Below are 71,067 nucleotides of genomic sequence, written 5' to 3'. Positions count from 1 at the left end.
CCGCGGCCAGCACGAACTGGTTGATCATGACCTGGTGCCTCAGCTCCTCCATATTCACCGACATGGCGAGAGAAACGAAACCACAACAACGAGGGTATCGGGGCAGAACACGAAAACAAACACAAACACAAACACACACACACACACACACACACACACACACACAGTGCCGCTGCGGCGTGCGTGTGTGGGGGGAGAAATCCACAAAGGCCCTTCTCTCCTTCTCCTTCTCCACCCCACACTCGGCTCCCCCTGGCCCCTCGGCTCGGCCAAGCCACCCCTGCTTCCCCCCCCCCCCGCCTGCTTCAGTCGGCACCGAGCCGGTTATGTTGTGCTCCCCCCTGCCCCAGTCCCTCAGCTCCTCGGCTGCTTGAGCACCACAAACAACAGCAGCAGGGGAGGAGCATGTGGGGAAAGAGGGTGGGGGGAGTCCGGAGGTGTCTCAACGTTCCGTTCCCGGCGTTCCGAGCCCGCTGATTGGCCACCGCCGTGTTCTTCACATGTATGAACGTTCGATTCGAATCTTCCAGCTCCCCAGGCTGTGGCTGTTTCTCTCGCTCCCTTCCCCCCAGCTCATGCTTCATTGGGGGAGAACGAGCCATCGGGCTCTTTCCCCATTGGATGGCTGCTGTGTTTTGGATAGGGAGAGGCCCATCATTGGCCTCTGTCTTTCCAGGGGCGGGGTGAGGCTGTGCTCTAGTGCGAACTGAGCTGGAAAGCCCGGCCGGCTTGTTGATTGGCTGTCACCCCCTTCTGTTTTTCTCTGGTTGAAAAAAAATGTTTGTAAAGCCAAGTTCATTCAGGAGCTTCATTGAACCAACATGCTCAGCTGGAAAAGCAGGACTCGACTGAGCAACAGCAGAAACAGTTCTGACTCATTTCCTTTGAAAGAACTAGTGATCCTGAGAACCAAACTTATCACAATAGAAAGCACATTTGCAACTTCCGATTCTTGCAGTTTATTTAATCCTGGGGGTTGAGGATTGCTATTTCTTGTTATTTATTTATTTTTTATTAGTTTTGAGACATGGCAAACAACTGCAGCCAATTCCCCCCCAGAAAAGCACAGTGGTAAAAAGCTGCAATGTAACAATTCTGCACTTCTGTAGCACCTCAACCCATAGTGTCCTTTGGGGGCATGGGAAGGATTCAGAATCAGCCCCTTGGATGGATGTGTGTGAGAATCTCACTTCTAGTACAAAGTTAAATCTGGGGTGCAGGGCCCTGTTATCCCACCAGCTGCATATGTGGAATTCCCACTGACTTCAGCCCATAACTGCCGAGTCAATCAGGTCTCTGTGGCATCAAAGCTGGGCTGTGTTCCTAGCTCTGCTACAGGCTCACGGCATGTCCTTGAGCAAGTGACATTGCTGCTCTGTGCTTCAGTTTACCTATCTGCAAAATGCAGTTAATGATACTTCCTTACAGACTTCAAGTTTTTGAAGAGCGCATTGTTGAGTGCCATAGAATTGATGACAAACCAAATACAGAGGGTCTTCATGAGGCATAAATGAATGAAACTGCACACCGTCCACGTGGGACAGGTAAGTGGCATAGTTGTTTTACAGATGTGGAACTGAGTGAGGTATAGAGAGGTCAAGTAATGTGAGACCACACACAATGTATTGGGAGCGCTAATATTAGGGCTTAGGAATTCCTGACTTCCAGTCCCTTGCTCAGTCCACTAGCCTCTGTTGCTCTGTTGGCTCTCTTGCTGAATTTGTGTGAGGAGCAATTCATTTTTCTTGAATGAGTTTCCCACCGGGACCATCTTTAGGGGCAGGCGATCAGGGCAGTCACCCTGCACAGCAACATCTGAGAGTGCACTTGGGTGTTCTGCTCTCTCTCTCTCTCTCTCTCTCTCTCTCTCTCTCTCTCACACACATCTTTTTTTTTTTCCCCTCAGCTGCTCAGGAAGCACCAGAAACATTTTCTGCCCTGGGTAGCAAAATGCCTAGGGTTGGTCCTGCTTGTCACAGTCAGGTAAAGGTGACCTGCAGAGGTTTTTTACTTGCCAAAATCTGAATTTAGAGCTCCAATTGGTGTTTTTCCAAGAGCGGACAGTGTCAGGCACTTTAAACAGTGTATGAGAGCCACTCACATGGGCAAACGCTGCTTCCAGTTGCATAGAGCAGCCTGCAGGAGTGGATCCATCCAGACATTTATGCTGGGGCAAGAGTGGGATCCAGGTTGCCAGGAGCCTGTGTGGCTCATTGCAAACTGCCTTAAAGGTGAGATTTGGGGAAAGGGTAAGACAAGGGAGGTCTCAGGGCAGACCTGTAGTTCCACAACTGTGCAGATCCATCATGCTTCCCATATTGGCTACTGCATCTGTGGCCAGCTCCATGATCCCAGGGGTGAAAATTCCTCCTACTCCAGCAGAGATCCTCAGCACATTGCCCAATTACCCAGATTCTGTGGTAGGTGAGAGGCTTTGCTTCCTCCTATGCAGCATTAGGTGTTGGTGAGGTGATTGACTGTTGAAGAAGAAACTGACACATCACCAGCTTCCCTCTTCTCATACTTTTAGGCCCCTGCACTCCACCAATTCAATTTCCCACAAGGGCCCCTCTGTTTCCTTTTCAGGCAAGCACTTCTGTGTTCTGTGTTCTGTGTTCACAAGAATCTGACCTTTACGATGTAGAAGAAATGGCCACATTTCGAACCACAGCAAATGTTAGCAAAGCGGGAAACTCCAGATCGTATAGAAACAATTTTTTGAGTGTCAGTGGAGTTCCTTTGGTTTGGGTTTTCATGCTTCTGGGGTTACCGAATTATAGAAAGCAAAAGTAGGGCAAGGCCAATTCTGGATAATTTGGATCAAAATGTTGCTCCAAAGAATATAATCTCCCACAGCCTGAGCAAGAGCTGATATTCCAATGGAATTTACCCACTAGATGACATCATTGTAAACTCCATACATAGCTGTCTGTGTATTTATATTGTCCTCCTCATGATTATGACAATTCCCACCAGCCATAATATCTCAGTCTCTGCAGGCTCTTTTCATCTTAAATCAACTGTTTTCACCGTGTCTGTTTGCAAAGTCCAGGCAGTTCTTTGGACAACACTTGTTTCTCTGTTTAGTTATATGCTTTAAAGAAGTTTAAAACAATAGCAGCAGGCAGGCTACTCCGTGATGAGCAACCCTACAACAACCAATCAATGCGTGTGAGGTGGAGGCAAGAATGACTGGATCAGGAAAGAGATTTCTGTCTCAAATTTCTCACTGGTTAGTACACTGAGTCAAATGTATTACAACATTGTGGGGGGGGAAAGAAAGCAAAACATATAAGCCCAGCCAGTGTCCTTTAAACTTCCCTGTCCTCTCTGCCTATTTCCCTTGCCTGTCCTTGCTGACAGGGAAGATATTTGTAAATTTCAGCTTTCTGCTCAATGGCTTTGCCATTCCTGAGATGTGATTCCATGATACGGATCTATAATATCACAAATTGGATTGTGACATCTCTGAAAGTGTTGGGCCTGGAAGCAGGCAGATTTGACACTTGTATTAATAACAACGAGCTGGTACGTGGCCCTTTTCACAAACACAAGGGCCCAGATCCTCAAAGGTATTTAAGTGCTCAACAACCATTGAACAGTTAATCTCTGTAGTTATTTCATGAAATCTCACACACACACACACACCCCCAAAATGTTCTGCCTCATGTACCCCAGGGCTCCCTCATGTTACCTAATTTGCTGTTCCTTTTAAGACAGAGTCTCTGAGCTCTGCTGATGGCTTTGAATCCAAAAGCCAAGCCTGTGTTGATGCAAATTACCTAACTGATAAATTTCAGAGTAGCAGCCGTGTTAGTCTGTATCCGCAAAAAAAACCAGGAGTACTTGTGGCACCTTAAAGACTAACAAATTATAAAGGAAGGTGAAAACTGCCAGCACAAAAGAAATTGCCTAAATAAAAGACATGGTATAACAAGATCCCTTTAAGAGATTTGATGCTAAATGTTATTATTAATATTAAACATTGAAATAAATTTAATGTTAGTAATGTGAAAGTAGAATGAATTATATTGTAAAAATAAGAATGGATTAAAGAAATGTTGTATGTACCTTTAAGCAGAAATAAGAAATGTTGAAATACAGGTGCCAGGAAAAGAAACATTAGGCATAAACAATGGTGCTAATGGCAAAACATTAACAGAAGATAGGTAATAGTTAGTAAGAAAATAGATATGCATGCCTAGCCCAGGTAAACTTATCTGATTCTGCTTCCTTTGTTATCTTGTTAAGATAGTTTGTGTCTTGCATGGGCTCACATTATCTGGGTGTCATTAGCAGAGCGCTGTGCTAATAAAACAGAGTGGTCTGACAAACTGAGAGTCCTGAGTCTAACTTTGACAATTTGGAGGTTCCACCGAGATGGCAACTGTCTTCACTGGGGCTGTGTGATTCCTGACTGTTTTTGTAGGACGACCGTGGCAGCCGGCACCTGGGCATTTGGCCCGAGCGGTCCTCCACTATAACGAAAAGGTGCACGACCACAGTGAAGTCTACGCCATTGAACCTGTTGGTTCCCACTCTGTTCTGGTAGGGATCCCGGGATCTGACATCAGGAATCTGGTCAGGTAATTATTTCTGTGTTTTGTCCGGACTGAGGACTGTCCTGTCTCTGTGTCTATCCGTCCTCCTGTGGAGTGTTTGAGTCTGGGTGCCATCTCCGTCCGGGGATCGGCCGACCAAGGGGTTCCTGTCCCCGCAGTCTGAGTGAGTGGAATCTGCTCAATCGCAGCCGCACCGCACTTTGGGTAAAAGCCCTGGTGTGAAAGCAAGGGCGATTGAGGCAGTAGCCTGTGGGCGATTGGTGAGTGAAGTCCTCCTGTATGGGTAACCAGACGTCTAAGTCAGGACAGTTCCCTAAACGAACGCTGGCTCATTTTATATATTTAGGATGGGTCCAGACTCCTGTAAGAAGGGTCCGGACTCCTGTAAATTTCTGGAAAAATGGTCTAGGCTAACTCAGGGGGATCCCAAAACTCAGTGGCCACTGTTAAAATCTTGGAACAAGACCGAGTGGACGTCTTAAAGGACAAACTCGGCCAACCTAAAACTAAATTGGCTAAAGAAGAGGTTAATTGTTTCATTCAGTGGTGGGAAGAGGCAAATCGTAGCTGGACAAAATAAAAAACTCGCCTCTCTCAAATATTCAAATAATAAGTTGAAAGCTTTATTAAAAGCCTCCTCTCCCACCACCAGACCGAGCGCTCCCCTTTACCCCGTTCTCAAAAACCCACCCCCCCGGATCGATCCAACCCCCTTAATGCTCCCATCTCATTGTAAAAAGGACAAAAAGCCCCTTGTTCTGTTCCCCTTTGTTGTCTGCCTCGAAAAAAAAATGATTCTTTAGTGTTCCACTACCAATTCAGCAAAGAAGGTGGGTTCCTCAACTAGCCCCCACCCTTCCTGGTCCCTTTCCTTAAACATTTATTTCAAAATTGTGAAGTGACCACAATGTCACTCACAAACGGTTCATTGGAAAAAAGCAGGATCGGGCCCAGAAAAGCAGGCAAGCAACAGATAAAGAAACTGAAAAACAGGTTGGAAGCCCTAAGGGCATAGTGTAAGGAGTAAGAAAAGTAGTAAGTGCAGGCATGAACCCCTGGAACAATACTTAAAATGGTGAAATCTGAGGTGATTAAGGTGTTATTTTGGGAGATAAACGAGTGATTTAAGGAAAGAGAGTGAAAATTTAACTCTACAAAGGCTTGAGAAAATTAAGCAGTTAAACTTTGTGAAAATTTTAAAAAGGACCATGTTAAAGAGAGAGAATTCTTGGTTTCTTTGCAGCCATTCTGAAGGGAAAATGGGCCCTTTTCCAAAAGAATGCCTGTAAATAATCCAAATATATATAGAGCTATGTAAAAACAAAGCAGTGTAAAGGAATAGAAAATGTGTAGGTATCTATTTGTCTGTGAAAATATGTAAAGTTCTAAGAAGCTAAACCAGCACATCTGGTTTGTAAAACTCCTGTTTTGTAGGTGTAAGATAAATTGGTTTTGGTTTTGTTTTTAATGCCACTAAAAATTCATTTGACTCTTAATTCAAAGTTGCAAAACTGACAGACCTTTTTGCAAAACACAGGTAATTAGTGTTGTTTGGCTTTGGGATTTAGCATTTAACCCTTAAGGGGTAACTTGATTCTTTATAAAATTTAAAATGTTTTTTTAAATAAAAACCAAGTCATGGCTGCAATAGGGCAGTCAAAATCAGGAGAATAGGGAGAGATTCTGGAGTCTTTTTGTTTGGTTGGTTGTTGTTTTTTTTTTTTTTTGGTAACAATAGCAGATAAGAGCTGTAGTGAAAGAATTAAAAAAAATTTTTTTTAACAGTGCCCCTCTGAAGCAACTGCAGAGGTGAGGTGCATAAAACAAAAAGAAGCAATGTTAAAAACATTGAGCCTTATAATGGCTCTGTGTAATCAGACTGTCACTTTTAATAAGGGTACATAAAAACTTCTGCATCTGAAGAAGTGAGCTTTAGCTCACGAAAGCTCATGCTAAAATAAATTTGTTAGTCTTTAAGGTGCCACAAGTACTCCTGTTTTTTTTGTAAGAAAAAAGAAACAGTTACATCGTATGTAAAAATTGATATGGCTAATGTTTAAAAAAAAAAGCTAGGACATGTGCAATGTATATTGTAAAAAGGGGTAAAAGAAATACAAATGAAATATGCTACTGAATTAAAATCCTATTAGGGCTCCAAAAAGAGCCGCAATAGGCTGTTTTCTTTTTCAGATCTCTGTGTGTTTTGTAAGCAGGAGTTGAAAGTGGAAAAAAAAAATCAAAACTCTGGTGAAAGTTGGTTGTGTCCCTTTTAAGACAGAGTCTCTGAGCTCTGCTGATGGCTTTGAATCCAAAAGCCAAGCCTGTGTTGATGCAAATTACCTAACTGATAAAGAAAGGTGAAAACTGCCAGCACAAAAAAAATTACCTAAATAAAAAAAAAAAACATGGTATAACAAGATATCTTTAATAGATTTGACGCTAATGTTATTGTTAATATTAAACATTGAAATAAATGTAATGTTAGTAAGTACCCCTGTAACAACGTATAGTATGTATGATTTTTGGAAAAATCCTTTAAGGTAATATGGTAATGATGCTTCTCAGCTATTACCTGTGAATAAACTTAAAGCTTAACACAGCAGGAAAAACATTACAAACTTGGTCTGCTATATAAGAAGAAAAACTTACGGTACACCACCTCATGAATTTAATAACTAAACAGTAAAATAATTTCCCCATAACCCTTAAAAAGTAAAAGCCATTAAAACCTGACCTGCCTATAAAAAAAAAACAACAAAACACAGGAAAATATGGGGGCAATTCCTCTGTTTTGCCTGCAATCAGCAAGGGTATTTGTAAAAGAAAGGAATCTTTTAAGCAACAATCAATGCCACCCTGAAAGGGGTAGAAAAATGTTTTTTGTCTTTCAGAAAATAAAAAAAAGCTAATACCAGCTACAAAACAACCTATTACAAAAACAAATGAAAGTTAAAAAAAACATACTGCAATAGCTATAAAATGTACTGAAATGCAGATATTTAGAACATAAAATGTTTTGGGTAATATAAAAAAAATTAAGGTTTTGATACATCTGTTAAAAAAAAAAAAGATAATTGTTTAATACCTATCAATATAACTGGATGCAGTATGTCTCCAGTACAGTAAGACAAAATTTGTTAAGTGAAGAAATTGTTGTTAAAATTGCACACCAACAGGCTCTGGAAGCAAAGATATAAAAAGTTAGCCCACTCCACAGATTGCACCTGGAATCCTTCTGGCTACCTCAGACCTCAAGCCAGTGGGCTGGGGAGGAAGGAAAACTATTGGACACTAGAGGCTTATCCATGCCTGTTGCTCCAAAGCCCTGTAGTAAAGACATCTCACTAGGATCCTGTATGTGGAATAAAATTAATAATTAGGCCAAAGTATTGTATAACGGGCAATGTGTGTGTTAATTATTGGAAATAAGTGTTTTAAAAGGATAAAAGTGTTAGCAACCCACCAGTAGACAAATGTACATGTAATGTAAGTACTGTGTTTACCAATAATCACATTTACTATTTGCCACAACCAAAAAGTCTCAGCTTACTGTAAGCACTGATTTAGCTAAGTTCTCTATCAGTCTTAGCATTAAATGGCAAACAGTTACCAATTATCTGTTTAAAAAGGTAAAAAGGTAACATAGTTCCTAAAAACAAACAAACAAAACAATGTGGGAAACAGAACCATTCATATTATCTGAATGGTCTCCCACAACTACTGGCATACTAATGTTACTACCCCTAATTGTTTTTGGTTTTAAATTGTATGTGTTTAATTAAAATGTTTAAAATATGCTGGTGGATAACACAAATGTATGCAAAGCTAGAGCCACAGGCCCAAATCACCTCCCAGTATTTTACTACATAAGAAGTGACACTGGCGATTAATAATCTTAGTGTCAAAAGGGGGATATGTAGGCGCTGGATTTTATAATGTATAATTTGATTTCATCCTACCAGCCACCCCTTTTAAATAGCAGAAAGAAATGACCCTCTGGGACTATAAGATTCTGTTTTCCCCATATGCATTACAAATTGGGCCCTCTCTAACTCTTTGTTTTAAGATTTAGGTAGTAAGAGACAGGATTCTCTATTGTGTCTATGTTAAGTAAATTAGAGAAACATTGAAGGCCTGGGTCTCAATGTAAATTGTCTTGGTTATTAATTGTAAAACTTAGCAAGGTTTAATTTGCAATGCCTTTTTGCTCAATATAAAATACTACTGTTTGTATTCTCAATCCGTTTGTGTGAATGAGGAATGAATGCATCAGGAAAAGATAAGGTGTGAAGGCCATTGTTATAGCCAGAGTCAAGGAAAGAAGCAAAAAGACTTAAAGAGCATCAAAAAATCATCAGGCACTGCTTACTACCCAGACGGCTGTTAAACTGTCTGGCATCCGCAGCATGAATACATGCTTTGCCGTGTAAGAATGCACCACCCCCAGCGAACCAATCATCACCTCAGGACCATGCAGAGTCAATTTTGACTCCAGAAGATGACGTAGAGGAACAGCCTGCAATACCTTACAATCTACGTTCTCGTAAGGGTCGCCAGAAGCAGACGACTACCTAAAGCAAGGCCCAAGAAAAAGCAGTAGTGAGCCTAGCGCCTGCTGCCTGGTGGACATAAAACTGTGACTACAGTTCCCTCAGTTGAGGTTGTCAGAACCAGAAGGGCCCTGCCTCCAACATGTGGTGCCTGTTCCTCGGCTGTTGGTGTCTGAAGGTCTGGGGAGTCCACAATGACAATTCTTTTATCCAGCAGCAAGTGTGGATAGCTCAGACCCTTAATATTTGTAAATGCTGGGTCTGCAGCCACATCCCAGCCCACTCTCAAACTGATGTTCCTGTCCTGGTTATCCTACTCAATTCCCCAGACCTCACTGGAGGACCTTGTCCGTTTAACACAATATGGAACAGTAATAACACCTGGGAAGAGACTATTGGCAGTTCCTTTAACCCACTTGGGGGAGTAATACACCAGGCCAAAAAAAAAGGCTCCTGAGGTTAAAAGAAGTAGTTAAAATAATGGCAAATAAAACTGGAGAAAGTTTAAGAGCCCTGGCCAAAGAAACAGGGGCGATCCGACAGGTGGTCCTCCAAAACCGTCAGGCATTGTACATAGTGCTGGCGGCCAAAGGAGGGACCTGTGCTCTCATTGGAAAACAATGTTGTGTGTATATACCTGACGATACCAATGAGGTAATAGATCACGCTAGCCACTTAGACCAAATCACATATCTTCCCCATGAAGAGCCGAGTTCTTTATGGAAGTGGCTAAGTAACCTGTTCAATTTCTCTGGCATAGGAAACTGGTTGTTTCAGGGAGCCCTGACTATCCTGTTTAAAATCCTAATAATTTTTGTATGTTTTCAGTTAGTCTCCTGTTGTACCCAAAATTGTGTAAGGCATGCCACTCAGGTGACTGCCCCAGAACAGAGTGCTAATATGATAATTTTGAATATTGCTGATGAACAAAGAGATAAAGAACGGTTAATATGTGGAACCCAGTAAAATTTTGGTCATGGCGTAAGCTTGACCAAAAGGAGGGATTGTGAAAGTAGAATGAATTATATTGTAAAAATAAGAATGGATTAAAGAAATGTTGTATGTACCTTTAAGCAGAAATAAGAAATGTTGAAATACAGGTGCCAGGAAAAGAAACATTAGGCATAAACAATGGTGCTAATGGCAAAACATTAACAGAAGATGGGTAATAGTTAGTAAGGAAATAAGATATGCATGCCTAGCCCAGGTAAACTTATCTGATTCTGCTTCCTTTGTTATCTTGTTAAGATAGTTTGTGTCTTGCATGGTGCTCACATTATCTGGGTGTCATTAGCAGAGCGCTGTGCTAATAAAATAGAGTGGTCTGACAAACTGTGAGTCCTGAGTCTAACTTTGACAGTAAGTACCACTGTAACAACGTATAGTGTGTATGATTTTTGGAAAAATCCTTGAAGGTAATCTGGTAATGATGCTTCTCAGCTATTACCTGTGAATAAACTTAAAACACACACACAGGAAAATATGGGGGTAATTCCTCTGTTTTGCCTGCAATCAGCAAGGGTATTTGTAAAAGAAATGAATCTTTTAAGCAACCATCAATGCCACCCTGAAAGGGGTAGAAAAATGTTATTTTTGTCTTTCAGAAAATCAGAAAAAGCTAATACCAGCTACAGAACAACCTATTAAAAAAAAACAAATAAAAGTTAAAAAAAAACATACTGCAATAGCTATGGAATGTACTAAAATGCAGATATTTAGAACATAAGATGTTTTGGGTAATATCAGAGAATATTAAGGTTTTAATACATCTGTTAAAGCAAAGAAAAAAATAGGTATTAAACAATCAATATAACTGGATGCAGTATGTCTCCAGTACGGTAAGACAAAATTTGTTAAGTGAAGAAATTGTTGTTAAAATTGCACACCAACAGGCTCTGGAAGCAAAGATATGGAAAGTTAGCCCACTCCACAGATTGCACCTGGGATCCTTCTGGCTACCTCAGACCTCAAGCCAGTGGGCTGGGAGGAAGGGAAACTATTGGACACTAGAGGTTGTACCAAATGAACTCCTCAAAAGTGGGTATGCTTATCCATGCCTGTTGCTCCAAAGCCCTGTAGTAAAGACATCTCACTAGGTTCCTATATGTGGGATAAAATTAATAATTAGACCAAAGTATTGTATAACGGGCAATGTGTGTGTTAATTCTTGGAAAGAAGTGTTTTAAAAGGATAAAAGTGTTAGCAACCCACCAGTAGACAAATGTACATGTAATGTAAGTACTGTGTTTACCAATAATCACATTTACTATTTGCCACGACCAAAAAGTCTCAGCTTACAGTAAGCACTGATTTAGCTGAGTTCTCTATCAGTCTTGGCATTGAATGGCAAACAGTTAACCATTATCTGTTTAAAAAGGTAACATAGTTCCTAAAAACAAACAAACAAAACAATGTGGGAAACAGAACCATTCATATTATCTGGATGGTCTCCCACAACTACTGGCATACCAATGTTACTACCCCTAATTGTTTTTGGTTTTAAATTGTATGTGTTTAATTGAAATGTTTAAAATATGCTGGTGGATAAAACAAATGTATGCAAAGCTAGAGCCACAGGCCCAAATCACCTCCCAGTATTTTACTACATAAGAAGTGACACTGGCGATTGATAATCTTAGTGTCAAAAGGGGGATATGTAGGAGCTGGACTTTATAATGTATAATTTGATTTCATCCTGCTAGCCACCCTTTTTGAATAGCAGAAAGAAATGACCCTCTGGGACTATAAGATTCTGTTTTCCCATTTGCATTACAAATTGGGCCCTCTCTAACTCTTTGTTTTAAGATTTAGGTAGTAAGAGACAGAATTCTCTATTGTGTCTATGTTAAGTAAATTAGAGAAACATTGAAGGCCTGGGTCTCAACGTAAATTGTCTTGGTTATTAATTGTAAAACTTAGCAAGGTTTAATTTGCAATGCCTTTTTGCTCGATATAAAATACTACTGTTTGTATTCTCAATCTGTTTGTGTGAATGAGGAATGAATGCATCAGGAAAAGATAAGGTGTGAAGGCCATTGTTATAGCCAGAGTCAAGGAAAGAAGTGGCTTGGCAGAGCTGTAATTACAGTCTGTGTATCTGTGCACTCCTACCTGCCTCCACAGGAACTGCTAGGTCACCTAATGTGGAATGGACATGAGCAAGCGCTGGCCGAAGAAAAGACAGTTACCTGTTCTGTAACTGGTGTTCCTGGAGATGTGTTGCTCATGTCCATTCCACAACCCACCCTCCTTCCCCTCTGTCAGTGTTTCCAGCAAGAAGGAACTGAGGGTGGGGGCAGCTTCCAAGTTTACACAGATCCCTGTGTGGGCAGTCAGGCCATGCTCCTGTCTCAGGGATCCACTCCGGCTTGGGATCCTTGCTGCCCTGCTGTTGTCCTCCCCATGAGGTGATCAACTGAGGTCTGTGTGGTGACAGAATCAGTTTGTAACAGGCTTGTCTTTCACATTCTCCTCTCAGGCTTGCTGGCAGACTTGTCTGAGGATCTGACAGAGGCGAAGCACAGGGACTACCCAGAAGAACACAGGCAAATCAGAATCAGTCCTCTCCTGCAGCAATGGGTTGGCTGGAAGCATCAAACTGGCAGCTTCACGTTTCCTTGATCTTGCTACTCTCCATGCACACAAAGGGTAAGGAGAAAAAAGTGTTCCGCAATGTAATTCTGACAGGGTGGTGAGCTGAAAGATAACCGCTAACTGTTCAATTTTATTAGGAAAGGAAAAGTTTAGCATGGAAAATCGCAGCTTAAGAATCTCCAAACCACAGTGCAGTCTGGGAAAGTACAGCATTTTAGCTGTCAGTACGGCGCTCCTGCAGCGCACCCCGAAGGATCCTCTTGCGCACCCCACTTTGGAGACCACTGTATTAAACAGTTCAACGTTCTGTGACTCACCTACAATCCTTCAGTACTGGACATGTGGTTTGTTTTGCAGGATTTTTTTTTTTTTTTTGGTGCTTTAGGGAATCTTACTCTGGCTCCCTAATAAGACATGATACAGTTAAACCAAATGGCCAGAAGAAACAGCAGTAGTACCTTTGTGTAGTCAGTTTGCTCTCAGTGATTTAATGTGTGGTAGGAAGGTAGTAATCAGTAGGAGAAAATTAACTTCATGAGTCTGCTCTGTGCACTGAGCCCCAATAAAACTTTGGATCCCAACACCCTGAACAGCTCAAGGTCCCACCTTCCCTATTGACAACTATCTTGGAATATGGTTCTTAACTTAGTGATTCGGACCCATCTCTCAACTAACATAACATTTCTTTGGTTTTAGGTGCCTTGGCTGGACCAGTTGTTGATTCACATGTAACAGCAGTTTGGGGGAAGAATGTCACCCTGAAATGCATAATTGAAATAACACAAATCTCATGGGAGAAGATGCATGGTAAAAGTAAACAGCCCATTGCTGTTTGGGGGAGGGATAGCTCAGTGGTTTGAGCATTGGCCTGCTAAACCCAGAGTTGAGTTCAATCCTTGAGGAGGCCACTTAGGGATCTGGGGCAAAAATTGGTCCTGCTAGAGAAGGCAGGGGGCTGGAGAAGGGAGTGGGGAGTGAGGTACTGAGACCTCATGCTGCAGCTTGGTGTGAATGGAGAGCTACACTGGGAAGGGCAGGGAGACCCCAATTCCCACCCCCTGACTGCCCCCCCAAACCATCCAACCCCCCTGATCGCCCCTGAAACCCTGCCCCTGACTGCCCCCCTGGGACCCCACCCCTTATCTAAGCCTCCTTTCTCCCTGTCCCTGACTGTCCCCTCCTGAGACCCCCCCACCTTAACTGTCCCCTGACTGCCCTGGCCCCCATCCACACCCCTGCCCCCTAACAGACCACTGGGACTCCCACACCTATCCAACCACTGCCTGTCCCCTGACCCATCCAACCCCCCAGCTACCTGTCCCTTGACTGCCCCCGGGACCCCCGACCCCGTCTCCAACCCCCCGGTCCCCGTACTGTGCCGCTCAGACCAGTGTGTCTGGCTCTGTGCAGAGCCCAACACTCTTCCGCAGACACGCTGCTGCGCTCCCCTGTGGAGCGCACAGCCCCGCCCTCCCCAGAGCGCTGCTGGCGTGGTGTGCTGAGGCTTCAGGAGTGGGGGAGCAGAGGAGGGGCACTGGATGCTGCAGACCCCGATGCAAGCGGCTCAATCTGGCTGAGCCACCATGTCAGCCGTGCTGCGCTCTGCATTGGGAGGAAAATTCCGGACCTTCTGAGAGTTTGATCGCTATTTAAAACCCCCAAAGCCGGACATGTCCATGAAAATACGGACGTATGATAACCCTAGTCGTATGCTCAAGGAGTAGGCTTTGGCCCAGATATCCCCTTCAGAAGACGTCACCAGACTGGATTAGGGATACTGGTGTGACCTCGCCTTGCAGCCCCCAAAGAAGGAATTGGGGGGACTAAATGGACAGTGCCCCTCTCTATCTGAAGCCTGGCAAGGGAGGTACATGGATCCCACTAGAATTTAAAATGAAAAGTAGGGGATGGGAGGCTCTGGACCTGGGCAGCTTTAGATACAGTACCAAGCACTTAGAAAGCAGCTGCTCTACCCCATGTTATGCTCTGCAGAAATAAGCCCATTTGTTTTGTGTCTTTCACTTCTCAGGTGCTCCTTATTGGACCCATTTAAAAAGGATGGAGAAGAAGCTGCTAGCTGTGCCGGCAGCAAGTACTGTTCGCTTCCGTTGCCCTGCAGCAGGCAACCCCACCCCATCCATATACTGGCTGAAAAATGGCAAAGAATTCAAGGGAGAACATCGAATTGGGGGCATCAAAGTAAGGCATTGTGGGTCTAATCTTGGCTATGCTGTGTTCATTCATCTCTGGAGCTATTATTGATGGCTCGATCGGAGCCAGCGTTCACTGAGCAATCCTGATAGGGGCAAGCAAGCATGAGATCCCTGGCTTTACATAGTAAATATTTCCATGACCATTAGGGCTTGTGACATTTTTCTGCTCAAGATGTTTTTTCTATGATATGTACAAATTGCATTTCCCGTAGTACTGCCCATAATCCTGGCAACTTTATCATAAGTGAGAGAGAAGGATATCAGTGTGTATCTTCATAAACCACAGTCACTGTGGTTCAGAATGGGGGTATTTTTGATAACCATACTAATTGTTCAAATAACTCTTAAAATTAGCTGCTGCCCGTTCTGGTGGAATTCCAACTCTGAGCATTTGCTCATGTTGCTAGTCTCTTTTAAAAGTAACCTTGAAAAAAATAGATCAGGTGTATTGCTGTGCTCGCTGCAATAACTAGATGCAACAAGGTACAAAGAGACTGGGTTTACATTTTTGTAACTTGCATAAAAACCTGAGTGATACCACTGAAATCAGTGAAGTGATTCCTGACTTACATCCATGTAACAGAGATCAGCATCTGATCTAAGCTCTTAAGCAGACCTCTCTCTGTCATCATTCAGACGTGTAACACGAGCCCGGCAGAAATACTGAGACTCGGTCCAGTAACATTCTTGTGGTGAAATGCTGGAAGCCCCTTTGCCCTGGGTAATACCAAAGAGGGACCGGTTGGCAGTGTGATTTTGATGTCTACAAACAGAGCCCACAGACACCGAAAACCAGTAAATGAATGCCTAACCAGGCGACTTATCTGACCACAATTTCTGTGCCACCTTGTAATTGTACATCAAAATAAGGCAGTAACTTAGCAGGAAAATCAGTTGCTCTTGATTTTTTTCCCCCTCTTGTACTATACAAATGCCTTCCTGTTTACCATTTTGGGGAACAGAATAGTTGGTGGGATGGTTATAAACACAGCAGAGTCACAAGAAAGAAAGAAAAATCTCTCTCTTTCCAGACTGTTTCCTCCTCCTTCACTCAGGCTCCTCCTGGAAGAGCTGAATATGTTTGTTTCACTTAAACCTTTGAAGCTTCCTAATCAGCACATTGTGGTTTGTTGACAAGGTTGAGGGCACACAGGCAGTTCTAGATCTTTGGAGAAGTTAAGGAGAGGAGAATCAGGGAGGTAACTCCTCTCTGCAACTGATCTGATAATAGATAACATTTCCAAGTCACCCAGTGCAGCACAAACATTTTGTACTAATTACATGTAACTACTACTGTACTCATTACATGCTCTTTCAGGCTTGCATGTGCATTTATACAAAAAATGTGTGACGACAGCTGCACTAAATTATGCTTGCAGAATTAAACCTAAAGGTAAAAGTAATTCCACTTCCCACTTACCTGTGGTGTGAATCTACCCTTGAGTTCAGATAGAAAAGTTTCATCCTCTGCATCACAGTCACATCTCTTGCACCATAGCACTTTATTTTCTCTAGAGGCACCTTCCAGCAATAAGTAAATGTTTAAAAAGCTATCGGAGGCAGTGTGTGGTCTGTTAAACCAATAGGAGTGTAATCCCTCTGTCTGCCTAGAAAAAGATCTCTCTCTCTCTAGATACAGAAACATCGCTTTGTTTCTCTCTTTCTTGCCTCCTACCCTTGTAGAGCTTAGATAGATAGATATGCCCATTTATATCAGGTGAGGATCTGCGCCAGAAAGAAAGTAAAAAATAAATCAGTTCAGTGTATCATTTATTGAAGATTAAACTCTTCAGGTACGATGGAGTTTCTATCCCAGGATTTAGGCCCGGTAAAAGTGAATGGCCAGATCAACAGCTGGTGGAGCTTGGACAGTTTACACCAGCTGAGGATCAAGCCCAGTGGATTAACCTGCAAAGACCAGAATCACAAATTAACATTTCCTCTTTCTCTTTTTCTCCAGAGTTCAGAGTAGTTTAGACTTTGCTCTTTGGAAATCCGTGGCCAGCAGAAGAAAGCTGGAACTTGCAACATGCAAGTTTGGATTATTTTTTTTTAATATCCCATCCTAACCTCTAATTTTTACCTCTGGTAAAAGGCATTTAGATACCCCCTAATGTGCATCAAAACTCAAAACGGGGGAAGAGAAGACTTCCAAACATGGCTGAAATAAATTATATACAGTTCATTCTTAAATGGCAGAGGAGTGAAATTCATATGACTTATCACATGAAATTTCCCAAAGAGAATTAATATTATAGAATCCTTGCTGGAATCTATAATATTGTAAGCCTGTGTGTGTTAAATGACCCTAGAAAGGAATGGGGGGCTGGAAGGGGGAGATTGAGGATTATCCCTTCCCCAGACCATTGCACCGGCTTGCGTATCAGTCTAGCAAACACAGTCTTAGTTTCTAAGTGTGTCTGCAAATGTTTGTCTCTCAAGGAGCCAAGAGTGACAACCAGGGCCACCGAGAGCGGGTTCGGGCCCCAGTCAAAAAAAAAAATTCAGGCCCCCCAGCAAGAGTGGACTGGCTAAATAGGGCCGATGATGCTGGGGGAACCAGGGTCCCATTCTAGACTGCCGGGCCCCGGTAATTTGTACTGGCTTCCCCCTACCCTCTCGTCAGCCCTGGTGACACCACCAAATAAACCAGAGGGATTTCCAGTGTCTCACTGATTTGATTAAAGTCTGCAACGAGTTACTTCATGTTTCTAATGGTTTATCGAGTACACTGACTGCCCAAAATTGGGAACATCCTTCTTGTGATCCCCTGGGTCTGGACTCAGCTTTCGACTAAAACTTTTCCTTAGTTGTTTTTAAAAAACCTTTCCAGACACCTTCTGTGTCACAGGAACAGAGCTCTGACCCACAGTTTGAATCTGTATTCAGAGCCCACTTCCCCAGAGCTCAAGTCCCATACAATGAGGTGATGGACACTTTATATCTAGAATAGGCAAGACACGTGGTTGGATGTTTGGAGTGTTTGGATCTAGGTTTATGACACATGCTTCGTATCTGGAGCCAAGCTTTACCAGAGTTCAGATCCTAGATACTACCATGATGGGTGCTTTACAAATGCCTAGGAGAGAAGGATAAAGAGGGGTGTGAAGATGCAAGGCTATGATATAAGCCACTATAGAGACAGATCAGTAACAGGTTTAGATCGAGACACCCCTCTCCCCACCCCAAGTTCTGGCATCAAATCTGGTCCAGTTTTCACCTGTAAATTACATGACAGAATGCCCAGTGAAATCTCCAGGAAGAGCATCAGAATTGAACCCATCATCGTCAGCAGCCAAAACCTTTCTTCAGTCAAAACCTTTCTGTCTTTCTATTACGTATACATTTAAATGCAGTGACATGCTTTGTTGTCAACACTTAGAAACAAGTTAGGAATGTAGGCCAGTCAACACTGTTACTTGAGCAGATGCCGAGATACAAAAGGTGGGGGGAAAGTATAGTTTTATGGCAAGAGCGTGACACCCTCTCCATTAAAACCAAGCCATATTTGCTTCATAGCCCTTACACCCAATGTCCAGTGCAGTAACGCTGCTTTTGACAGGTTAATTGTGCTCTGATCCCTTTCAAACAAGGCATGGGGATCCAGATAACAACTAGTGAAAGATGGTTACAGTGGCTCCATTTGAATTCACCTGCAGTAGCTAAAAGTGCTGACAGCTGATTAACCACTCATTTTCTGCATCAGCCCTTGGTTTTCTGTAGTGTGCAGAACTGGCATCACTGATGCCAACTGATTCTGTGTATCAAGAATCTGCTCCAAAACGCGTTGTTAAAATACTGTTGACAGCTGTATGGGGGCAGTTGGCTTCTAACTGATGTCCAGAGGCTTGGGAAGGTTAACTAACTCTGCTCACAGGGATTATGCACACCGAGCACGTGTGCGTGCGTGCGCGTGCATGAATCACTTTGAGGCAAGGACGCCAACATTCATTTTCCGCCCTGCAACTGATGGGCCCCCTGTCACCTTGGCCAAGTCACTTAAAGTGGACACCATTGGTCTGAAATCCAATCAGTTAAAGAAAAGTACTATGTACTATACTCGAGCCAGTGTCGGACACCCTGGCAGTTTTGTGCTTTACACTCATGGTTTTCCTATGGTTTTTAATGTTTGTCTCTCACCTGTTACCCACTGGAAGACATACCCATTGAGAAAGGGAAACAGATAACTATATAATGGAACTAGTGAGGCTGACTGTACATAAAGTGCTGCCTAATACCCAGAGTAAACAAACTGTAAAAAATAGAATTTTTTTTCTCACTGGTCTCTTTCAGTTCTAGTGATCAGCAGGTAGGTGTTACTGGTAACACAAGTAGGTTAAAGATTTGCCAAAAAAACCAACCCCAAAGGTGTGGTTCTTTAAGCTGATGGAGTCCATTTAACTTCTCTGGCCCTCAGTTGACTGGAGTATGTGATGCTATCTTATTTAATGTCTTTGAAGCACTTTCAGTTCCTCAGATGAAAGGCACAAGATAGAAGTGCAGCTAGCAATTATTTGTTTTACCTTAGCTCCTGTGAGCTCTAGCTGTAGACCCGGCCCTCATTGTGCTAGGTGCTGTACAAACGTAGAACAAAAAGATGGTCCATGTCCCAACGGGCTTACAGCCCATTATTTATATTATGGGAGCATCTACAGCCCGTGGCAGGATCCGCGCCTGTAATACAGCCCACTGTACAGTTGATTCATTGGGCTTGATTCTCACATAAAGACCACTTTCCACCAGGCAGGCAGCGTAAATTGTCCTTAAAGTGGTCATAACTTACATTTACAGACGTGCTGCAGCCCTAGCACGCTGGCAGAGTGGGGAGCGGGGGAAGAGGCCTGGGAATAAACAAGAATGAGGCCCATTGTGTTTTGCCATTTGTTCATTGATTATAATGGTCCAATGAAATATTAGCTGGTGATGTCTTATGATTGGCTGATCTGTTTTTTCCTCCCTCTAGTTACGGCATCAGCAGTGGAGCCTAGTGATGGAGAGTGTGGTTCCGTCAGACCGAGGGAACTACACGTGCATTGTAGAGAACAAATATGGCAGCATTAGGCACACTTACCAGCTAGATGTAGTAGGTAAGATTTCTCTACTTCCTCTTCACTTCTGATACACAGCCGTCATCAAGATGGCTTATGTGCAATGATGATTTTGGGCTTAATCATATAGTCCGTCCCCTGAAGTGAATGATGTGGGTCCATAACCACAAACCCAGCTGGCCCTCCTTCTCAGCAAGCGTTCAAGGAGTGAATGCACTATCCTGGACATAATGCTTCCTGTTCAGGACTGAGGCACGTTGACTGGGGCAGTGTCTGGGAAGCCTACGCTGCAGCTCCCCAGGCGTACCCTTTCTGTGGGTAAGCAAAGAGCTGTGTTCTCAGGGGTTGCTCATCCAGCACCTTTCATGAGCCCTAGCCCAAGCTCCTGTGCAGACATTGGTAGTGGCGCTGAAAGCCACAGACAGGCATGTTCAGTGGGGAGAGGTGTTAAAAACGGGTTCCCCATTTTCACTTCAGAAAGGTTCCGCCACCGGCCTATTCTCCAGGCTGGACTGCCTGCCAACCAGACTGTGGTGGTAGGGAGTCATGTCGAGTTCCACTGCAAGGTGTACAGTGATGCCCAGCCTCACATCCAGTGGCTGAAACACGTGGAAGTCAACGGCAGTAAATATGGATCCAACGGGACGTATGCCATGGTGCTAAAGGTTGGTAGACTAATTATAAAGTGAGAGGCAAGTCAGCCAGTCTAGCTCCCTGATAATGTAGGAATTTTCCCTAAAGGACGCTTTCTAATGGTGATCCAGAATTACATTATAGCATCAAGAGCTGTATTAATAGATACACTTTTGGTGTTGAAATTGACATTAAAAACAATGTGTCCCTCCGTAAATATTTTTCTGTATTAAGTCACCGTTTATCTGGTCAGCACTTTACCCTTTTCTCCCCACACTCACCCTACTAACCAACAGTCAGTCCTGTTGTGGGGGCAATTTTTCCTTTTGATGCTGTTGCTTGCATGCTTCATTAGTGGGACAGCGTAAGAGCCTGGCGAAGGGAACCTTTTGCTTTTACGCCAGGTTGCAAACGGGAATGAATAAATAAATGTGGAAGATGGGCCACTGAGAACAAAGAAACAAAAAAAATCTTCATCTGCTTTTGAAATTTGCCTGTAAATCTGTGTGGTGTCCTCAAACATGCTGGGAATGTGGCTTATCCTGTGTTTTTTCCTCTTTCTATATATGTGTATTTTTCCCCCTTGTAGACGTCAGGTGTTAACACAGCGGATGAGGAGCCAGAAATTCTGTACTTGCGAAATGTTACTTTTGAGGATGCAGGGGAATATATTTGTCTCGCTGGGAATTCTATGGGGTTTTCACATCATTCTGCTTGGCTGACGGTTCTACCAGGTATTTCCTTCTGCGCTGTGCCCTTTCTTTCCTCTTGGTGATGCTTCAGTGTTCAATTTAGAAATGCCACAGCTCATCTGCTAAGCTGGCTCACAGCCATGTAGCTTGCTGCACAGTCTGTACGTGTATGTATAGACAATAGCCATGCCCTGATTATGGGTGGAACCCCCGTTTTTCACATTGCTATGTTCCTTCATGGACACAGTCACTGAGAGCCTGATCCAAAGTCCAATAAAGTCAGTGGAAAGACTCTCATTGAAATCAATAAGCTTTGGGGTGGAGCTTGAGTGGTTCCATATCCCCTTTGCCCACGAAGGATTAGTGTTCCCCCGTGTTTTCTTCATTACTGTGCCCACGAGTGCAGCTGTACAACTGCTTTCAAGTCACGTGCACCCAGCTTACCCAGCTCAGCATTTAGCCCAGAGTGAAGTGACTGTGTGAAAGGAAGCAGAGTAATTTCACTATAAGGAGTTCCACTGCTGATTAAAGAATCATGGGGCATCCTCTTTCTTTTAGTATGTTTTTGGTTTTGCCTTGACCCCTTGTAAATTCAGAAGTGCCTGGACTGAAGGGAGCAGGTGGGGAATCATTCTTGATTTGCGCTTTGCTTGAGGGGGGGTTGCAGGATTGAGCTCTGAGTGCATGATGCTAATTATGTTCTAGCCATCAAAATGATTGCGCTCATGCCTGTTCAAGGGGCCTACGGGAAGTTCCGACTTTCTGGAATCCTGGGGTGGGATTTTTGCTAAAATTATTGGGATCATCTGTCCTTCCTTTACTTGTCCAAACAAAATATTTTCATTATGAATTATAATATAATTAAGCCAAGTTTCCCATTTATCCTCCCCCAAGTATCGTGTTTTTAACCTCACCATACTTTGGAGACAGGCGTGATTCAGGTGGGATAAACTGAAATCTTAGCTTGAGTTGCCATGTTAATCCCTTGTCTGGGGCACATCTGTTGCCAGCATTGGAGTCAAAACTGATGAGTGAAATAGAGGAAGGGCCCGATCCTGCATTGTTTGCAAAAGTAAAACACCTGTTGTAGGCATTCAGAGTTGTGGATTTGGGAGGGCTCCTGGGTCAAGTCCAACGGGCTTACGCATAGACAAAGAGGTGTCCAACCTAGGCCTGATCCAATTCGCACTGAAGTCAATGGGAAGATTCCCATTGGTGACAGTGAGCTTTCGCTCAGGCCCTACCTGAATTTCTCGCACTACATGTGTACATGTTGGCTGCTGTCGCCTGTCCTCACTTCCGTCTCTTGTTACTCTACAGAGCTAGTAGAGGCGGATGATTCTGGCTCCGTTTTTGCTGTGATCCTCCGCTGTGGGGTTGGCTTCGTTTTCTTCTTCTTGGTGGTTGTCATCATGATTGTCTGTAGGGTGAAAATGACCAACAAAAAAGCCATGAACACCCCTACTGTACAGGTAACAGAAAGTAGATACAAGATTCCTATAGCCCCAACCTACCTTTACATTTCCTTTCTACGTTAGGAACGTGACCCTATGTTTTTACTCAGGCAACAATCCCATTAACATCAGCAGGCCCTTTGCCTGCATGAGGGTCAGGCCCCGTGTCTCAGTTTGTTTCACTTATTCATTTATTTTTTTCAGTGAAAACGTAGTGAGTGGCAGTTAACTCTCTTTTTAGTTTGCAGTTATTGTTTGTCAGAGGCCAGCAATTCCCCAGAGCCCTGGGCTTACCTAGGACTAGTAAAACAGACCCTTAAACCAGCCCTGCTAGCCACTCGTAACAACACCCCAGGGAAAATGGACCTTCCAGAGAATAGCCTACAGTCCTGTGCCCGTAGCCAGCATGAAGGGGAGGAGTGGGAAAAGAAGTGCAGTCCTGGTCCTGGTCCCACTGAAGTCACTCGCAAAACTTCCACTGATTTCTGTGGGTCCAGGATTGGGCCTTCTTTCCGCAAGGGACAATGATGGCACTCTGTACAATAAAAATCCCATCCAGTCGGGCATCAGGGACTGGCACTGCAGAGCAGTAAGCGTAGGAATTGAAAAGGACTGCAAACCCTGCTGGTTCAGCCTCTCTGGCTGTAAACCACCTATTGGGACTGGAAAGCTGGGACTGACTCCATGGACACAAACACGCTCCATGCATATAGGCCAGAACTTTAGCTGCTCTAAACTGATGTAGCTGGTGTAAATCAATAGAGTACTGTCTTCAGTGAGGCTGCTCTGGTTTACACTGGCTGAGGATCAGGCTCTGCCTGCCTAGATAGATACACTCCCATAATATGAGACTGATATTTTTAATTTCCAGGTTACAATTGATTGTAAGTCTTCAATAATCAAAGATTAGTTCAAAGTGATTTTCTTGGCTGGTTCCTTTTCAAGCACCGCTGCGTGTATCTGACACAGAGGCAGTTGGCAATAACATTTTATTTGCTCTATTGAAGCCGGTGTCATTGGAGTCAAACCCTTCCATGAATTCCGGTACCCCGCTGGTCAATCTCACCCACCTCTCATCCAGCGATGGGCTGAAGCTAGCAAATGTCTCAGAGCTCGAGCTGCCTGCTGATCCCAAGTGGGAATTAACGAGATCTCGGTCAGTTAAACGTGTCGTTCTTCTCTCTTCATTCCAGTCCTCAGCCCGGTCACACATTAATTCATTTGTTTGTGTCTGTCACTTCAGCCTGACTCCGGGGAAACCTCTGGGTGAAGGTTGTTTTGGTCAAGTGGTGATGGCAGAAGCGACTGGGATCGATAAGGACAAACCAGACAAGGCCATCACTGTAGCTGTCAAGATGTTAAAAGGTACAGAGAACGGCACCATGAAGGAATGGCAGGAGTTGGGGCTGCTGTTAGGCATTTCCCCTTGGCATTTATCTTGGTTTGGGGTTCATTTTTTATTTAAAAAATATGACTACATAAGAAGAGCAAACCTAAGGCCAAATTCTCCTTTTGGCTTCCATAACTGATGCTTGTTTCCACAGATTTCTGTTAGGGTGGGTCACAGGAAGTGGTGAGTGTTATCTTAAGGGCAGCTGAGTAGATACAGCATTGGACTTGGCTACAGGAGACCTGGGTTCAGTTCCTAGCTCAACCACAGGTTTCCTCTATGATGCTGGACAAGTCACTTTCTTTACCCTTTGTCAGAGCACCTGGCCTTTAAAATAGGGATAATGCTTCCCGATCTCATGGGGGTATTGAGTATAAAATCCATTCAGGGTTGTAAAGTGCTTGTCTACTTGGGTGATGAGGGTCATATAAGCACTTCAATAGATCTTCCTATCAAATTGAACCCTGGCCAAGCTCCCTGAGATTACATCTCAACAGCTTAAGAAGAGGCAAAACAATGAGATTGGTTGGGCTCATCCAGATTCTCCTGTTTTCCCTGCCTAAAGCACTGAAGCTGCAGTGACTTGACTAGCTGTGGAAAACACCTGGAGGGGAGTGGCATGGCTAAGCCAAAGCAAGAAGTGCTGAGGTTCTGCACAGTATTAATACTAACACCAAATGAAAAATTTTTCCATGAGAAAGTGGGGTTTGACAAAACCTCATTGATCAATTTTGATTAAACTTTTTTTGATGGGGAAGATTTCAACATTGCCAAACTGAAACATTTTGATGTTTTGTGTTTTGGTTTGATTTTGAAAACTAAAAAACAAAATTGGTTTTCCAATTTATTCTGGGGGCTTTTACCCCACGATTCCAGACATATTTTACCTGCCCCTGATTCTTTTCCAGTACAAAAAAATGGGAAAAAGTTTGTTTGTATGGATGTAAAAAGGTGGGGTAGAGTGGCGGTGAAGCCCAAAAAATCCTAAAACTGAAGTTGACAATCCAATTTTTTTTTCAGTTTCTAAACATCAAAACAAAACTCACAATGTTTTATTTCCGTGTCAAAATTTTTCAGAACTTTTTGTTTGGCAACAAGTTTTGATGTTTCAAGTTTTCACCCTGATTTGGGACAAAAGCAAATAGAGTGGTTAAGCACTGGAATAAATTGCCTGGGGGGGGGGGTGGAATCTCCATCATTGGGGATTTTTAAGAGCAGGCTGGACAAACACCTGTCAGGGATGGTCTAGATAATACTTAGTCCTGCATGAGTGCAGGGAACTGGACTAGATGACCTCTCGAGGTCCCTTCCAGTTCTGTGATTCCTGATTAACATTTCCTGCAGGATGACCAGCTCTCAGAAATGCTCAGATGGCCACATGGCCAGCCTCCGTTCACTGAGTGTATAACATACTGTATAGTACTAATGCAATCTAGTTATGCTTTTACTCTCTAGACTCTAAGAAACACCTATTCCCTTCCTAACAGTTTCTTTCTCTTTTTTCCCCCCGTCTTCTCCAGATGATGCTACTGACGAGGATCTTTCTGACCTGGTGTCCGAAATGGAAATGTTGAAAATGATTGGGAATCACAAAAATATCATTAACCTCCTAGGCGCCTGCACGCAGGATGGTATGTTTCAGAGAAGGCCATATGCTACCATCGTACTTCATGATTTCAGTGGGAAGCAGTCCCATTCTGCTCTGTGGTGCACACCGTACTAGCTCAGCCTTATGTGTACACAGTTGCTTTTCCATACCTCTACTGCAGGTTTCTGGCCCAGCAAGCAGAGGGGTTTCCTCCTGTAATGTAATATTGTGCTCCTGGAGCCTCTTATTCAGGCTGTGTAGAGGCCAGGAGGATTTCACCCTTTCTTCATGCATCTGAATTGGCCACAAGATTAATTGTGTGCACAGACATAACTAACTGCTTTGCTCAGTGAGAAGTTGGGTGGCTTTTAGATGTTGGAGCAAATATATATATGGCTCTACCTGTTATCGATACTGGTTTTTCAAAAGCTTTTCCTTATTGTCCTCCTTTTTTGGGAAAAAAATGGAGCTGGAAGCAGAGAGAGTGGTGGTTTGACTGTCATTTATTATTATTTACTCCCTGAATGCCCAAAATATGCTGGCTTTGAGTCCCAGCCCTGTGGGTTTAGGCAATTCACATAATACTCTCTATGTCTAAGCCTTCCCAGCCATCAAACGGAAAGGATAATGCTCGCCCACAGGGCAGTGAGGCAGTTGAGTTAATGTTTGTGTGTCGGTTCTGAAGAGAGATGTTTGTCAGTGGCCGCTTGGCTAGGGAACCTGACCTGAGTCCTGTCCCTATCTAACCTTCTTAGGTACTTCGGTGGCCCTCAATACTATAGTATCTGAGCACCTCATAGTCTTTAATTCATTTACCCCCAGAACACCCCTGTGCGGTAGGGAAGTTCACAGATGGGGAACTGAGGCACAGAGACAAAGTGACACACCCAGGGTCACACAGGAACTTTGTGGCAGAGCTGGGACTTGAATTTGCATTTCCTAAGCTAGTGTTCTAACCATTGGCCCTTCCTCTTCAGTGCTACATTTGTGGCTGACCTGCCTCATAGACTCTGCATCAGAAGGGACCGTCATGATCATCTAGTCTGACCTCCTGCACAACGCAGGCCACAGAATCTCACACACCCACTCCTGTAACAAACCCCTAACCTATGTCTGAGTTATTGAAGTCCTCAAATTGTGGTTTGAAGACTTCAAGCTGCAGAGAATCCTCCAGCAAGTGACCTGTGCCCCATGCTGCAGAGGAAGGCGAAAAACCTCCAGGGCCTCTGCCAATCTGCCCTGGAGGAAAATTGGTTCCCGACCCCAAATATGTCGATCAGCTAAACCCTGAGCATGTGGGCAAGACTCACCAGCCAGCACCCAGGAAAGAATTCTCTGTAGTAACTCAGATCACACCCCATCTAACATCCCATCACAGACCATTGGGTATATTTACCTGCTAATAATCAAAGATCAATTAATTGCCAAAATTAGGCTATCCCATCATACCATCCCCTCCATAAATGTATCAAGCTTAGTCTTGAAGCCAGATATGTCTTTTGTCTCCACTACTCCCCTTGGAAGGCTGTTCCAGAACTTCACTCCTCTAATGGTTAGAAACCTTCATCTAATTTCAAGTCTAAACTTCCTAGTGTCCAGTTTATATCCATTTGTTCTTGTGTCCACATTGGTACTAAGTTTAAATAATTACTCTCCCTCCCTGATATTGGTCAGTGCCTTTATATAACGGTACTAACACCTCCTTATCTTTACTGGAAACACCTCACCTGATGCATCCCAAGACCGCATTAGCGTTTTTAACGGCCATATCACATTGGCGGCTCATAGTCATCCTGTGATCAACCAATACTCCGAAGTCCTTCTCCTCCTCTGTTACTTTCAACTGATGTGTCCCCAATTTATAACCAAAATTAATCCCTAAATGCATGACCTTGCACTTTTCACTATTACATTTCATCCTATTACTATTACTCCAGTTTACAAGGTCATCCAGATATTCCTGTATGATATCCCGGTCCTTCTCTGTGTTAGCAATACCTCCCAGCTTTGTGTCATCCGCAGACTTTATTAGCACATTCCCACTTTTTGTGCCAAGGTCAGTAATAAAAAGATTAAATAAGATTGGTCCCAAAACCGATCCCTGAGGAACTCCACTAGAAACCTCCCTCCAGCCTGACAGTTCGCCTTTCAGTATGACCCGTTGTAGTCTCCCCTTTAACCAGTTCCTTATCCACCTTTCAGTTTTCATATTGATCCCCATCTTTTCCAATTTAACTAATAACTCCCCATGTGGAAGCATATCAAATGCCTTACTAAAATCGAGGTAGATTAGATCCACTGCGTTTCCTTTGTCTAACAAATCTGTTACCTTCTCCAAGAAGGAGATCAGGTTGGTTTGGCACGATCTGCCTTTTGTAAAACCATGTTGTGTTTTGTCCCAGTTACCATTTACCTCAGTGTCCTTAACTACTTTTTCCTTCATTTTTTTCCCAAGACCTTGCATACTACAGATGTCAAACTAACAGGCCTATAGTTACTCGGATCACTTTTTTTCCCTTTCTTAAAAATAGGAACTATGATAATGAGCTTGCAATTTCATGTGCCAGTTCCTTTAATATTCTTGGACGAACATTATCTGGGCCCCCCAATTTCATCCCATTAAGCTGTTCGAGTTTGGCTTCTACCTCGGATGTGATAATATCTACCTCCATATCCTCATTCCCATTTGTCATCCTACCATTATCCCTAAGCTGCTCATTAGCCTCATTGAAGACTGAGGCAAAGTATTTGCTTAGATATTGGGCCATGCCTAGATTATCCTTAACCTCCACTCCATCCTCAGTGTTTAGCGGCCCCACTTCTTCTTTCTTTGTTTTCTTCTTATTTAGATGGCTATAGAACCTTTTACTATTGGGTTTAATTCCCTTTGCAAGGTCCAACTGTACATGGCTTTTGGCCTTTCTCACTTTATCCCTACATGTTCTGACCTCAATAAGGTAGCTTTCCTTGCTGATCACTCCCATCTTCCATTCCTTGTAGGCTTTCTGATTTTTCTTAATCACCTCTCTGAGATGCTTGCTCATCCAGCTTGGTCTACAACTCCTGCCTATGAATTTTTTCCCCTTTCTTGGGATGCAGGCTTCTGATAGTTTCTGCAACTTTGACTTGAAGTAGTTCCAGGCCTCCTCTGCCTTTAGATCCACAAGTTTTTCAGTCCAATCCACTTCCCTAACTAATTTCCTTAATTCTTTAAAATTAGCCCTTTTGAAATCAAAAACCCTAGTCCCAGATCTATTTTTGTTCATCCTTCCATCTAGTTTGAACTGAATTAGCTCATGATCACGTGAACCAAGGTTGTCCCCTACAACCATTTCTTCTATGAGGTACTCACTACTCACCAAAACCAACTCTAAAATGGCATCCCCTCTTGTTGGTTCTTCAACTACTTGGTGAAGAAATCCATCAGCTATTGCATCCAGAAAAATCTGAGCCCTATTATGATAACTAGCACTTGTCCTCCAGTCCATATCTGGGAAGTAAAAGTCTCCCATGATCACACAATTCCCATTAGTGTTTACTTCATTAAAACATTAAAGAGGTCTCTATCCATATCCAGATCAGATCCTGGCGGTCTGTAGCACACCCCAAGCACTATCTCAGGGGTGGCTCTAGTAGCTTTCTTCCCCAATGTTATTTTTACCCAGACAGACTCTATCTTATCCATTCCTTATTTCTTTAGTCTACCTCATCATTGATATACAGTGCTACTCCACCACCTTTGCCTTTATTTCTGTCTTTCCTAAACAGCACATACCCTTCAATACCTGTACTCCAGTCATGACTACTATTCCACCATGTTTCTGTTATCCCTATAATATCCGGTTTCACTTTCTGCACCAGTAGCTCTAGTTCCTTCATTTTTTTACCTAGGCTCCTTGCATTAGTGTACAAACATCTTATTTTTTGCCGTTTGGCTTCACTGACATTCTTTACCCGATTAGGCACAGACATTCTACCACCAGTATCACCTATTAGACTGGTATCTACACTATCCTTCCTCCTTATGTCCATTCTCCTACCCACGGCTGTATCCTTTCTTGCTTTGTTTTCTTCCCTCTCAATGTTAAATTCCGGCATGGAGATTACCTGGACATCTTCCCCAGATTCCTAGTTTAAAGCTCTCTTAATCAGTTGTGCACCAGCTGCCATCCTAGAAATCTATTTCCCTCCCTACTTAGGTGAAGTCCAGCCCAAGAGAACAGTCTTCCGCCCATGAATGCTTCGCAGTGGCCATACATCCCAAAGCCCTCCTTATAGCACCACTGCCTGAGCCATCTGTTGATCACCATAATGTCACCTCACCCCCTCTTTCCCTTTCAGTAAAATGAGGCTAGTGACTCTCACTCTGCTTTGCAAGGCGCTTTGTAATTATGATGTAAGAGCCAGATTGTGACTGTTTTTTGTTGACAGGCCCACTTTACATTCTGGTAGAATATGCGTCAAAAGGGAACTTGCAGGAATATCTCCGGGATCGTCGGCCGCCTGACATATTTTCACTCGACACCTCCAAGCTGCCAGAAGAGCAGTTAACATTTAAAGATTTAGTCTCGTGCGCCTACCAGGTGTCCTGTGGCATGGAATATTTGGCATCTCAGAAAGTGAGTTGAGTGACTTGGAGTCTGTTGTTATTTATCACGTACATAAACATATGTGTCATGTGATAGGTGTGCACAGTGCATTGTGGGCAAATATATGACTGGGTTCTGCCCTTAAGAGCCTAGTACAGGAATTATTTTTTTCAGTAAGAAATGCATTGCTGCTTGCAAAGAAGCATTGTTAAGGGACCTAGAAGTCCATTTGTGTATGATCACATCCATTTATGAGCGATTTAGCTGGGTGCCCCTTTGCTGTAATCAACAATCCAACAGTAAGACTAAGCTTGATAATGTATGGAGGGGATGGTATGATGGGATAGCCTAATTTTGGCAATTAATTTGGCAATTGATCTTTGATTATCAGCAGGTAAGTATGCCCAGTGGTCTGTGATGGGATGTTAGATGGGTTGGGATCTGAGTTACTACAGAGAATTCTTTCCTGGGTGCTGGCTGGTGAGTCTTGCCCACATGCTCAGGGTTTAACTGATCGCCATATTTGGGGTCGGGAAGGAATTTTCCTCCAGGGCAGATTGGCAAAGGCCCTGGAGGTTTTTTGCCTTCCTCTGCAGCATGGGGCACGGGTCACGGGTCACTTGCTGGAGGATTCTCTGCAGCTTGAGGTCTTCAAACCGCAATTTGGGGACTTCAATAACTCAGACATAGGCTAAGGGTTTGTTATAGAAGTGGATGGGTGGGATTCTGTGGCCTGCATTGTGCAGGAGGTCAGACTAGATGATCATAATGGTCCCTTCTGACCTTAAAGTCTGAGTAAGTGTGTGAACAGTTTGGCAATACATGGACAATTGCAGAGTCCATATGAAAGGCAGACCTCAGTTGCGTGTTTTCAGTGAGCAAATACAAATGTCACACAACAGAAACGTCTAAATGCAGAAGTAATTGACTTTCAGATGTCCGACCTTCAGTCAGTCTCAGCCACTAGCCAGAGGTGGCCACGGTCAGATTTAGAGCCATGCTGCGCTGTACGCTGCATCTTGGTGGCGTCAGCATGACAGCAAAATTGAAAGTCACTTTGAGAGAGAATCTCATCTCAGACAATGGAATCAGGAGCCTCTGTGGCCCCTTTTCAGTACTGCTGAAAGTGCAGAGCATCAAGGCTGAGGCAGAGACACAGCCTGTGACAAACATTCGTTTGCTAGAAGAGCAGTATCTCTGGTTAGTTACCAGGTGAACATAGACTCCCTTGGAGTTAGCCCAGCGAAGGATTTGGCCCATTCATAACAAGACCTGACACTTACATAGAGCCATCCGTGGGCTCCGAAAGCACTTTGCAAACATTGGACCTGACACTAGTCTCACACTTGCTTCACTGGAGTTACTCCTGATTTATACTGATGTAAGCAGTTGACAATCAAGCCCATCTTACAGATGGGGAAACTGGGACATTAGTTTATACACAGTGAGTCAGTCGTAGAGCAGGGAATCAAATCCTAGTGTCTCGATTCCCATTGCCCTCCTGTAAGTAAACCATTAGCCCAGACTCTCCTCCCTGGTGGTGGCAGCTTGGTGTGCAGCCCCGGGATCTAGCCAATCTCCAGTCCAAGTGTCCTGTCCTGAGAGAGCAGATGAAGAAGCACTGCTGTCTTGCGTGTGTGTGTGTGGGGGGGGGGTGTAGATGTTGCTTAGAAGCCGTTTGTCTGAGACTGCATGTGGCAGCGATGATCTAAAGGGTGAAGAATTAAATGGTGCAGCTTTATTGGCTTTCAGGTAAATGAATCGGCATAAACCACGAATCATAAGCAGTTTAACGAGCCCATATTTATCTCCATGCTCACCTTTCACAGTGCATTCACCGAGACTTGGCAGCCAGGAACGTGTTAGTCACTGAAGACAATGTGATGAAAATAGCCGATTTCAGCCTAGCCAGAGATGTTGGCAACATCAGCTGTTACAAGAAAACAGCCAGTGTGAGTACACAGCTGCCAAGTGCATGGCAGGTCCCAGTGGTGGAGGAGTCAGCAGCACACGCCCTTGGTCCACACCTTCTTTTTAAACAAATTACTGCATTGAGAAAAACATTGGGCCCTGATCCAGCAGTTGGTAGCAGGCAGGCAGGCCCCTGTACCCACAAGGAGCCCTGTTGAGATCATCGATAGTCCTGCTGAAATGACAAAAACACCCCATTTGATTTCAGCAGGATCACAGTGAAGCCATTGGGTGAATTCACTCTGTGGATTTCCCCCTACAGTTCAGACTAAGCAGCATTTTTGCACTGAGTGAAATGATCTCTTCAAGCCAGCGAGGCCTGTGTGTGTTGGTCCCACTCTATTTTGAAACTGTCCAGCCCCACAGCTGCGTTCGTACACGATGGATGCTGTTTTTCATGCAGAGATTTAAATGTCTTGATTCATTAAACCTGTCTTGGCAGTGAAATGCAGCATGCAAGAGGGGGAGGGTGTTTATAATGCAGATAGTCAGTGAAGACCGGGGATCAAATGTTATATTCTGTTTACATGTGGCCACTACTGCCTGTACAGTGATCAGGGAAGCAGATGTGGTGACTAATGAAAATGTTTCAAACTGGATTAGAATAGAAGATTCAGATAGTGCCCTTGTGGCTGAGTGAATATGCTGATGGAACATTCCCTTTGTCTTCCTAATTACAGGGTCGGCTGCCTGTGAAATGGATGGCTCTAGAAGCATTGTTTGACGGGGTCTACACTCACCAGAGCGATGTGTAAGCATTATTTGTATTCTCTCTTCTGTAAATTTCACATGCTGTAGCTTCAGTGATTCAAAATCGTAGTTTCAGCACGTAGGTAATGCAGCAATGGACACATCAGTTTACCTAAATTAGAGAGAGAGAAAGAGACACACAATCTCTATTTTAAAAAAGAAAATGGAGGCAAAATATATTTTGAAAAAGTGGACTTTTAAATGTAGCACAGCAGCAGTGCCAAGGCATTTAACATTAGACCTGTGCTGATTTTTGTAGGGGGTTTCTGTTCCAGTCCGGCCAGTGAAATAAGGGTTGTAACAAGCAAGCTTTGATATCAGCTTGCACAGTGGCCTGTGGTTCCTAGCCTGTGATTCAGTGAAGCTGGGCATGAATCATTGGATTTGTTCCGTTCAGTGGAGCTGGTGGAAGACCTAATGAAGAGCCAGGGGTAATAAATGGGCTGTCACCTATCTGATTAAATGCTGATTTCAGTTTCAGACGTGGTGCCTGGGAGTTCTTTGCTAGTGAGTTGGATCAGCAGAGATCTCCAAGTAACTAGTGAAAATGGCCTAGGCAATTAGTCATGCTATTGACGGCTGTGTTAGCTGTGCATGGCTGCACTGAAATAAAGCAAAAAACCAAACAAACTGAAAAACCTCATTGAATTTTAAACATCTTTCTTTGGTTCCCAGCTGGTCTTTTGGAGTGCTGCTATGGGAGATCTTTTCTTTGGGGGGGGGGTCTCCATATCCGGGAATTCCAAGCAAGGAACTCTTCAAATTCTTAAAAGAAGGCAATCGGCTGGACAAGCCAGCAAACTGCACTCATGACCTGTAAGTGAGGGAGGGAGTAGCTTTATGGCTTCATTTCTAGAAACCTTGGCTGACGCACGAGTTTGTTTTCCTTCTTAATTCAGTTTCTCCAGGGTGTGTGTGTGTATAAATATTGCTGCCCATTCCTTTGTCTGACCCCCACTTACTACTGTTTAGCTGGTCCTGCTGTGCGATTGTCCGGCTGGCTCCAGATAGACTTACCGAGCCTGATGCATTTAGACTCATTACATCACCGACAGTCAAAATATGCAGCTACGCTTGCTATGCTTGGTCGATTCATGTCAACCCATGCCCAGCTCAGGTCTGTGGATTTGCCTAGTGAGGCTCAGGCATAAGCAGACTAAGCAATCGCTTAGGTCCCCAAGCAGTATTTGTTGGGGTGGAGCAGGGGAAGAGGATAGTCCTTCTTTGAGCCCCCAGTGGGCTAGCAGTGCCTCTGGTGACTTACCCTTCGAATGCAGCATTTCCTGCCTGATGTATTTGTCTGATTGCAGCAGTACTCCGCTCCCGGCACGTTGGCCACTGCAGACAAGAAACACTTTCTCTGGCCCTGAGACCATTGCTAGGAGGCCGGTTCTGAGCCTCTGAAAATGGCATCATTACGTTTAGTTTCCTTCCTTGTTGTTTCAACTTCAGTAACGCCCTAAACAAATGTGAATTAAGTAACATTTAATTGCTTGTGTCTAACTCCAGTCAGTACGCTGGGACTGAGGCAGGACGAATCACTATTCAGTGAGTGTCCTGCTAGCAGTACTCCATTTTAAGCCTGTTGTCTCGCCGTTCCCAGCTGTTGTCTTTTAACTCTTCCCTGGTCCAGTTGGCTTTGCCTACTCCACACTGTGGACAAACCTGCTGTAGGCAAAGCTTTCCCTGCTGTATGTTGGATTTCAAAGCAGATCAATCTGTATGAAATTGGTATTTGCTCTTGTTTCATAAGTGCTGCATCTCTGTGGGAGGACGCCCTCTCCTGTAAACATCATTGGTTCCTGCTTAAGGGAGAGGGCACTCAAGACCAATAGGGCCTGATGAGTGTCCTCTTGCTCCTAGCAAAGTGACAGGGCGAGAGCCAGGCCTTAGCATTGTTTACCATACAAACCAGATTTCCGACTAGGACATTAGGGGCTTCTGTTTGGATAATCCAATGGCTTCCTAGTCAAATGTGACAGTTTATGGCTAGCTTTGTGATTTGCAGGTCGCCCACCTTATTGTAAAGGGGTGTGCGTGCATGTCAAAGAAGTCGAAGTGTGAATTTCCTCCTCCTTGATTTCCCTTTGGGGCCTCTGGTCCTGCTGCCAAGGCCATGAATGCTGGGGCTACATAGAGCACCAAGCCATTGGCAACCTTAGGCCTATGCTGCCAAGGACTGTGTGATAGACAGCTACAGTAATAAAACTCCTGATAGACCCAGCTGCCTTTCTCAGTACTCTGTAGCCTGGGCTTTCCCTCCCTCTTCACACCCAGTTTCCATACCTGCCCCTCTTGGGCTCCGGCACTGTGGGTTCCTAAGGCCCCGTGCTGGAGAGGTTTACCTAGGGGATCCCCTTTCTTTACTTCTGCTGCAGGCATACCAGCTGGGTTGTGTTACGCCCTGTAGCAATGCACAGACTGGTGGCTGTATCTGGGCTGGGCAGTGGGTTCAGGCACAGAAGGAGCTGCATGTCTCACTTTGTTTAGAGCAATGCAAAGCAGTGGGGGCTGGTTCTGCCCCAGCAGGTGCATGGGCCAAAGCCTGGCTGTGCTGGGACATGTAGATCTGCACACGTGCTCTTCTTCAGGTACATGATCATGAAGGAGTGCTGGCATGTAGTCCCATCGGAACGGCCAACCTTTAAGCAGCTAGTGGAAGACCTGGATAGGGTCCTGACTGTAACACCAACGGAGGTAAGTGTTTCTCTCTGGCTAAAGATCAGTCCTGAGCAGAGATGGGCCTGAACCAGAGCCCTGCAGTTGAGCTCTGGAGGTGGCTTGAAATTCAGACCTGGCCCCTATCTTTATAATTGGCTAAGCCAAAATCCCAGATCCCCAAACCCTCATGCTTTGGGGGTGTTCAAAACCCAGCTCTGGCATCCCCAGCTCTAACCCTAATGCTTGTGGTAACTGAAAAGTGTTGCAGCATCATTAGCTATCTCTCCTCCCTCACCCCTGACCATGTAACCATGTGTCTTCTCTCCTTGCAGGAGTACCTTGACCTCTCCGTGCCATTTGAGCAGTATTCCCCCGCCCGCCAGGACACACACAGCACCCACTCTTCGGGAGACTATTGCGCAATGAAGGCTGTTCCGTGAAACTGCTTGGTAATTCAAGAAGCTTTTTGTTGTTGAGCCATAGAAGTTTGGGGTTATTTTTTTCCCCATTTTGCTGTATAAGAAGTCTAAAAGCACTGTTTCTCCTGAAGGAACTAATCTCTAGCCAAGATGATTTGAGATATATATATATATATATATATATATAAAAAAACAAACAAACACCCCCTGTTAAATGTAGGGGTGCTGACTTCTGGACCTCCGGGAATGGATTATCGAGTGCCAGAGTTGCCATTCTGTGCCTGCAATATAAAGAAGAGGAAAAAAACCCTTTCTTTTTCTGGGGAGGAGAAGTGTAAAGAATGTAGAAATTCTTTGCTTATGCAATCTGTTCATGAACCTTTTTGGTGAAGCTGAAGAGACACATTGCCTGCAGGGATTAATATATTTATATAAATAGCTGTATTTTTGTTGGTTGTTTTTTTTTTTATAGTCACTTGATCATTACCCAGCTACTTATATAAAAAAAAAACTCCCCCCCCCCCCAAATCCCTTTTTTTGACATAGTCACAATCTCAAAGGAGTTAATGGTTTGGTGGCAAACAGCGGTTTGACTGTAATAGATCATAACCCTCTCTTGCACTTGGGCTGCGGGTGACTGGTGTATACAGAAGAGTCAGAACATTCCAAACGGAAGGGCAAATGCATGAAAGTCATTGTAATGTGTTCATTTTGGGGGTCATAGAGAGGAAAGCGTCAAAGTGGTGGGTATAAAGGTACCACATGTCTCCAGGGAATTGCTAAATAATTAAATCAGAAGCAGAATTATGGTATGTCTATACTACCCACCGGATCAGCGGGCAGCGATTGATCCAGCGGGGGTCGATTTATCATGTCTAGTATAGACATGATAAATCAACCCCCAAGCACTCTCCCATTGACACCTGTACTCCAGCACCGGGAGAGGCGCAGGCAGAGTCGACGGGGGAGCGGCAGCAGTCGACTCACTGCAGTGAAGTGAAGACACTGCGGTGAGTAGATCTAAGTACATCGACTTCAGTACATTATTCATGTAGCTGAAGTTGCGTAACTTAGATCAATCCCCCATCCTAGTGTAGACCAGGCCTTAGTCTCTGATCTTGCAACTTCTTGCACATGAGCAGACTGTCCAGTGCAGTGCCGTAGGAGGCAGCAGGGGGCGCTGGGAGAAGGGGCAGCAGGGGGCGCTGGGCTGCGGGGACAGGCTGGGGGCAGCAGGGGGCGCTGGGAGAAGGGGCAGCAGGGGGCGCTGGGCTGCGGGGACAGGCTGGGGGCAGCACGGGGCGCTGGGAGACGGGGCTGCTGGGGGGGCGGGGCTGGGGGGACCGGCTGGGGGCAGCTGGGGGCGCTGGGAGACGGGGCAGCAGGGGGCGCTGGGCTGCGGGGACAGGCTGGGGGCAGCAGGGGGCGCTGGGACAAGAGGCAGCAGGGGGCGCTGGGCTGCAGGGACAGGCTGGGGGCAGCAGGGGGCGCTGGGAGAAGGGGCAGCAGGGGGCGCTGGGCTGCGGGGACAGGCTGGGGGCAGGCAGGGGGCGATGGGAGAAGGGCCAGCAGGGGGCGCTGGGCTGCAGGGACAGGCTGGGGGCAGCAGGGGGCGCTGGGACAAGAGGCAGCAGGGGGCGCTGGGCTGCAGGGACAGGCTGGGGCAGCAGGGGGCGCTGGGACAAGGGGCAGCAGGGGGCGCTGGGACAAGGGGCAGCAGGGGGCGCTGGGACAAGGGGAGAGGCTGGGGCAGCAGCAGGGGGCGCTGGGACAAGAGGCAGCAGGGGGCGCTGGGCTGCGGGGACAGGCTGGGGGCAGCCCGGGGCGCTGGGAGAAGGGGCAGCAGGGGGCGCTGGGCTGCGGGGACAGGCTGGGGGCAGCAGGGGGCGCTGGGAGAAGGGGCAGCAGGGGGCGCTGGGCTGCGGGGAAAGGCTGGGGGCAGCAGGGGGCGCTGGGAGAAGGGGCAGCAGGGGGCGCTGGGCGAAGGGGACAGGCTGGGGGCAGCAGGGGGCGCTGGGAGAAGGGGCAGCAGGGGGCGCTGGGCTGCGGGGACAGGCTGGGGACAGGCAGGGGGCGCTGGGCTGTGGGGACAGGCTGGGGGCAGCAGGGGGCGCTGGGAGAAGGGGCAGCAGGGGGCGCTGGGCTGCGGGGACAGGCTGGGGGCAGCAGGGGGCGCTGGGAGAAGGGGCAGCAGGGGGCGCTGGGCTGCGGGGATAGGCTGGGGACAGGCAGGGGGCGCTGGGCTGTGGGGACAGGCTGGGGGCAGCAGGGGGCGCTGGGACAGGGGGGCAGCCGGGCTCTATGCCCCACCCCACCCAGCCCAGTGAGGCCGTACCGAGGCTGCTGGTCCGCGCGGCCCTGTGGACATTGGCCGTCTCCTCGCCCTGCCATAGGCCGTACACGGCGCCAGGCCGCAGCCCCCGCAGCATGGCCGAGCGTTGGGCGCCCGGCACCGGCACCTCCTGGGCGGGCCCCCGGCCCTTGGCCCGGTACCGGACGAGGAAGGTGTCGAAGTCGCCCTCGGGCGTGTCCCAGCGCAGCCGCAGGGAGGTCGGGGTCACCTCGGAGACGAGCAGCTGCTCCAGCCGGGGGGGTGTCACACTGGAGGCTTCCGGGAAGGCTGCGGGGGCAGGAGGGGGCTCAGGCTCCCGCAAGGGCAGGACGGGGTTAATTGTCCCCGGGGGAGATGGGGCCAGTGGCCAGGGCCAGGCAACAGGGGGTTAATTCTATCCCATCATGCACCTGACCGGGAGCCAGGCCCTGACCTGGGGCTCTGTCACAGAGTGGAAAGGGTTAACTGCCGCGTTGGGGGAGGACGGAGGGAGGACAGGAGTGGGGGGGTCAGGAGCAGGGGGCACAGGGGTGAGGCCCAGCAGAGAAGGGTCTGTCCCCACAGCTCGTCGGTAGCGCAATGGGATCGTTAGCCCCGTGTTACAGGTGGGGAAAGCGAGGCCAGGGGCAGGTATGGGGCTTCCTGCATGGTCACCCGGAAGGTCAGAGGCAGAGCTGGGAGAGAACCCAGGAGTCCAGCTGCGGAGGGAAGACCTGAGGCAGGAAGGGAGCTGGTAGAATCCAGCCGGGCGCCCCAGGCTGTCGAGGAGCCCTGGCGGCCCCCCCCCCCCCCCGGCACTGACCTGTGACGGCATTGGTGGAGATGGGGCCGAGGCGCTTGTGGCCGGAGATGCCGTAGAAGTTGAACTTGTACTTGCGGGAGGGGAGCAGGTCAGAGACGATGAGCGTGCGGGATCCCCCGTCCACGGGCAGCGCCTGGCGTTTCCCCTCCGCGTCCCGGTACTGCAGGAGGAAGGAGTCGAAGGACCCGGCCTGGACGGTCCAGGAGAGGTGGACAGAGTCTTTGGTGACGTCGGAGGTCGAGAGCTCCCCCAGCTTGGGCTGCATGGCCCCTTCCTCCTCCTCCTCCTCGTCCTCGTCCGGCCTGGGGAGAGGGGAGCAGTTCAGACCCAGCCCGGCCCCCACGTCTCCCAGTCCCGGCCGAGGGGTCAGCTCCCAGTGCTGGGGCCCTGTCTACAGTGGCGCTTTCCAGCGCTGTAACTCGCTCCGCTCAGGGGGGTCACAGTGGGGTGTTTTCATCCCCTGAGCGAGAAAGTTGCAGCGCTGGAAAGTGCCAGCGTAGCCAAGGCCAGGGTCACTGTGGAGAGTTCTCTGAAATCATCCACTCAATGGGCAGTGGCAGCCAGACAGGGCCGGCTCCAGACACCAGCGCGCCAAGCACGCGCTTGGGGCGGCATCCCGCACGAGGGCAGCAGATGGCCCCGGTGGACCTCCCGCAGGCATGCCTGGGAGAGGTCCACCGGAGCCGCGGACCGGCAACCGCCAAAGCACCCCCACGGCGGGGCGCCCAGAGCCCTTTAAATCCCAGCCGCCGCCGGGAGCCAGAGGGCTCTGGGCTGCGCGCTGCGGCAAGGAGCCCAGAGCCCTTTAAATCCCAGCCGAGGCGGGGAGTCAGAGGGCTCTGCGCTGCCGGCAGCCGCGGGGAGCCCATGTCCCTTTAAATCTCAGCCGCGGCCGGGAGTCAGAGGGCTCTGGGCTGCCTGCAACCGCGGGGAGCCCAGAGCCCTTTAAAAGCACCTGCCGCCCTAAGGGCACACAGACTGCACCCCCGCCTCCCCCCAGCCCAGGGCGGCAATTCAGCGTGCTGCTTGGGGCGGCAAAAACTGTAGAGCCGGCCCTGCAGCCAGAGCAGCGAACAATGGTTGGAAGCATTAAGAAAGGGATCAATAACAAGACAGAAAATATCCTGTTGCCTCTGTATAAATCAACAGGATGCCCACACCTGGAGCAGGTTTAATTGTATCTGCTTGATGGGTGGTATTGCCAATCGCGCTGGAAAAAAAACCCTCTAAAAGCCTGCTTGCTGGCATTTCCGTCTTTCTTAGTCTTTTTCCATGCTCCTGTAAGTGAGAGTGCTGATGACTTCTATTTATTTGCAGAACAAAACTGCAGGGCAGTGGCCGTGCAAGCCTTACACCACACTAACAATGTACCGTCACCAGGCGGAAGAACGTTAGTGTGCATGCCTAGTCTATCCTGCAGCTCCTTCCTGATACTACCAGTTGGAGTGGGGATTTTGAATATGTTCTGTGAGGGCCCCTCTTCCTGTTGTGGCCTGAAAAACTCCTTTGCAAAGCCTGTCTGAGCAGGAGTGAGGTTCATTTGAAGAGAAAGGGTAGAGTAGGAACTCGACTAATTTTGCTGACTGGTGACTGTTATGGGCTGATTTTGTGAGCTTCTCCACAGAGGCACAGGAGGCTAGCCCCACTGGGAGCAGCTTGCAGGATGGCATCTCGGTTTGGTTATTTTCTTTGTAATAATACCTCAAATTAGCCTAACTCGGATGAGAGCAGCTACACAGTGAAATAACATTCAGATCGTAGTGAGTGAATTGCCCGCTGAGTTGTGTTCACTTGAGCTCCATTGACCAGGCAGCCAAATCAAGTTAAAGAACTCCCATGCTTGAGTTCAGAGATATTGTGTGTGGATGGGATTTGATCTGGGGGCAACGCTCAAGTTAGAACCCTGTTAACTCTGCAGTGAAGCCAACTCCCTAGACTAGCCTTAGTACAAGTGATGGATTCTTCTGGTGCTGGGTTTGATCACATCTAGCAGTGTTGACATCTGTGGATATGTGGCCAAGAGTTTAACAAAACTTGTTTAGCCCTGGTTAAAATGATTTTAAAATGGTTTAATTTAAATTAAACCTTTTTTTTTAAACAAGGTCCTGTTTTCCCTCCATAAACAGGAAAGACCTAATTACACTTCTTGAAGTAGCAATGAATTTTCCTTCTGTGCTTGGACTAAAAACTTTCCATCCTCAGCTGTTGTGCACTGTGCAGTAGACTGGTTGGTTACCACACTCTCACCTTAGAGGATGCTGCATTTCATTGGTGCTTTGTGTACGTGTGTGCGTATACATATATTCTGAGACTCTCACACCGATATTTGATTGATTTGATATAGGTGTGCTTTCTGTTCTCAGTTTGGTGGAATTATTGGTACGTTGAAATTTCAACCTGCATGACCTCTGACATGGATTTGCAGCTGTGTAAAGAAATCAAGCCTGGAGTCTAGAAAACATTTAGGCTCTGTCTGGAGTAGAAAAACAGGAGTTTGGGATTGCCCATGACTACCTAACACATGGAGACAGACCTTGCCCTGTCTCCACTAGGTGAAAAGTCCTGGATAATACTATATTTTAAAAAATGTGTTTGCTAATGTGGTTTAAAACCCAACCTATTCCCCTTGCCTGGACAGGTCTACAATATTGTAAGACCCTCCGATTGAATAGTCTAGATTTTCCAAAATTCTGCCAAAGGTGTATTTAACCAAGAATAAGTTTGTAACAGGGCGGTACTCACCCCTGCGGCGCCTCCTACTGGTTACTCCGGGAATTAGCTCTTCTTCCAGTCCGGAGCGCCCTCTGCAGGCTGGTGATCCACCTGTTTTGCTCTCGGCCCCGTGTCCCTCCCTGGACCCGGTGCCTCTTTACCTATAACTGGGTCTCCTCCTCCCAGGGGAGCCCCCACCCTACTATCCCCACTTTGCCTCAGTAGTGGCCACTGACAGTCATGGTCTAGCCCCACACCCTGGGGCAGACTGCAGCATCGGCCCACTCATCACAGGCAAAAGGGGTTTCGACCTGCTGCTTTACCTACTCCTGGGTTGTCCCTTGCAACCCCCAGTACCTCTTGCCCTTTCCTAGGCCGCAGCCTGGGGCTTTCCAGGCTGGAGCTTCCCTAGCTCCTCAGCCCTTCCCCAGCCCTGCTTCACCATAGGTATCTTTTCAACCTCTAAGCAGCCAGGCCCATCTCCCTCTGGAAGCAGAGAGAGACTGACTGCTCCTGGCTTCCCTGCCTTCTTATAAGCCCTGTTCAGTTTGGGGCGTGGCCTCCAGCTGCAGCCACTTCCCCAATCAGCCCAGCCAAAAAGCCCCTTCCCAGGGCTGTTTTAAAGCCCCAAAGGGCAGGAGCGGGTAGCCACCCCGCTACAAAGTTCTATTTGTTGTGTAAATGTTTATTAATACCCACACCACAAACATAATACATACATACGAGTGCTGTCAATTAATCACAGTTAACACAGGTGATTAACTCAAAATTCATTGTGATTAATTTTTAATTGCACTTATAACAATATAAGAGCAATTGAAATTTATTAAATATTTACATTTTCAGTATTGATTTCAATTACAATACATATACAAAGTGCACAGTGCTCACTTTATATTATTAGTTTTGATTACAAATATATGCACTGTAAAAATGGTAAGCAAAAGAAATAGCACTTCCTCTGGAATGGTGGTTGAAGCATGAAGGGACATATGAATCTTTAGTACATATGGCACATGCATATCTTGCAACGCCGGCTACAACAGTGCCATGCGAACACCTGTTCTCACTTTCAGGTGACACTGTAACCAAGAAGCAGGCAGCATTATCACCTGCAAATTGTAACCAACCTTATTTGTCTGAGCGGACTTGTGGGCTCTAAATTTGTACATTGTTTTATTTTTGAATGTAGAATTATGTACCAAAAACCCCTGCATTTGTAAGTTCAACTTTCATGATAAAGAGATTGCACTACAGGACTTGTATTAGGTGAATTGAAAAATCCAATTTTTTTTACAGTGCAAATATTTGTAATAAAAATAAATATCAAGTGAGCACTACACACTTTGTATTCTGTGTTGTAACTGAAATTAATGTATTTGAAAACGTAGTGAACATCCAAAAATATTGAAAATAAATGGCATTCTATTGTTTAACAGTGCGATTAATCACAATTAATTTTTTAATCGCTTTTGACAGCCCTTATACAAACCTTACTTTACTGTACTTCTTCACCAAAATTTACATCGGCCTCCTTGCTTTGCTTTTCTGATGCTATGACGTGTAAAAAACCTATTTGTTGACATAAAGATGTCAGCGGAAGGCACATCATTGAAATGAAGAATTCTGAAATCTGTTGCAGACTGTGTGTTCATACTATTTTTTTAGGAGATTCAGTTGAGCCAATTTTCCTCTTTTCAGTTCTTTAATACTCCAAACAAAGCTTCTCTTCTGCTCTGTCCCTTTCACATATTTGTTGCATATCCAAAATCACACAGCTAAATTTGAGGGGAACTATCAAAAGAACTTATAAGCGTTTAGGAGGAGGGACTGGATTTTTATTAAGTATGTCTGCTGCCTCGCTCAATTGGCATTTGTGAAAGAAATGAATTTGTTTCAATCGTTTGTAATCACATGTACTGTGACATTTGGAACCGCATCACTGTCTGCTTTCAAATACAAACACATTTAGAGGAAGAGCACTCTTATTTAAGCATAGGTTGGCTTGTATCCTACGTACAGGGATCAGAACCACACTAAACCATGCTTGTTGATATGGGTGTAACTAGCAGGGTGTCAGTCAGTGTGGACAGGGATTTTTTTTCCCCTGAAAATTGTGCTAGTGAATTTTCTTGAAGGCTAACTTTTTAGCAGTGTGCCACTACGTTCGACTGTTCGCCTCAAACAAAACCCAACCCCACCACATTCGGGGAGACGTGGTTAAACTTTGATAATAGCTATGTATCAACAGAAGTGTCACTAGTACAGGTCTGTTCCAAGTGTGGACCAGGCTATATTACAAAAGAAGTTGCTGTGGTGGAGGAGCTAGTTTCACATTAATTCCCAATATGGTTAAAACACTATTTGGCCTTATAGATGGGCTCAGACGATGCTGTTAGTACCTGACAGAAATTGAGGCTTTATCAAACAGTAGAATGGATTTAGCAGTAGTTTATTCACTTCACCACAACCAGTAGCTTGTTCTAAAAACAGCTTCTTAGGTTGGTTTTAGGACTGCATCTTCCTCCCCAGTTTAATTCGCTTCAGTAGCTTCCAGAACTGATTAGCTGATTGCCATATTTGGGGTCGGGAAGGAATTTTCCTCCAGAGCAGATTGGCAGAGGCCCTGGAGGTTTTTCGCCTTCCTCTGCAGCATGGGGCACGGGTCACTTGCTGGAGGATTCTCTGCACCTTGAGGTCTTCAAACCACGATTTGAGGACTTCAGTAACTCAGACACAGGTTAGGGGTTTGTTACAGGAGTGGGTGGGTGAGATTCTGTGGCCTGCGTTGTGCAGGAGGTCAGACTAGATGATCATAATTGTCCCTTCTGCCCTTAAAGTCTATGAGTCACCCTGTCTTAAACGATACATCTTTGCAAATGCTTAGACACCGCAGCTCTTCTCTAGCTTATACAAGTGCAGCCAGGAGACTGAACGCTGTGAAATACTGACCAGACACTCCCTCCCCGAGCCCAAACGTCCACACCCCCTCCTGTACCCCTGCCCCAGGTCAGAGCCTGCACCCCTCACCCAAACTCCCCACAGCCTGCACCCCAAACAGGGCCGGATTAACCTTTTGTGGGCCCGCATAGGGGCGAAGGAGACATGGGGGGGGGCAGAGTCCTCAGAGCGAGGGGCTGCCTGAGGCAATGGGAGATGGGTCATGGCACGGCAGGGACAGTCCCGCTCCACCCAGCCCAGTACAAGGGCACTGTTCACAACCCGGGAGCTGCCAGACGCACACTGGCCAGCCCAGCCCTGCGCTGCCATCGTGCTTCTTCCCCTGGGGGAGGGCCCGTGCTGCACCATGCTACCCCCCTGCCCATCGCCACAACCCCAGAGACCCCCACAGACCACCCTGCCCAGAAATCCCGACCCCCAACACCCAGTGCCACGCCCCCCTCTGACCCCCCCAATCCTCCCCGCCCAGTTCCCCTCTGACCCCCTGCGCCCAGCACCACACCCCCCGGAGACCCCCACAAAACCCCCCTGCCCAGCCCCCCTCTGACTCCTTACGCCCAGCACCACACCCCCTGGAGACCCCCACAACCCCCCCAGCTCACCACCCCTCTGACCCCCTGCGCCACACCCCCCAGAGACCCCCCCAAACCCAGCTGCCCAGCACCGCTCTGACCCCCATGCCCAGCGCCATGCCACCTGGAGACCCCCCCGCCCAGCACCGCTCGAACCCCCTACGTGCGGCACCACACACCCCCAGAGACCCCCACAAACACCCATGCCCAGCACCCCTCGGACCCTCTACACCCGAAGACCCCCACAACCCCCCTGCCCACCACCCCTCGGACGCCCTATGCCTAGTGCCACACCGCCACCATTCAACTGCATGAATAATCAAGAGTCTTTACAATAACTGCATAGGCATTTCTGAAATGGTTTGCATGCCTGTAATCATGGTGATTTTATTGGTCCCCATTTCGCTATTGTTTATCTGTCTGGTCTCTGCCTGGTTGGTTGATTTTTATTTTTTTTGTTGCTGATCAAGTAATTTTGCTGGGTGTAAACCAATGAAGGGGGTGGGATCTAATTTGTTAAATAATCAAGTGACATTATGTTTGGATTGATTAGTTAAATTACAGTAAAATGACCGATGAAAGGCATAGCTGAGAATGAGGTGATACTGATAGGTGTATGACAGGTTTCAGAGTAGCAGCCATGTTCGTCTGTATCCACAAAAAGAACAGGAGGACTTGTGGCACCTTAGAGACTAACACATTTATTGTAGCATAAGCTTTCGTGGGCCACAACCCACTTCATCGGATGCATGTAGTGGAAAATACAGTAGGAAGAGAGAGATATACACAGAGAACATGAAACAATGGGTGTTACCATGCACACTATAAGGAGAGCGATCAGTCAAGGTGAGCTGTTCTCAGCAGGAGAGAAAAAGAACAGTTTGTAGTGGTAATGAAAATGGCCCATTCCCAGCAATTGACAAGATGTAAGGAACTGGGGGGACGGGGGAAGGATAAGCATGGGGAAATATTATGCACATGCCTGCGATTTATTCATGGCTGTCTTGTGACTGGTCTACGAATGATGCATTGTTGATGTAGGGTTACCCTGCTTATAGGACTGCAGTGTACAGCTCATACCTTCTAACTCCACGCTGAGTCTTAGATGGGTGGACATGCCATGTTTGCACTCAAGTAACTGTTTTCTCTTGTAAACAATTCTTGAGGAAATCTTTTGAGGACAAAAATGCAAATGTTTTGGCATACCTAAGGAGTAGCACCTATCCTGAAAGGAATGAAGAAAGCAGGCAGACTGAACCTGCGTTGATTTGCTGTCAACTTGTATTCCTTGCCTTCCAAAGACTTTTGTTCAGATAATGCTGACACATTACACTGAAAACTTCAGCCTGTAAACTTCAGTCCTGCTGTTCCAACACTGGGATTATTTGGAGTGTTAACCTTCCCTTCATTGGCACCAGGATTGGGATCTCTAGTTTTATTAAAATTCTCCAGAATTCTCCTTTGCTCTCTATGCTAGTGGCGCAACAAATGTATTGTGCAGTTACATGCGAAATGGGTATAAATTTTACCAAAAACCCTATGACTTTGCTTCATTTCTTAAGTACCACTGACCACTACGCTTACCTACATGCCTCCAGTTTCCATCCAGGACACACCACACAATCCATTGTCTACAGCCAAGCTCTAAGATACAACCGCGTTTGCTCCAATCCCTCAGACAGAGACAAACACCTACAAGATCTCTATCGAGCATTCTTAAAACTACAATGCCCACCTGCTGAAGTGAAGAAACAGGTTGACAGAGCCAGAAGAGTACCCAGAAGCCACCTACTACAGGACAGGCCCAACAAAGAAAGTAACAGAACGCCACTAGCTGTCACCTACAGCCCCCAACTAAAACCTCTCCAGCGCGTCATCAAGGATCTACAACCTATCCCGAAAGATGATCCCTCACTCTCACAGACCTTGGGAGACAGGCCAGTCCTTGCTTACAGACAGCCCCCCAACCTGAAGCAAATACTCACCAGCATGGTAAGGGGCCAGGGCCAAGGGGTTGGATAACGGGCAGGGAGTCCTGGGGACAGTCAGGGGATAGGGAGCAGGGTGGGGGTTGGATGGAGCAGAGGTTCTAGGGGCGGGGGTGGTCAGGGGACCGGGAACGGAGGGGTTGGATTGTGGGAGTTCTGGGGGGTCTGTCAGGACTTGGAGGGGGGTGGATAGGGGTCAGGGCAGTCAGGGGACAGGGAGCGGGGTGGGGTCCCGGGGCAGATAGGGTGGGGGTCAGATAGGGAGCAGGGCAGGTTGTTTGGGGAGAGACAGCCTTCCCTACCTGGCCCTCCATACAATTTTGGAACCTTGATGTGGCCCTTGGGCCAAAAAGTTTGCCCACACCTGCCCTAATGTCTCCAAAAAGTGGCTTTGCGTTTTAATTTGATTGCATGATACGCTCTATACAGAAAGTCCGCGTTCACTCACAGCTTGCGTCCCCACTGCTGCGGCACCATTACCGGTACCGGTACTAAGATGTTGACGCTGCTATTTTCTAGTGCAGGGGTCGGCAACCGTTCAGAAGTGCTGTGCCGAGTCTTCATTTATTCACTCTGATTTAAGGTTTCGCGTGCCAGTAATACATTTTAATGTTTTTAGAAGGTCTCTTTCTATAAGTCTATAATATATAACTAAACAATTGTTGTATGTAAAGTAAATAAGGTTTTTAAAATGTTTAAGAAGATTCATTTAAAATTAAATTAAAATGCAGAGCCCCCAGGACCAGTGGCCAGGACCCGGGCAGTGTGAGTGCCACTGAAAACCAGCTCTTGTGCCGCCTTCGGCACCCACGCCACAGGTTGCCTACCCGTTCTAGGGTATTCCCAGCTGCAGTGTAAACGTACCCAGTTAGTGGCCATTGACTTCCCAGGGCCTCAGCACATGTTTAAGTGTTTTCCTGAACCAGGCCCTTAGATTTAAGTCCCAAGCTCAGTGAGGAGTTCTGCCTACCTGGCAAAGGGCCGGATGAGGTACTCTGTGCCATTTGGACATCATGTCTCCCTGACAGCATTTCCCTCCTACTGAGCTGGCCGGGCAAGCAACATAAGCTGCAGCAGGACACATAGTGACTATCATCACATCGGTCCCTGCGGGGCTTGACACTCTGATCTTACTTGGCCTTTCTGTGGTGAGGTTTCCAAGAAGGGGAGTAGCAGCTGAGCAGTGTTTACGGGAAGGAGGGAGAGCCCGCATGCAGTGGGGGAGCAGTTTTGCTGTGATACGGTAACTGCACCCAGCTAAATTTCACTCACCGCGAGAGACTCATCTGCTGCTATAAACGGGTGAGATGGACTTTCTCAAAACAAGAGCCTGCGGTTAAATGAAAACCACAAAGCGAAGTAGGCCCCAGTCTCTGAAGATGTGGAGCTGAGCTGTCTTGTTCAGCCCACCTACAATGAAAACGGAGATGTTTGAAAAATGAACTCCCTACTGCCTTTCCTCAAAGGGACCTGCAAGGACTGCACAGGGGGCTCTTTACAGGTGGGGAAACTGAGGCATAGAGCGGCAAATGACTTGGCCCAAAGCACATAGCAAGGAAGTTGCAGTGCAGGAATAGAACTCCTATATCCTGCTGCTCATGCTAGTACTCCAGCCCCATCCTAGAAGTCTCCAGGCAACTCCAGCGCTCACTTGGTGGCAGGCAACTTGCTGGAGATTAGCAGCAGCAAACGGGTAGTGCACCGAGAGGTTCAAATATTTCCCTGGGAGGCTCCAACCAACAGGGTCTTAAAAAGAAATGCACTGTGCAAACAATGCTTGCAGTCACGCGCCATCTCTGAACATCTGACAGCCCTACACATGAACTAACGGCATCGGTTTTAGACAACGCCATGAAGATTATAGCCAGGGGGAGCGCGCTGTTCCGTTCAGCCCGCAGGCAGGCAGCCTCAAACGGAACAGGGAAAGAATAGATCCTGGCTCCACCAGGATAAAGCAGAGTTTTAAAGTTTGGGATAGTACTTAACGAATCAGACATCCGTAACAGGCAACTATTAACAATCCCTTCACGGATGTGAAGCATTAGCGTCTCCAGAGCCCACCCCACAGGATCCATGTTACTGAAACACACTGTGCCCTGACACGGCTGGTCAGCATCCAACGTGCCACGTGCATGGGTAACATACTGCAGCCTCAATGTAGCATTGATGTTTACCGCTTCTCTGCGCTGTCAAACTGGCACTTTTACTCCACCCGAAAGAGACGAGCTTTCAGGTTAAGTCAAGTGATTCATTTTTATTTATAATTGCATGTATATAAAAAAAAACCACAGGATTTCTGAATTCCCCTTTACAATATTAACTATTAACAAAACAAAACAAAAAGTCTACTGGCAAGACCAGGGGCGGCTCTAGGGATTTTGCTGCCCCAAGCACGGCAGGCAGGCTGCCTCCGGCGGTTTGCCTGTGGAGGGTCCGCTGGTCCCGCAGCTTCGGCAGTACTTGCTTGGCGCGCCGGGGCCTGGAGCTGCCCCTGGGCAAGACATCAAGTAAGGCAGGGCCTAACCTCCAGCCTCTAGAAGATTCGCCAGTTAGCTGGCCTCTGGAATGAGATATGAATGTTCCCATGTAACAGGCAGGCAGCCACCTGCAAGAGTTTTATTTTTTACATCCAATGGATGAGAGGAACTGCTATTTGCCAGACTCCTGATTTAGATTGTGCTGGTGCATCTCTGCTGTTTTCTGTGGCAAAGGGACGTCTTGCATCCATGAATGATTTAGAAGGTCTTCAAAGGATGGCCTCTCGGAGGGCCTCAAGTCCAGACACCATTCAATGAGGTGCTGGCACTCTGGGGAGAGAAAACGAGCAGTCAGTGAGAATGTGCTGCTGAGTAATGTCTGGGAAGCCTACAAGCCTCCCTCTTTTACCACCTGCAAGTCTGCTTTGGGATCTGCCTTTCTTGCTTCACATGGCTGTGGAATTGATCTAGGATACACAACTGCGGCTACGAGAATAGCATAGCAGAAGTAGACGTACTTAGATCAACTCACCGCGGCGTCTTCATAGAATCTCAGAGTTGGAAGGGACCTCAGGAGGTCATCTAGTCCAACCCCCTGCTCAAAGCAGGACCAAACCCAACTAAATCATCCCAGCCAGGGCTTTGTCAAGCCTGACCTTAAAAACCTCTAAGGAAGGAGATTCCACCACCTCCCTAGGGAACCCATTCCAGTTCTTCACCACCCTACTAGTGAAAAAGTTTTTCCTAATATCCAACCTAAACCTCCCCCTCTGCAATTTGAGACCATTACTCCTTGTTCTATCATCTTCTACCACTGAGAACAGTCTAGATCCATCCTCTTTGGAACCCCCTTTCAGGTAGCTGAAAGCAGCTATCAAATCCCCCCTCATTCCTCTCTTCTCCAGACTAAACAATCCCAGTTCCTTCAGCCTCTCTCCAGCCCCCTAATCATTTTTGTTGCCCTCCGCTGGACTCTCTCCAATTTATCCACATCCTTCTTGTAGCGTGGGGCCCAAAATTGGACACAGTACTCCAAATGAGGCCTCACCAGTGCTGAATAGAGGGGAATGATCACATCCCTCGATCTGCTGGAAATGCCCCGACTTATACAACCCAAAATGCCATTAGCCTTCTTGGCAACAAGGGCACACTGTTGACTCATATTCAGCTTTTCGTCCACCGTAACCCCTAGGTCCTTTTCTGCAGAACTGCTACCCAGCCATTCGGTCCCTAGTCTGTAGCAGTGCATGGGATTCTTCCATCCTACGTGCAGGACTCTGCACTTGTCCTTGTTGAACCTCATCATATTTCTTTTGGCCCAATCCTCTAATTTGTCTAGGTCCCTCTGTATCCTATCCCTACCCTCCAGCGTATCAACTACTCCTCCCAGTTTAGTGTCATCTGCAGACTTGCTAAGGGTGCAGTCCACACCATCCTCCAGATCGTTAATGAAGATATTGAACAAAACCGGCCCCAGCACTGACCCTTGGGGCACCCCACTTGATACCGGCTGCCAAGTGAACATGGAACCATTGATCACTACCCGACCATCTAGCCAGTTTTCTATCCACCTTACCGTCCATTCATCCAGCCCATACTTCTTTAACTTGCTGGCAAGAATACTGTGGGAGACTGTATCAAAAGCTTTGCTAAAGTCCAGAAATAGCACATCCACTGCTTTCCCCTCATCCACAGAGCCAGTTATCTCATCATAGAAGGCAATTAGGTTAGTCAGGCATGACTTGCCCTTGGTGAATCCATGCTGACTGTTCCTGATCACTTTCCCCTCCTTCAAGTGGTTCAGGATTGATTCCTTGAGGACCTGTTCCATGATTTTTCCAGGGACTGAGGTGAGACTGACTGGCCTGTAGTTCCCTGGATCTTCCTTCTTCCCTTTTTTAAAGATGGGCACTACATTAGCCTTTTTCCAGTCATCTGGGACCTCCCCCGATCGCCATGATTTTTCAAAGATAATGGCCAATGGCTCTGCAATCTCATCGGCCAACTCCTTTAGCACCCTCGGATGCAGTGCATCCGGCCCCATGGACTTGTGCTCGTCCAGCTTTTCTAAATAGTCCCGAACTACTTCTTTCCCCACAGAGAGCTGGTCACCTCCTCCCCATACCGTGCTGCAGAGTGCAGCTGTCTGGGAGCTGACCTTGTCTGTGAAGACAGAGGCAAAAAAAGCATTGAGTACACTAGCTTTCTCCACATCCTCTGTCACTAGGTTCCTGCCCTCATTTAGCAGTGGGGGAGATGGTGAGTCGACAGCTGCCATCCCCCCATCGACTCCGCCTGAGCCTCTCATGGCGCTGGAGTACAGGAGTCGACGGGAGAGCGCTCAGGGGTCGATTTATCACATCTAGACTACACACAATAAATTGACCCCCCCAGCTCGATCTCACAGCATCGATTCCGGCCGGAGCGTAGACCTGCCCTAGATATGGTTTCTTAGTTACTTCCCCCACCCTAGTACGTAGGTGAACCAGGTCCCATCTTTGGATGGAGACTCCAAAAATACACAAGGGAGCAAATTAGCAGGGCAAGTCCATGAGCAGCCCATCCTCCCCCGCCATTCATACGCAGGCTAATAGCAAAAATCAACTTTCCCTTCCCCAGTGAGATGATGAAACCGGAGAGCTACTCGGTTCAAGCTCTTTTGTCATTTCCACTTTCTGTCAGACTGCTTCATCAGCCAGCGGCAGTAGCCACATTAAAGACCCCAGCGAGTGGCAGGAGAGTCAAGTGCTGAAGTGAACGACAACAGTGAGCTCTGAAGCAGCTGTCTAAGGCAGGGAAGACAGCGGGGTCCCCAGCATTTCCCCGGGATTCAATAGCATGGAACATCTCATTGAGTTTAAGACATGAAGGGACCACTAGATCACAGACTATGCCTTGCATGTTTCATTGGTTGCATGAAGTGATGGTAAATGCACCTCTGTGTCGTCATATTATCGCTCTGTCAGTGTGGCATTCAGGCTAAGCAGCGGTTCGCCCAACTCTAACACTACCAAGGAGTGTGCTCACCTGGAGAGACGCTCTGCGGAAAGCAGACCCGGCCCTTAATAATCTCCTCATCATGTTCAAAGGGGAGATTCCTGCAGACCATGTCATAGAGCAGGACCCCCAGAGACCAGACTGTGGCTGACCTGGCATGATATTGGTGATTGAGGATCCATTCTGGGGGGCTGTACACTCTGGTCCCTGTAGAGGAGATCAGAGGAGCACGGTTAGCAGAAATAGTTCATCTCTTACCCTAAGCAGAGCAACCAGATATTAATGATTTGTTCAGGTGTTATCAGGGTGACCAAGAGACCAAGTCTGGTACTTCAGCCCCAAACTTAGGTTGCAATATCTTAATATTGTTTAACTCTCAGCCCAGTTTGATTGGGATTTAAACCCCAGCAGCTGTGCTAGGGCATAGACTACAAATGAAGCAGAACCAAATGGAGTGCAACCAACCATGTTTCCCAGCTGCAATACAAGCCACAATACATAACAGCTTTCTTAAGGCCACCGTTATCCTGACTTCATCTCTGTCAATGTAACCATTTCTCAATGAGGTAAAGAGAGAGGCAGCTTGCAGATGCTTCAGTCCATGGTGACCCAGTGCAGCCAGAGCATTTGGGGAGGTGCTGAGGCCTTGTCTACTGCACAAGGACCCCAGACAACCTTACAGTCCTTTCTACATAAAAGGGTTTCCTTGCTTAACCCAAAGAAGAGTTTATTCCTTTTCTGGCACTGACTACTGTTGAGTCAGGCAGGGATAAAGCCTGCCATCTCCAGAGCTGGGGAGAAAGATTTGTTGTACAACGTCAAGGGAGTGGTTTTAGTTTGTACCGTTGTGCATGTGATAATTATGCTTGGAACCCTGTTTTGGCCTCTGCAGAGGCTTACGCCCTTTGCCTTTGTTGTATCTGATCTCTTCCCTTCTGTCAGGAAGAGGAGACTGAGGTCAGAGCTCCTAGTCTGGTTTCTGGCCACAGTTGGGAGGGGCAAACCCATCCCTTGTCATGAGCCGTTACATTAAAAACAAAAAATGCAGCACCCATCCAGCAGGGCAGAAGCAAAACAAACCCTCAACAACAAACTGATCTGGTTTTTTGAAAGTCAAGGGCCCTATCCTGAATCTGCCTTTCTAGTGGGTCAGAAAGAATGCCTGCTGCTCTGTTTATCTGTCCCCCATGCAGATCCCTGAACCAAGGTCAAACAGTCCTCCCTGGGTCTGGAGCTCCCCCCTCCCCAAAGATCTGACTCAGGTGCCTTTGAGGAGCAGAGGAAAGGGAGCCAGCTGTAAGCAGATCTCCCACCGATCCTATTTCACAACATTCATCTCGTGACAAAATGCAACTTTCCAATGAAACAAATAATTTAGCGAGATGGCGGAGACAGCAGCTTCTCCTCTTGATCCCCTCCCCACATTGATGTCCATCCATCCCCACAGAAAGAAACTGCACAAGAGCCCTCTTCTTTATCCTTGAGGGGGGAGGGGGAGGACTTCCCCTCCCCTGCATTCTAGCTGGTAGATTAGGTTAGGATCCAGCACCTGAGCAGCCATGACTGCAGAGAGGTTTCACTCAATCTTTCTCCATCTAGGAGGTGAGGCAGATCCTGTTTGCACCACCCCTGGAGGGTGGAATACCAGCCAGACCCCTGCTGAAATGCTACAGATGTCGTGGACCTAGAGAAAACCAAATCACTGGAACCAGAGCCCAACTTTCTCCTCTTATTGCTCACAGGGACTCCAGAGATTGATGCTTGTGAGTTCACACCTGGTTTCTGCCATGTGCCCCGCCCCCAGCCCCTGCATGACATGGGCAGCTACCACCGGTTAACACCCAACCAAAGGGCAAACACATTTGTGAAATGCTTTTTGGATACAAGGCAGGGAGGAAAACCCCAAAGGTATCAAAGCTGCACATCACACAACAGTATATTTAGCAAATGAGAATGGCAGGGGGAGGAGGGAACAAACCATTCCCTGGCTGGGAAGTTACTGCACATTTACAGGCAGGGAACAACTCATTTCAAAGAGGAATTTCCCTGGATTCCCTCCCTACATAGATAAAATAGAAGGGGATGGAAACAGACACTCACCATCAAAATCAGTGTACACTGTGTCCTTGAGTAATGCCCCAGACCCAAAATCTATGGAGTTTCAGTTCCCTGCTGTTCAGATCAACCAGGATGTTCTCGTCCTTGATATCCCGGTGCAATACCCCACAGCTATGACAGTGCTGAACCGCCTCCACAACCTGGTGGAAAAAGCTGCGGGCCTGCTCCTCGGGGAGAGCACCCCGCTCCGTGATGAAGTCAAACAGGTCCTGCACAGGATCCGGTCGCTCCAAAACCAAGACGAAGCTGTCCGGTCTCTCAAACCAGTCCAAGAGCTGAATGACCCCCGGAAGCCTGAGCCCACTCTCTTCAGGAGCAGGATCTCCATAGGCACTCTGCTCCCGCAAGGCTTCACAGAGAGAGAAAGGAGAGCTCCATCAGAGGCAGGCAAACCCACCCACCAAGTCAAGAGCTACTGTGACGAGGTGGGACTGGTTTTAATGTTCCCTCTGAATACTGGGGGGGCCCCTCAGCTCTGGCCGACCCTCTGTGGCCTGGCAACTAATGGCCAGGCCCTTCCTCCCTGCAGACTATGGGTGCCATCGAGCACCCTCGACCTAAAGGGGGGCAGGAAACTGGAAGGGCCTGGCTGGTGCAACTCTTCCCCCATGAAGAGGGGGATGCTGGGGCATCCCTGGGAACTTCCCCAGGTCACTGGCTGAAGTGACCCCGCTCAGTTCGTTCTCGAAGGGGGGAGAGGTGTGATGAAGTGGGACTGGTTTTAATGTTCCCTCTGAATACTGCAGGGGGGGGGGGGGGCTCAGCTCTGCCTGACCCTCTGTTGCCTGGCAACTAATGGCCAGGCCCTTCCCCCCTGCAAGGGGATGCTAAAGGTGTTGGAGCCAAAGAGATCAGGTGACCTCCTGGCCCGGGAAAGAGACTCAGCCCAGAGAGGAGGGGCTGGAGGGGGTTTGGCAGTTCTTGGAAGCTGGCTGGGGAATGGAGGGGAGCCCCGAGGAGGCTCGGGCCTCCCGGTGGGGCGGTGGCCTCCCTGGGGCCCCAGATGGACCTAACTAAGGGGGGTCTTATGGTCTGTACCGGCAAGACCTGGTTTGGACCGTGTTCTTGTCATCTAAATAAACCTCTGTGTTACTGGCTGGCTGAGAATCACGTCTGACTGCAAAGTGGGGGGGCAGGACCCTCTGGCTTCCCCAGGACCCTGCCGGGGTGGACTCGCTGTGGGAAGCACACGGAGGGGCCTGCTGAATGCTCCACGGGAGAGGAGGCTCCCCAAAGTCCTGACTGGCTTTGTGGGGAGCAGTTCCAGAGCAGCGCCCGGGGACTCAGTGACACCTACGACACCTTCACTACAGAGCCAAGACCATGCAATGCAGAGCCACAGCACATATCCCTGCCCAAGACACTTACCAGCTCTCCCCAGTTAGAAACCCGGTCCCGGTCCACGTGCTTGATGGCTACCTAGGACAGAACCAGCCAGACAATCAGAATCGGGTCAGGCAACCCCAGAAAGAGGGGAGGCAAACAAGGGACCAGTGAAGGGGAGGCAAGATGGTGGCTATGCCAGGGCAAAGCAAAGGAGATGTAACGGGGTAAGGGACGGGTCTCTCACCAAAGGTGGAGCTCTATAGAGCAGGCTGCAGGGGTGGGATGGAGGGGTCCCTGTCCAGGTTCTACTCACCGGGGCGCTGTCCGACAGGCGGGTGCCCAAGTAGACGGAACCAAAGCCACCACTTCCCAGCAGCGGGCCCACCTGGTACAGCTTCTCCAGCGGCTCCTTGTCCTTCCCTGCAGGCAGAGAGGCACAGACACCAGGATCAGACCCAGCTGTGTCCTCAAAAGACCGGGCCAACCCTCCAAACTGGACCAGACCCACATCCCTCCCCAAGCCAAACTGGAGCAAACCCCCATCCCTCCTCAGAATGACCCCCCACACCCCGAAACCAGACCAGACCCACATGTCCAATTGGTCAAGCCCTTGGGCAGTTGATTGGCCCACTGGCCCTACTTAAGCCAGCAGCAAGCACAGAAAAGTATCCAAAACAACTGAGCTCCACCCTGCTCTGGACTGTGCACCTTATGCTTCTTGATTTCCTGGCATCCTTACCCAGCTTGAATCCTGGCATCTGACTTGTGGTTCTGGACCTCCAGTTTGTTTCCTGGCTCTGGCCTCCTGGTATCCTGATCTGGGCTTAACTCTGGTTCCAATTTCTTGTTTGTCTTCTGATCTCCCGGTATCCTGACTCAGCTGACTCCTAACTGCTGTTGCATGACTGCAGACTCTGGCTGCAACTACTAAAATCTAACTACCCATGACCTGGCCTTGACAAGGGGAGTTCTTTGCATCCCAGCACAAAAGGAGGGGAAAGAGATCTTCACACAATTTAATTAAGCATCAACTGTACCACTTAAAGCAGCAATTAAATTTTATTAACTGCTGTCTCAGTCTTAACTATAACATCTCTGCTGTAACATTAGTTGTGTTTTCTGGGTGTTTATACAAATGCTATGTATTTTTTTTTAATTACCTACTAGCTAATTAGGTAGCTGAATGACACCCCCCCCCCAGCCTGAGCTTCTAATTGACACAAATTCCTCAACATCTCTTTTAACCCCTGTAGCAGGGGGCTGGTGCAAAAGCACCTAATTAGCCCCTGCTCAGCCAGCCCCAATCAGGAGAAATAGATTGGGGCTGGGGAGAAGTCTGGTGCCTGGCCTCTGGAACTGGCTGCACCTGTGGGCCTGCTCATTGATGAGCTATAAAGGCAGGCTGGCTGGCAGCCAGTGTAAGGGGGGAATGGCCAGGGAAGGGACAGTCTCCAGGCTGAAGGGAGACTCCCTGTAAAGTTTAAGCAACAAAGAATCCTGTGGCACCTTATAGACTAACAGACGTTTTGCAGCATGAGCTTTCGTGGGTGAATACCCACTTCTTCAGATGCAAGTGTAAAGTTGCTGTAAAAGTTTGTAAACTGTAAAGTTTGTAAATAGTATTGCTGGTGGTGGGAACTGTCTGTAAATAAAAGCCACGGGTGCTGCAGTAAGAAAAGCCTCACAGTGCTTTATTGGTAGAGAGAAAGAGCTCAGCAGGGAGGCAGCCCAGGAAAGGACCCGGTTACAACCCCCCAACTCATTCAAATAGTAAAGTAACTCAGAACTTCAACTCTGTTGGCCATCTTTTCATCTAGTACTTGACTTCAGTGCCTATATTTAACACAGTGTTTTGTAGTATTTCTGTCCATCTCTCCTGGAACCATTGACGCATCTGACACCCTTGTGATTCACTTTAGAGGAATGTTCTGTTGCTTGCAGCTATACCACTTTGGACTGTGATCTTGACACCAATGTCCAATCATGTAAGCAGGTGCAGGCCTGGTCAGTACTTGGATAGGAGACCGCCAAGGAAAATTCAAGTGCTACAGGAAGTAATGTTTATGGATTTCTTTGGCAGAACTCTTATCATAGAATCTCAGGGTTGGAAGGGACCTCAGGAGGTCATCTAGTCCAACCCCCTGCTCAAAGCAGGACCAAACCCAACTAAATCATCCCAGCCAGGGCTTTGTCAAGTCTGACCTTAAAAACCTCTAAGGAAGGAGATTCCACCACCTCCCTAGGGAACCCATTCCAGTTCTTCACCACCCTACTAGTGAAAAAGTTTTTCCTAATATCCAACCTAAACCTCCCCCTCTGCAACTTGAGACCATTACTGCTTGTTCTGTCATCTTCTACCACTGAGAACAGTCTAGATCCATCCTCTTTGGAACCCCCTTTCAGGTAGTTGAAAGCAGCTATCAAATCCCCCCTCATTCTTCTCTTCTGCAGGCTAAACAATCCCAGTTCCCTCAGCCTCTCCTCATAAGTCATGTGCTCCAGCCCCCTAATCATTTTTGTTGCCCTCCGCTGGACTCTCTCCAATTTATCCACATCCTTCTTGTAGTGTGGGGCCCAAAACTGGACACAGTACTCCAAATGAGGCCTCACCAGTGCTGAGTAGAGGGGAATGATCACATCCCTTGATCTGCTGGAAATGCCCCTACTTATACAACCCAAAATGCCATTAGCCTTCTTGGCAACAAGGGCACACTGTTGACTCATATTCAGCTTTTCGTCCACCGTAACCCCTAGGTCCTTTTCTGCAGAACTGCTGCCCAGCCATTCGGTCCCTAGTCTGTAGCAGTGCATGGGATTCTTCCGTCCTAAGTGCAGGACTCTGCACTTGTCCTTGTTGAACCTCATCATATTTCTTTTGGCCCAATCCTCTAATTTGTCTAGGTCCCTCTGTATCCTATCCCTACCCTCCAGCGTATCAACCACTCCTCCCAGTTTAGTGTCATCTGCAAACTTGCTAAGGGTGCAGTCCACACCATCCTCCAGATCGTTAATGAAGATATTGAACAAAACCGGCCCCAGCACCGACCCTTGGGGCACTCCACTTGATACCGGCTGCCAACTAGACATGGAACCATTGATCACTACCCGTTGAGCCCGACCATCTAGCCAGTTTTCTATCCACCTTACCGTCCATTCATCCAGCCCAGACTTCTTTAACTTGCTGGCAAGAATACTGTGGGAGACTGTATCAAAAGCTTTGCTAAAATCCAGAAATAGTACATCCACTGCTTTCCCCTCATCCACAGAGCCGGTTATCTCGTCATAGAAGGCAATTAGGTTAGTCAGGCATGACTTGCCCTTGGTGAATCCATGCTGACTGTTCCTGATCACTTTCCCCTCCTTTAAGTGGTTCAGGATTGATTCCTTGAGGACCTGTTCCATGATTTTTTCCAGGGACTGAGGTGAGACTGACTGGCCTGTAGTTCCCTGGATCTTCCTTCTTCCCTTTTTTAAAGATGGGCACTACATTAGCTTTTTTCCAGTCATCCGGGACCTCCCCCGATCGCCATGATTTTTCAAAGATAATGGCCAATGGCTCTGCAATCTCATCGGCCAACTCCTTTAGCAACAATACTGAAATAAATGACTCAGTCAAGCCTCCCCTCTGGGATGCGCCTGAAAAAAATTATTTTGGATAACATATAAAACTGCTTAGGAATAGGGGAGTTCACTCAAGTAGCCTCACTGAATTCCAGTTTAGATCATTATATTGCCCCTCCTAAAACTCCATGGATTTTCAGACGCATGAGGCATCCCTTACTTTCTAGCCTAGACTGTCACATATTGTTTGTAACTAAACAGAAGCCATATACAAAATGAAATATGGCAATGTTTTGCAGCATATAAAGGATTTTACAAATCTCTCTTCTTAAAGGTTTGGACTTTGCCATCTATCCTTTATAACATGCTGCAGTTTTGCAATTCAGAAATTCAGATCACTTTTCCTTTTTTAAGGATTAGCAAGAATTCTGTCTCACCTGCAAACTTGGCACAACAGGCTTCACCCACTTTTGGTCTGAAGGAGTGATTGTTCTGAGCGCTGCAATATTCTACCAGTTCAGTCATCAACCTACACAACTTCTCTTGATCTACTAAAAATAAGTGAACAGAATTTGTTAGTACTGCATGATGTTTCAAGCCTGATAAATATACATACCATAGGCAGGGCCGGCTCTAACATTTTTGCTGCCCCAAGCAAAAACAAAGAGGGCCGCCCCCCTGTGTTGCGTCGCCCAAGACCCCGCCCCCGAGCATCGCGTCGTCCAAGTCCCTGCCCCCGAGCATCCCCCAAGACCCCACCCCCGAACGTCGCCCCACCCTAGTCCCCGCCCCCCAAGCGTCGCACCGTGCCGCCCTAGTCCCCGCCCCCCGAGTGTCCCGTCACGCGGCCCTAGGCCCCGCCCCCCGCGTGGCCCGTCGCGCCGCCCTAGGCCCCGCCCCCCCGAGCAGCCCGTCGTGCCGCCCTGCCCTAGTCCCCGCCCCCCGAGCGTCGCGTCGCACCGCCCAAGTCCCCGCCCCTCGAGCGTCACGTCGTGCCGCCCAAGTCCCCGCCCCTGGAGCGCCGCGCCGCCCAAGTCCCCGCCCCTCCAGCACGGCGCCGCGCCTCCCATGCCCCGCCCCCCCAGTGCCGCCCGACCGAACCAAAAAAAACGAAACCAAACCCCGATCGCCGCTACGTCCCGAGCTGCCGCCCCAAGCACGTGCTTGGTAGGCTGGTGTCTGGAGCCGGCCCTGTCTGCTGTGTCAGCTATCTGCAGAGCTGGGACAGCACACAGGGGGAGTACACGCACGCAGCCGATTGATATCAACATTGAACAGAGCAGAGCACCGCACTGGTAGCATCTGACAACACACATAACATAAAACTATGGTGTCAAGTATCAGAGGGGTAGCCGTGTTTGCTGCTTTTACAGAACCAGACTAAGAATCCTGTGGCACCTTATAGACTAACAGACGTTTTGCAGCATGAGCTTTCGTGGGTGAATACCCACTTTGTCGGATGCAAGTAGTGGAAATTTCCAGGGGCAGGTATATATAAGCAAGCAAGAAGCAAAACTATGGGTCATCCAATAAAATTAGCAGGCAGAAGGTTTAAAACAAACACAAGGATGTACTTCTTCACCCAATGCACGCTCAACCTGTGGAACTTGGTGCCAGAGGATGTTAAGAAGGCCCAATGTATAAATGGGTTCAAAAAAGTTCATTAATGGCTATTAGCCAAGACAGTCAGGGACGCAACCCCATGCTGTAGGTGTCCCTAAACTTTGACTGCCAGAAGCCGGGATTGGAAAATGTCAGTGGCCCCGCCCCCCGGGCTCGCTCCGGTACCTAGAGGCTGCAGCTCCGCAGCGGGGGCGGAGCCCGGGGCGGCCCCAGCGGGAGCAGGGCCCGGCCCGGGCACGGGGGGGGGGGCGGGATTAACGGGCCCCGGCACAGACCGCGCTGCTCCGCCCAGGCTCCCAGCTCACAATGGAGCAGCCACGCGGCGCTCATCCAGCAGCTGATCACGCTCCGCCCCGCCCCCCTGATCTGCGCATGCCCAGAGCCGGGAACCGCAACCCGAACTACATCTCCCACATCCGAACTACATCTCCCAGCCTGCCCCGGGGCGCTCCCGCCCTCTCCAGCCCAGGTAAGGGAGGGGTCAGCATGTAAAACTGCGCATGCTCCGTGCGAGCCCTGCTGGGGGTAGGAGAATAAAGCTGCCGCTGCCGCCTCTGTGTGAACCGGTGAGTGAGAGACCCCCGGGGGGCGGGCGGGAGGGAAAGTGACTCTGCCCCGGGGAACCTGGGAGAAGCCTCGGAGCTGCCTCGGCCCCAGGGGAGCTGCAGCAGGATCCGCCCCGGCACCGCTGGGATGGGGGGGGGGGGGTGTCAGGCAGGGAGGGGAGAAGCCGGAGTTGGGGAGGGGGGGGTTGAACTGTCTCTGGGCAGCCAGGAAATTCCCTGGGGGGGGGGGAGTTAATTGGATCCTGTCCATGTTTGTGCCTCTCGCCCCCAATACAAATTCTCTCCGGTTCTGCCCCTTTTCTCTCTCAGTGTCTCACACGTGGCTATAAGATCTGGGGAGATTCCCCCCCTCCCCCTCCACTGATCCGCTCTCTCGGCTCCCCTGATTTTCCCCGGTCTCTGCATAATCCTGATTTTCCACCTTCAGTTGCATAGTTTGTGACGCGTTTTCTCTGCAGCTCTCAAAGACTGATACAAAATACCCTAAACACTTGCCCCACTTGGCAAAGAAAATCTCAGCTTTACACCTTTTCTCAGCTTCTTGAACACGGATATAAAATGTTTGCAACTGGTGCCTATTTCCTGTTCTATTTCCTCTCTATTCATTTAACAAATATGAGCTAAAATCTGAGTGTTTCACATCAATATCAACAACAGATATAAAATCCCTCTGATTTTCCACTTTCTTCTCTCTAAATTGCAAAAATGGATCCAAAATGGCTCAGATTTCCAGCCTTTGTCTTTCATTTCTATGTTATCATCAAATGTAAATTAAAAATTCTTTCATGTTTGGGGCTGTTCCCCATGTTTCTAAATCCCAGCAACTTCTTCCTTGGAGGGAACCTGTTGCCCTGAGTCCTTCTCCATCTTGGAGGTTGCAGGGGGTTAAATTTCCCAGAGATCATCTTTCCCCTCTCCTTTGAGAACCATTTCTTCCCCCACTTTATCTCTGTTAAAATCTTTGCCGGTGAAAGAGACCAGCCACATATTTAATACATATCAAAGCCAGAGGCCTCTCCCTGTCTGGGGGCTCAGTGGTTCCCAGCTGGTAACGGGAGAGTTGGTTGGACCCTTTTCTTTTCTCCAGCTGGCACGGGATGAGGAGGTCACTCTGAGTGCAGGGTGGGTCCAGAAGTATCTCAAACCCCATGAGAAATGGTCTCTGTGAGGGGTTGATTCCTGCAGTGCTAAGCGGATGTAGCCACCTCTGGGGTGGATCCATGGTGGCCATTATTTGCTAGTGACAGGCCATGGACATTTCTTGCCTTTCTTGCCCTCCAGGCCTTCCATTCTCCTGTTCAGGAGGCATCCCCCAGGGCTCCCTCTGCCTGTGTGGCTGGCCAGCAGGGGGCAGTGATAACTTTCTATCCACTTATCACACACTGTGAGGTAACACTGTTGCTGGGGGTGGGGTGGGGTGTCTTTGTGGGGAGATTTCAGCTGGAGCTGAAAGGAGCATTGTGGTGGGGGAGGTGTTTGGGTGGCTGGACAGGGGGTACTCTAGTCAGGTAATAAAAAAGGTAATAATTGGAGATATACCAATCTCCTAGAACTGGAAGGGACCTTGAAAGGTCATCTAGTCCAGCCCGCTGCCTTCACTAGCAGGACCAGTTTTTTTTGCCCCAGATCCCTAAGTGGCCTCCTCAAGGATTGAACTCACAACCCTGGGTTTAGCAGGCCCATGCTCAAACCACTGAGCGATCCCTCAGTGGTTGGTGTGTTCTGGAGATTTGGGGTTTGGGGGGGTAGTTCTGATGTGCCCAGCCCTGAGGCTGTGGGTCCTGGAGGTGGGTATTGCTGGGGGTCTGTTGGTTGCAGAACAGCAAGGTGGGTGTCTCTTGGGGAGGCGGGGTAAGGGGTTAGAGGGAGCCTGATGCTGTGCCAGGGGCTCTGTCTGGGCGTCCCCCACTGGCTCCTGGGATCGTTGCCATGCTCAGGCCCCTTGGCCGCCCCGTACCCGGGACCTGCAGCTACAGCGACGCGAAGGCGGCGGCGTAGACGGTGGCCAGGTCGCCCAGGAGCAGCTGCCGGGCCACGTGCGGCGGCTCCCCCATGGCGCGCGGCGGCGGCGGCGGGAACGGGACTCCGCCTCCGCGCACCGACACGTCCTCGGCCTGCACGCTCCCAAGTACCCGCCCCAGCGCTGGGGAGACACGCCCCCTCCGTGGCGTCACCGCGCTCGCCTCACGCGCTGACCGACTTCACCGCTCTGAGCGGGAAAAACAAAATGGTGTCCGGGCTCGGGGGCGGAGCGGAGCTGTTCCCCCCCGTGCTGCGGGGTGAGTGTGGTGCGGTCCTGGTGCAACACCCCCCCCAGCCCCGTCCCGTGGTACGGTCTGGACACCCCAATGCCTCACCCCCCCCTCCCGGTATGGTACTGCCCGGGAACCGGGGCGGGGGGTTCTGTCAGGGCGGGACGTGTTCCGGGAGGTCCCGTCACATAACCGAATCTTTCCTTGCTGGACTCCGGGCCAGTCCTGGAGGGTCGGTAACCCTGCGGGGTTCTGTGGGGATGGAGGGGCGCTGGGGGGCGGGGGCGGGGGCTAGAGCTGAGGGGGCAGAGCTGAGGGGCTGCACAGAGCTGTGTGGGGATGGGGGGTGCTGTGGGAATGGGGGGCACAGAGCTGTGGAGGGCAGAGCTGGGGTGTGGGGATTGGGACAGAGCTGAGATGGGGGGGCACAGAGCTGTTGGGGGCAGGGGTGTGGGGATTGGGGCAGAGCTGAGATGGGTGCTGTGGGGATGGGAGGCCAGAGCTTGGGGGGGTGTTTGGGGGCCAGGGGGCCAGAGTGTGTGTGTGGGGGGGTGATGCTGTGGGGAAAACCCCAGTCTGGTATAAGGGTCTTCCCCAAGATACACAAACCATCCTGAGTCTCATGTATCCCTGGAAAGACCCTGGTTCCTTTTATCCTTGTCCCCTTTTGCACCTGCGTATCATGATCGGACTGCGTCCTAGGGCAGTGGTTCTCAACCGTTCCAGACTACTGTACCCCTTTCAGGAGTCTGTTCTGCTTTGCATACCCCAAGCTTTACTTCACTTCAAAACTTACAAAATCAGACTCAAAATACAGACGTGTCACAGCACACTAGTACTGAAAAATTGCTGACTTTCTCATTTGTACCATATAATTATAAAATAAATTGGAATATATGTATATTATACTTGCATTTCAATGTATATAGAGCAGTAGAAACAAGACATTGTGTGAAATTTTTGTTGGTACTGACTTCGCTAGTGCTTTTTATGTAGCCTGTTGTAAAACTAGGCAAATCTCTAGATGAGTTGATGTACTCCCTGGAAGACCTCTGTGTACCCCCAGAGGTACATGTACCCCTGGTTGAGAACCACTGATCTAGGGTCTGACCCCTCCCTGAGCCCTTATCACTCCACCTTGTCATATTCCTTGCCCCCCCCCTTCCATCTTTGCTCCTGGGTCTGACCCCTTCTGATGGAGTAGAGACTGTCTGTGTGGGGGATGGGAGAGCCGGGGAGGACTTTAGGTGAGGGACAGGACCTGAGCCTGTAACCTGAGCTAGGCAGGGGGGAGGAGAGGTCAACACCTTTGCCCGGGAAGCTAGACAAAGGCAGAGAGCCGAGTGGAGAGGGGTGGGTCAGTTTTCGGTTGGGGGCTTGGGGGGTGCAGTGCAGGGAATCCCAAGCTGGGAACTAAGCTCCCTGCACCCCCAGAAGGACCAGATTGAGAGGTCCTGGCTCTGCCCACAAGGTCTGCTGTAGCCTGTGTTCCTGTTGTCCAATAAACCTGTTTTAGTGGCTGGCTGAGAGTCACTGAGAGTCCCAGGAAGAGGGGTGCAGAGTCGGACTCCCCCACACTCCGTGACACCCCTCAATCCCTCTCTGACAGCTAGATGGATACTGCAGTCCTGTATGACACCGGCTAAAAAACGGGGAGGCGAGGCACTATCCATGGCCTGGGCAGGATAGGAGAGGCACATGGGATGGGATGGCTTTGAGGAGAACATTCAGGTGTGCAGTGAATGTCAGCTTTTTCTTCCTGTAATGTAAGAAGTTCCTGTGTGATGCCCAAATTCAGAGTAGTCGGGCCATGAGTGAGCCTGCACCTGTGTAAAAACAACGAGGAGTCATGGCACCTAGAGACTAACACATTTATTTGAGCATAAGCTTTTGTGGGCTATAACCCACTTCATCAGATGCATGGAGTGAAAAATACAGTAGGCAGGTGTACATACACAGCACATGAAAAGATGGGAGTTGCCTTACCAAGTGAGGGGGTCAGTGCTAACGAGGCCAGTTCAATCAGGGTGGATGTGGCCCATTCCCTACAGTTGACAAGAAGGTGTGAGTATCAACAGAGGGAAAATTACGTTTTGTACCAGACTGGGTCCTTAGACCCAGGAGTCGGGTCACATGTGTGCTTAACTGTTTGCAGAATTGGAGCTCAGGTTTGCAGATTAACCAGCCCAACAAGGCCATAATTCCGACTAGGTGCTGCTAATGTATAAATAATAAAATCAGTAATTTATGCTACATGCTTCACTTTTTTTCACTGGGATTTCTAGTCAGTTTCATGGTCGGGTTTGTTTGTTTACAGACATTTGTGTAGGTCTAAAATATAAATATTTTTATTTGTAGGTTCTCAGACACTAGCTTACTCTTACCCTGTGTTGTGACAACACAGGGGAATGTTTATGTCAAAGCAAAGCCATTTTTTGTTTGAATTACAACATTTTGATTGGCCTCAGGTTTTACAAAAGCTGACATTTTATAAAAACAAAATTGGAGCCAGCTTTGAGCTGACTGCATCCCATTAAATGACTACAGGCCACAAATGACAGCGTTGTCAGAAAACAGATGGACCTGTGTCCTCCTCCTGTCCCCTACTGACTGTAGGCTTGTCTGCCTGGCTCCTGGATGAAATGTAACTTCTTGCACTTCTAGGGGTCTGTTACAATGGAGGATGTGGAGTCATGCTTCCTGCACCTTCTGCAGCCCATCCGAGATCTCACAAAGAACTGGGAGGTGGATGTGGCAGCCCAGCTGGGGGAGTATCTGGAGGAGGTAAGGTAATCTTTCCATCCACGAAGACCAGGGTAGCGGGGAGGAGTGTCGGTATCCAAGTGCCACAGTGTGTCCATGCAGCTGGAATTCCTAGCATGTGGCGCTCGTTTCGATCCCTAATGTTCCTGTCCCTTAGGCCAGCCCTGCCACGTTGTCACTGGCTTTAAACTCTAAATATCAAGTTCTGGACCTCAGACCTTTTCCTTTTGCTCCCTGCCCTCCCTGTGAAGTGCTCCTGGATCCACAGGAGCTTTAGAAAAGATGCTCTGCACAGCACAGACCTGTTCCTTGGAGAACCATTGCCACCTGTGGAAGAGCTGCAGCCCCAAAGATTACAAGAGAATGCGGTGGGAAAAGTCTTGCATCCAACCCAGTCTGTAAAATCAGCTTGTGTCTTCCCGTGTGCGTGTTCTGCAGCTGGACCAGATCTGCATTTCCTTCGACGGCGGCAAAACCACCATGAACTTCATAGAGGCGGCTCTGCTGATCCAGGGTTCTGCCTGCATCTACAGCAAGAAGGTGGGGAAGCCGAGGGGAACTGCTGTGCTCACTCCTGCTGTCCCTGCAAGGCCGGGAGGAGAGCTTCTGTGGGGTTTGCCAGCTGCGGGCTTGGGCAGTGGGTGCTTTGGGGAGTTTTGCTTGACTCTGAAAGGGTTAAGCCAGCTGCACAGGTGCTGATGTATTAAATGTAGCCCTGAAACGGTAGACATCACCCAGCCCCCACTGTGGCTGCTCCCGTCTCTGTCTGTATATGGACATGCAGCCTGCAGAAGCTACAAGTCTCGCCACATAGTACTTTGTTCCTCAGGCAAAATGCTCCCCAATGCTGGAGTTCAGGCTGAAAGTGCCAAGACCTGGTGAGAACACTGAAGTGATCAAGGGGCCTCTTCAGGAACCCCCGTTTACCCTAGACCCAAACTGAGGCAGCCTCCCTGAGATCCTTGCATCCCAGCCTCTAACCTTCTGGCCTTGTTTTGGCAGGTGGAATATCTCTACTCTCTTGTTTACCAGGCCCTCGACTTCATCTCCAACAAAAAGTAAGTCAAGATTTTCCTTCTCCGTGAGGTTGCCTCTTGCAAAGTCTGTCTGGGCTTAGTACGGGGGGGCTCCCACCATGACTTCCCCAGCCCAGCTCAGCAGGCTCATGCATCTCGTTCTGACTGGCAGCTCCTGTCCTTTTTATCACTGTCACGCTTCTTTGCCCCTCCCTAGTCTCTTCCAAGCAAGGGTCTTGTAGCACTTTGGAAACACTAACTAATCCTTCCAACACCCTTTCCTTAGATATAGGTAAATTATCCTACATATGTGGGGGGCAGGGATAGCTCAGTGGCTTGAGCATTGGCCTGCTAAGCCCAGGTTTGTGAGTTCAATCCTTGAGGGGGCCACTTAGGGGAAAAATCAGTACTTGGTGCTGCTAGTGAAGGCATAGGGCTGGACTCAGGGACCTTTCAGGGTCCCTTCCAGTTCTATGAGATCGGTATATAGCCCCCTTTTGCAGGTGGGAAGCGAGGTGACTTACCCAAGTCTACAGAGGAAGTCCCCTGCAGAGCGGGGAATAGCCCCAGCGTCCTGACTCCCTGCTCAGATCATAAGGAGCAAAGATCATAAGGCTCGACAATCTCGGTGGTTATTTTTTGCTGGTTTTAACGCTAGGCTCCAGTCCTGCAAAAGGATCCTCCCGGGATAATGTTGAAGTCAGTGGGTCTCTGTGCAGGCACGAGGTGGGGATCCAGCTGTAGGACTGGGGCCTGAGCTGGTGTGATCACAATGCAGGCCGGTGAGTGGAGGTATTAAATAGGAGGATCTAGGCAGTGTGGCTGAATAGGCCGCCGGGGGGGGGGGGGGGGGGGGTTTAGTAGCAGTTTTCAAATGTAGCATGTCGCCTCTTTAGTAATTTTTCCATCCCCGTATATCCCCATTCTGACTGGCCCATGCTCAGTCCAGGTCTTCGGTTAAGCAAGGAGAGATCTGTTTAGGGTGGACAGCAGTGGCTGTTCTGAAAGAGAAATCCCCCCAGACGGGTGAAGCTCTGCCAATGGCTCTGACTTTGAACAGGCATTTGGCTCCAGCCACACAAACTGACCTCTGAAATGGAATTCCCTTTGGGCTCCTCTGCTCCTCTCAGCCAGAGGCCTGGCTCAGCAGGGGCACTTGCTAGGGCAGACGTGGGCAAACTACGGGCTGCGGGCCACATCCAGTCTGAGGGCAGGGCCGGCTCCAGACACCAGCCTACCAAGCACGTGCTTGGGGCGGCACCTTGGGACGAGGCGGCGATCTGGTTTTTTTTGGTTCGGCCGGGCAGCGCTGGGGGGTGGCAGGGCGTGGGAGGCGGGGCGCCATGCTGGAGGGGCGGGGACTTCGGTGGCGCGGCGCTCCGAGGGAGCGGGGACTTGGGCGGTGCGGCGCTCGGGGGGGGGGCGCTCTTTCTTTTCGCTTGGGGCGGCAAAAATGTTAGAGCCGGCCCTGCCTGTGGGACCATCGTGCCCGGCCCCTGAGATCCTGGCAGGGGAGCCTAGTCCCCGGCCCCTCCCCTCCCCACAGCCACACCACCATGCTGACTGTGCTCTGGCCCGCCTCTCCCACTGGGCAGCGTGAGGCGCGCAGCCGGCTCTGGCCTGGTGTCATGGCTGCGAGCTCCTGCCGCTGGTAAGGGGGCGGGGAGTGGGGGGGTTGGGTAAGAGTGGGAGGTCTTGTGGGGGAGGAGGGGGTGGTTGGATGGGGCGGAGGTTCTGGGGGCGTGGTCAGGGGATGGGGAACAGGGAGGGTTGGGAGTGGGAGTTCCGAGGGGCCTGTCAGGGGGTGGGGATGTGGCTAGGGGTCGGGAGGGCAGTCAGGGAGCAGGGGGGGTTGGATAAGGGGGTGGGATCCTGGGGGGAAATCAGGGGTTGGGGAGTCCTGGGGGGTGGTGGTCAGGGGATGAGGAGCAGAGCGGGGTTGGATGGTGGTGGGAGTCCCGGGGAGGCTGTCGGGGCGGGGATGTGGATAGGGGTCGGGAGGGCAGTCAGGGAGCAGGGGGGGTTGGATAAGGGGGTGGGATCCTGGGGGGAAATCAGGGGTTGGGGAGTCCTGGGGGGTGGTGGTCAGGGGATGAGGAGCAGAGCGGGGTTGGATGGTGGTGGGAGTCCCGGGGAGGCTGTCGGGGCGGGGGATGTGGATAGGGGTCGGGAGGGCAGTCAGGGAGCAGGGGGGGTTGGATAAGGGGGTGGGATCCTGGGGGGAAATCAGGGGTTGGGGAGTCCCGGGTGGTGGTGGTCAGGGGATGAGGAGCAGAGGGGGGTTGGATGGTGGTGGGAGTCCCGGGGAGGCTGTCGGGGCGGGGATGTGGATAGGGGTCGGGAGGGCAGTCAGGGAGCAGGGGGGGTTGGATAAGGGGGTGGGATCCTGGGGGGAAATCAGGGGTTGGGGAGTCCCGGGTGGTGGTGGTCAGGGGATGAGGAGCAGAGGGGGGTTGGATGGTGGTGGGAGTCCCGGGGAGGCTGTCGGGGCGGGGATGTGGATAGGGGTCGGGAGGGCAGTCAGGGAGCAGGGGGTATTTGGATGGGTTGGAGGTTCTGAGGGGGGCAGTCGGGGGTGGGAAGTGGGAGGGGGCAGATAGGGGGGCGGGGGCCAGGCTGTTTGGGGGGGCAGAGCCTTGCGCAACCCCGATGTGGCCCTCGGGCCAAAACGTTTGCCCACCCCTGTGCTAGGGCCTTGCTGATGCGGGATGGGCCAGAGCCAACAGGGCAGGGTGCTGCTGGTGTTGCAGGGAGCTGGAACTGCTAGAAATGGAGGCTGTTAAAGGTTCTCTCCAAGCTGCGGGCTGGCTGCCTCGAAGTGAAACGTGCCCTCCGCTTCCCCTTCCCCGTTCCCTGATGGAAACGGAATCGACTCAACGAGCAGGGG

General features: G+C 48.5%; 1 protein-coding gene and 3 pseudogenes across 1 annotated transcript; 2 read left to right on the top strand and 2 right to left on the bottom strand.

Annotated features, from left to right (window-relative positions):
- Positions 1-89, bottom strand: part of LOC123361506 — a 12,592-nt pseudogene extending 12,503 nt beyond the window's left edge.
- A 14,642-nt stretch (positions 90-14,731) lies between these two features.
- LOC123361491 (fibroblast growth factor receptor 3-like) lies at positions 14,732-36,135 on the top strand. The gene is made up of 14 exons (XM_045001445.1): positions 14,732-14,905; positions 19,883-20,006; positions 20,445-20,632; positions 21,190-21,334; positions 22,613-22,764; positions 23,718-23,902; positions 23,990-24,111; positions 25,657-25,767; positions 30,156-30,343; positions 32,143-32,265; positions 32,965-33,035; positions 33,710-33,850; positions 35,626-35,731; positions 36,028-36,135. The coding sequence occupies exons 1-14, from the start codon at positions 14,765-14,767 to the stop codon at positions 36,133-36,135; spliced, it is 1,905 nt and encodes a 634-aa protein (XP_044857380.1). The 5' UTR covers positions 14,732-14,764.
- A 13,995-nt stretch (positions 36,136-50,130) lies between these two features.
- LOC123361490 lies at positions 50,131-62,175 on the bottom strand (annotated as a pseudogene).
- A 4,896-nt stretch (positions 62,176-67,071) lies between these two features.
- The window catches only part of LOC123361489, a 16,502-nt pseudogene continuing 12,506 nt past the window's right edge, over positions 67,072-71,067 (top strand).

This window comes from Mauremys mutica, unplaced genomic scaffold (assembly GCF_020497125.1).
Source record: "Mauremys mutica isolate MM-2020 ecotype Southern unplaced genomic scaffold, ASM2049712v1 Super-Scaffold_2380, whole genome shotgun sequence".
Taxonomy (NCBI): Eukaryota; Metazoa; Chordata; order Testudines; family Geoemydidae; genus Mauremys; species Mauremys mutica.
This window is presented reverse-complemented; position numbering and strand designations above follow the sequence as displayed.

What these genes read in the sequence shown, in the direction of transcription:
- LOC123361491 (XM_045001445.1), top strand. Translation starts at nt 14,765, where the DNA reads ATGGAGAAGAAGCTGCTAGCTGTGCCGGCAGCAAGTACTGTTCGCTTC. An exon ending in CGTATGCCATGGTGCTAAAG is followed by an intron (nt 20,633 to 21,189) that starts GTTGGTAGACTA and finishes TCCCCCTTGTAG; the next exon opens with ACGTCAGGTGTTAACACAGC. An exon ending in AGGCGCCTGCACGCAGGATG is followed by an intron (nt 25,768 to 30,155) that starts GTATGTTTCAGA and finishes TTTTGTTGACAG; the next exon opens with GCCCACTTTACATTCTGGTA.